General features: G+C 45.6%; 3 protein-coding genes across 4 annotated transcripts; 1 reads left to right on the top strand and 2 right to left on the bottom strand.

Moving 5' to 3' along the window:
• Positions 1 to 3,514: 3,514 nt before the first annotated feature.
• DENND10 (DENN domain containing 10) lies at positions 3,515 to 20,984 on the top strand. 2 transcript variants are annotated; one of them, XM_020895687.2, is made up of 9 exons: positions 3,515 to 3,621; positions 5,942 to 6,138; positions 7,508 to 7,587; positions 10,382 to 10,530; positions 11,435 to 11,546; positions 13,487 to 13,587; positions 15,732 to 15,839; positions 17,985 to 18,079; positions 19,559 to 20,984. In XM_020895687.2, exons 1-9 carry the CDS (start codon positions 3,567 to 3,569, stop codon positions 19,733 to 19,735), a joined length of 1,074 nt encoding a protein of 357 aa, XP_020751346.1. In that variant the 5' UTR covers positions 3,515 to 3,566; the 3' UTR covers positions 19,736 to 20,984. The 2 variants fall into 2 exon arrangements, with proteins under 2 accessions (XP_020751346.1, XP_070326371.1); XM_070470270.1 differs by lacking the exons at positions 3,515 to 3,621; positions 7,508 to 7,587 and having other exon boundaries at positions 6,049 to 6,138.
• Positions 20,985 to 23,207: 2,223 nt separating this feature from the next.
• SFXN4 (sideroflexin 4) lies at positions 23,208 to 38,884 on the bottom strand. The gene is made up of 14 exons (XM_020895691.2): positions 38,701 to 38,884; positions 37,097 to 37,162; positions 35,821 to 35,895; positions 34,901 to 34,927; positions 34,763 to 34,817; positions 34,033 to 34,058; positions 33,119 to 33,172; positions 32,977 to 33,033; positions 32,779 to 32,844; positions 32,057 to 32,135; positions 30,696 to 30,811; positions 27,766 to 27,851; positions 25,229 to 25,346; positions 23,208 to 23,606 (listed from the first exon to the last, which is right to left on the bottom strand). Exons 1-14 carry the CDS (start codon positions 38,737 to 38,739, stop codon positions 23,529 to 23,531), a joined length of 942 nt encoding a protein of 313 aa, XP_020751350.2. The 5' UTR covers positions 38,740 to 38,884; the 3' UTR covers positions 23,208 to 23,528.
• Positions 38,885 to 40,974: 2,090 nt separating this feature from the next.
• On the bottom strand, positions 40,975 to 50,447 carry PRDX3 (peroxiredoxin 3). The gene is made up of 7 exons (XM_070470271.1): positions 50,340 to 50,447; positions 48,720 to 48,855; positions 46,892 to 47,033; positions 45,497 to 45,632; positions 44,581 to 44,684; positions 42,145 to 42,310; positions 40,975 to 41,831 (listed from the first exon to the last, which is right to left on the bottom strand). The coding sequence occupies exons 1-7, from the start codon at positions 50,373 to 50,375 to the stop codon at positions 41,778 to 41,780; spliced, it is 774 nt and encodes a 257-aa protein (XP_070326372.1). The 5' UTR covers positions 50,376 to 50,447; the 3' UTR covers positions 40,975 to 41,777.
• Positions 50,448 to 62,329: the final 11,882 nt, after the last annotated feature.

Below are 62,329 nucleotides of genomic sequence, written 5' to 3' on the forward strand. Positions count from 1 at the left end.
TGCTGCAGTCCATTGGGTCGCAAAGAGCTGGACACGACTGAGCAACTGAACTGAACTGAACTGATGGTTTTTCCAGTAGTCATGTATGGATGTCAGAGTTGGACCATAAAAAAGGCTGAGGGCTGAAGAATTGATGCTTTCGAACTGTGGTGCCGGAGGGCTCTTGAGAGTCCCATAGTCAGCAAGGAGATCAGACCAGTCCATCCTAAAGGAAATCAACCCTGAATAGTCATTGGAAGGACTGTTACTGAAGTTGAAGCTCCAATACTTTGGCTACCTTATGTAAAGAGCTGACTCATTGGAAAAGACCCGTATGCTGGGAAAGATTGAGGGCAAGAGGAGAAGGGGGCAACAGAGGATGAGATGGTTGGATGGCATCACTTACTAGATGGACATGAGATAGTAAAGGACAGGGAAGCCTGGCATGCTACAGTTCATGGGATTGCAAAGAGTTGAATAGGACTTAATGACTGAACAACATTTCTAAATATTTATATTTGTATTTTTATTATACAATCTACAGCCCCAAACCTTCCTTCACACGATCCCCACAGATCCCATGCTCCTCCTCTAAGGAAACAATTGTCAGCACTTGGGTGTGCATCCCTCCCATCTTATACATGTTATATACATACACAATTACACACAGAACTTAGAGTTTTACCAGGCAGATACTTTAACACTGAGCCACCTGGGGAATTAGCAGCACTGTAATGATAACGTTTATGGGATTATATAATGAGTTAGTACAAATACTTCCACCTCACTTTCCTTCATAGCTTCATAGCATTCTGTTATGTACCACTGTTTTGACTGGCTAATTTTCACATTTGATTTTGAAGCCCAAGAAAAGAAAATCTGTCATTGTTTCCACTTTTCCCCCATCTATTCGTCATGAAGTGATGGGACATTTATAATACTTTATTTGTTTATTTTTTTCCACCCGGCTTCACTGGCATGTGGATCTTAGTTTCCTGGGATGGAACCCTCGGCCCCTGCATTGGAAGCACAGAGTCTTTGCCATTGGACCGCCAGGGAACTCCCTGTAATACTTTATTTCTTAAGCTGGGTGGTAGTTGTTAAGTTTTTCTTAGATTGGTACGTATGTATGAAATATTTCATATTAAAATTTTTTTTGAAAAGATCGAATGAGATGAAGAGTGGATTGTTTGCCTATAGACTCCAAGGGCTTTCCAGGTGGTGCCAAGTGATAAAGAATCTGCCTGCCAATGCATCTCAATGCATGAGATGCAAGAGACTCAAGTTGGATCCTTGGGTTAGGGAGATCCCCTGGAGGAGGAAATGGTAGCAACCAACTCCAGTATTCTTGCCTGGGAAACCCCATGGACAGAGGAGCTGGGCGGGCTACAGTCCATGTAAAGGCAGACAGTCTGGCATGACTGAGCGCCAGCGCACAGGCTAGACTAGACTCTAAGCATCCTTCCCTGATGAGTTTTGTGTGATTTGGGTTTGGAGACACAGAGAATTCAGAAGGAAGGATCCTGGAGCCACCCAAATAGTCTGGCTTCTTCCTATCATTCAGATCTTTGTTCAAATATCCCTGAGGGAAGCCTTCCTTAATACCCATTTCAGATCACCACAAGCCCATTCAACTCTTTAACAAACAGCACTATTTTACTGCAAGAGGCTTATCACTCTGGGCTGTTTTAGTTTGTTTGTTTTATTTTTTATTTTTTTTCCATTTATTTTTATTAGTTGGAGGCTAATTACTTTACATCATTACAGTAGTTTTTGTCATACATTGAAATGAATTAGCCATGGATTTACATGTATTCCCCATCCCGGTCCCCCCTCCCACCTCCCTCTCCACCCGATCCCTCTGGGTCTTCCCAGTGCACCAGGCCCGAGCACTTGTCTCATGCACCCAACCTGGGCTGGTGATCTGTTTCACCCTAGATAACATACATGTTTCGATGCTGTTCTCTTGAAACATCCCACCCTCGCCTTCTCCCAGAGTCCACAGACTGTTCTATACATCTGAGTCTCTTTTTCTGTTTTGCATATAGGGTTATCGTTACCATCTTTCTAAATTCCGTATACATGTGTTAGTATACTGTAATGGTCTTTATCTTTCTGGCTTACTTTGCTCTGTATAATGGGCTCCAGTTTCATCCATCTCAGAAAGAGACACATGCACCCCAATGTTCATCGCAGCACTGTTTATAATAGCCAGGTCATGGAAGCAACCTAGATGCCCATCAGCAGACGAATGGATGAGGAAGCTGTGGTACGTATACACCATGGAATATTACTCAGCCATTAAAAAGAATTCATTTGAATCAGTTCTGGGCTGTTTTAGTAAGTGCCCTACTAGAATACTCTGTCTTGGTCAAACCTGTATTTCCAAAGCCAGTTGAAATCCTCAATTATTTTTTTTTGTTTGGGGATGGCTGGATGAATAAGCCAGTGAATGAATGGGGAGACCTTCCCTCCAACCTCAGGACACCTCTTTGGAGCCAGACCAGAGGGCAGAGATAGAATGAGGAAAGCCTGAGGGGAAGAGTGAAGATTAGGGTGGGTTGAGGATAAAAGTGAAAGGGGAGAGTGAAAAAGTTGGCTTAAAACTCAACATTTAGAAAACTAAGATCATGGCATCTGGTCCCATCACTTCATGCAAATAGATGGGGAAACAGTGACAGACTTTATTTTTGGGGGCTCCAAAATCACTGCAGATGGTGACTGCAGCCATGAAATTAAAAGATGCTTGCTCCTTGGAAGAAAAGTTATGACCAACCTAGATAGCATATTAAAAAGCAGAGACATTACTTTGCCAACAAAGGTCTGTCTAGTCAAAGCTATGGTTTTTCCAGTAGTCACGTATGGATGTGAGAGTCGGACTATAAAAAATGCTGAGCGCCAAAGAATTGATGTTTTTGAACTGTGGGGTTGGAGAAGACTCTTGAGAGTCCCTTAAACTGCAAGGAGATCCAACCAGTCCTTCCTAAAGGAAATCAGTCCTGAATATTCATTGGAAAGACTGATGCTGAAGCTGAAACTCCAATCCTTTGGCCACCTGATGCGAAGAACTGACTCATTTGAAAAGACCCTGATGCTAGGAAAGATTGATGGCGGGAGGAAAAGGGGACGACAGAGGATGAGATGGTTGGATGGCATCACCGATTCAATGGACATGAGTTTGAGTAAACTCCGGGAGTTGGTGATGGACAGGGAGGCCTGGCGTGCTGCAGTCCGTGGGGTCGCGGAGTCGGACACGTCTGAGCGACTGAACCGAACTGAACTGAGGCGGCGGAGGATGAAGATCTGGATGACAGACAGGAGACAGGACTCGAGGGTGAGGCGCCTGGGGCGAAAGTGAGTGGAGAGACAGGAAGTCCGGGAGTGCGGGTCAGGGAGTAGGTGTCTCCAGGGCGGGGGGGCGGCTCCTGGAGGAGGAAGGGTGTTTTCAGGGCGGGGGACGGGGCCTGAAGGGTGGGGCCTGCGAGCGGTGGTGGGTCGGGAAGAGGGGCGTGGCCTGGGTAAGGGGCGGGGCCTACGGGCTGGGAGCTGGGTTCCGCGCTCTGAGGCGGCGGCGGCTGCGACGGAAAATGGCTGCTACAGAGGCTGCGGACACTCAGCTGATGCTCGGAGTCGGGCTGATCGGTGAGGACACAGGCGCCCTGCCCCGCAGGCCCGTACCCATTTCCGTCTCCGCCTGGGCCCCGGGCGACCCCTGCTCCCGCGCCCCGCAGCACCGCCAGCGGTGGGGAGGGAGCGGCCCCCTCCAAGTTGGGCCTGGGCTAGGGGCTGTGGGCCCGACCTCTTCGGCGCAGGGGCCGGGCTTGCAGCCCTGGACCCGTGCGCCCGCGTCCTTGTTTGGGGGCCTGCCCGGGCTGGGAGGCAAGGCGGGGGGACCCCGGAGACCTCCAGGATTCTATGAGGGGAGTCCTCCTGGACGCTCCGGGCTGCAGACGAGCCTGGATATGAAGGCTGACCGAGCTGCTCAGGCGAGGCCCCGATGAGGCCGAGGGCAGCTTGCAGGCCGCACGTATGTGAGGCTGCAGGGCCGGGGTTCCTCTGAGCGAGGCAGAAGACGGGCGCTAGCCCGGCGCCCGGCTGGCCCCGGTCATGTGATCGAGCTGCTTCCAGACGCGACGGCCTGCTACAGGCCCGGGGTGCTGCGCGCTCTGCATCGATTGTTTCCCGTCTGACTCTCACCTCGGCTCCAGGGGGTCTGGCTAATGTTTGATGCCCACTTCACGGAGCAGATGGAGGCCCAGGGTTTCATTTGTGCAAGAAGGCACACTAGGAAGTGGTGGACCCAGGATGGGGACCCTTGCAGTCCAGCCCCAGAGCCCCACCTCATACCAGGGGAGAATGCCTGCATCCGAAGAGGGAGGTCGTGCATGTAACATGTAATATCATCATAGTGGGTGGAATCCCAGTTTCTTTTGAGTAAATCAATGGATGAGGAAGTGCGTTGGGATCTTCGAGCTGCAGGAAATGCACGCCCGAGACTTGTGCAATGGTTTTGAAGCACGTCCAGCCGATAGCGACAGTGAGCACGGGGTTGGTTTAGGGGAATGTCTGTCGGTTCCCTGCATGCCATGTACTTTGAAAAAATATTCTCCAGAGATTTTCATATATGCCTAAACCCTAGTGCACAAGCATATTGCTTGGATTTAGCAAAACTGGTGGAAATGTGGCTAAATGTTGCTGATTATTTTCACTGTCTCAAAGGAGTGCATTTGCCTGGGAACAGATTCTGTGTTCATTTCTAATGTGATTTTAAAACTGGTTCAAAACAAAACCTAAGTACCTAAGACATCTTCCACTCCAGTGTTCTTGGGCTTCCCTTGTGGCTCAGCTGGCAAAGAATCAGCCCGCCATGCGGAAGACCCGGGTTCGATGCCTGGGTTGGGAAGATCCCCTGGAGAAGGGAAAGGCTACCCACTCCAGTATTCTGGCCTGGAGAATTCCATGGACTACACAGTCCATGGAGTCGCAAAGAGTCGCCCACGACCGAACGATCTTTGTTGTTCAGGCTTCTTAGTCCTTGAAGGTACTTTCGAGTTAAGACTGAATTAAACTCTGACTTTATCTGGTATCAGCAAAGAAAAAGATGACTTACTGCATTTTCAATTCATTAAAAAAAAATATTTCATGTTGACATGAGTTTAAAAGGGAATTGGCTTAAAAATAATGGGGGTGAATGGAACGCCTTCCCCTCCTGACCGGAGGAGGACCAGGTGTTGGTAATTGCTGAAGCTGAGTGATGAAGGTTCATTTTCTCATTCTCAATTTTTTTTTTATACTTGACATTTTCATAATAAAGGTTTTTTGGGGTTTTTTTAAGTCTGTAGATGAAAAACCGGATTTTTACTGGTATATGTTCAGTTACTGTTTCTCTAAATTTTAAGCTGTTTTTTGCCTGGAGTTGTTTCTATTAGCAAATTGCTCCTGTTTTGTTACTGAGGTGTTGACTTTGGTGGTGAAACTTCATGTATGATTGTTTAACCATTATTATTAAAATTTTAAATATAGACTTCTTACTATCAGTGCATAGCATGATATGACAGAGATTTCTCTATTTTCTTAATTTCCAGTTTTCAACAAACCCTTTCTATGTATTTATTAAACATACTTCCAACTAGATTGTAAGATAAACTTATAGTTTATGAGAATTTGTATGGGAGGAGATAGGGAAGACCCTACCAAACCTCTAAAGCTACGTTTTCATTCATGAATTGTTAGAAAAGCTTCTTACTCAGGTGACCTAAAATTCGAGATGAGGAGAGGTAGCTAATGGGACCAGGAGAGGTAGGTGAGAACTGGGGGTTTGGGGTGGGGGATCTCACATGCTCTGGGTTTCTTTGTAAAATGGGGTGTTGAAACTGATTCCACGAAGTGCTTCTAAGTAACCAATCAATTCACTTCCTTGCCGCTGTTTGACATTCTCACAGTGACCATCTTTCCACCGTAGAAAAGGACACAAATGGAGAAGTTCTGTGGGTATGGTGTTACCCTTCCACCACAGCTACTTTAAGGAATCTGCTGCTGAGAAAATGCTGCCTTACAGATGAAAACAAACTGCTCCATCCCTTTGTCTTTGGTCAGTACAGAAGAGCATGGTTTTATATCACAACAGTTGAAGTTCCAGATTCTTCCATTTTGAAAAAGGTATGACTGTAGGAGGGTCAACAAAATGGAGAAATAGTTTAAGTGATGTAAGATTATTCCAATAAGCCTTAGCTTTAGACTTCCTCATTCATAATATGTTTTGGGAAAATATTAAATATATGATTTTAATTGGAAATGTTCTCTTTCACATTTCACTCTCAATCATTATATTGGTTGGTATATATTGTTTGATTGACCCGCGATTGGTATACAGACACTTTTCCCAGGTTACACTTGGATGGAGTAGAAATGTAGAAAGGTTTTCAAAGCCTTGACTTTGATTAATAGTGGGAAGAAATATTTTTCCATAATTAAAAACTATTTTAAAGGATATAATTATCCTGGTTAAGAAAACTTTTTTAGTGGTTTATGTTTGATAAGGGTATGTTAAGAATAGAAAGGATAAGTAAGGAAATTTTGTGTATTCAGTAGACTTTGTGTATGTGTCATTTGATATGGACACCATCAAGGTGACAGGCTAAAAGCCAGTACGTATGTGGTCATTTTGGACTTTCCTAGTCCCGCATAACCAGCAGGTTTTTTCAGAGAAAAGAGTATTGGTACGGAGTGGCTGAGCCCCTGGTCGGTTTCTGGGTGAAGACTTCTTTTAGCATTTCGGGGCTATTTCTGTAGTCAGTCACCAGATGGTGTGAAGCACGTTCAGGATACCAGCTTAAAATGTAAGGAATTATGTTTAAAGTAACAGGAAGGCAACAGTTTAGAAACTATAAGAGGTTTGAGACAAAACAGAGATTAATAATTAGAGAATGTAAATTGTAAAAATATAGTAATGAGAATAATAGGTATATGATGATCGGAAATTTGTATGTATAGTAATAGAGGCATATAGATAAATGAAGGTTATAGCAATGCCCTTTAGCCTATATAACATCCTACAGAGAATTGAATATTTGGGGAACAGTATGATTTTTACTGAAACATATATGTTGTTTTCCATCCTTCTATTTCATTAATGAAAAATAGTCACTAAGTGGTAGGTCTGATATAGCATTCCTAATTCTGCTTTGATGAGGATAGGGGTTTTAAATAAAAACTCACATTTCTGATATTTGAAATATTTTTATGTTTTTGAGGAAAAGAATTCTAACTAAAAGGAAATTAAATATATGTATATATAATTTTTATGTATATATATATACACACAAAATATTTTTTATGTGTGTATATATATTTGTAAATAATATACACATAAAAGTATAAAGAGGCAAGTGAGGACTTGTTACATTTTGGTCTTTTCTTTTTAATGCTGGTTTGTCTTATACAAGAGACTTGTTAGGATGTAGTAATAAAGATTAATTCTATTAAAGTGTCTTTAAAGAGTGTACTTTTTTTTGTTTGTTTTGGACAGGTGACTCATTTTTCTATTGTTCTGACCGCCAAAGATTTTAATCCAGAGAAATATGCCGCCTTCACTAGGATATTGTGTAGGTCTGTATGAAAACTGTATTAAATGCTAATATACAAAAATGAGGATCTTACTCAATAGTCACGTAGCAGATTTCTACATGAGGAAGCATATTTCAGCCTTCTGTTTGGACACTGTTTTATAAAGAGGGACTTTGTCTTACTTCCATGGTACTGCTCCTGTTATCAGGGAAAACGATAGATGGGGAGAGAAAAGGCAGTTTGCACAACTGTCGTAGGTGCTGGGTATTTTGAGTTACTTGCCACTTTTGGTATTTTACTTCTGCTCATTTCCAAGCTGGAACTTTCCTTAGGATGGGAGTGGTGAGCTGGCTCATTTGTGTCAGTCTGTGTGTGGGAGTCATTTGGGGAAGGCTGATAGGCATTTTGAATTATGCTTAAGGACAGGAAAATATTTCTGAGGAGCTGAGAAACTGATGAACTGGTTAATCATGATTCAAGTGGACTCCTTCAGTTTCACAACTGTTGAAAAAATTAACCTGAAGTATACTAGTTTGCTTTCTTGCCTTGATAAGTGTATCAAGTGAAATTAATGAAATCTCTTATATGTGAAAGACATCATCTTTTTCTTTAAACAAGACTTTTGCAGGGTTTTGGGTTTTGCTTTTTTTTTTCCTAATATTGTCACTAGATAGAATTATAATTATCAGTGTTATGTATTACCCTCAGATTCACATCCAATATGTAGATTTTTATGGGGGCGGGATAATAGGTGTTGTTTTTGTTTTTCACACTATAAGCCTGATAAATGGTTGCATTTTTGCCATTTTTATATATGTATACACACACATACACACAGTGTAAGAATACCATCTCATGACCTAAATGTTACAGTTAAGTTATATTTTGACAAAATGAAGTTTTACTGTTTTTGCAGTCAGCTATGATAAGAAAAACTTCTTGCTCTCCATGAGATAAATTCCAGGAGTGTGGCTCGCTGTGGAATACAGAGTTGTCTGCAAATAAGGCACTGACACAAAGGGAGATTGTAAGTGTTAGAAGGGTCACTGTCCAGAAGCCATGAACTAAAGACACTGCAGAGGCGTTTTTGAACAAACAGTGGGCTCCCATTTCATTTGATTGAGTCAAGGTTAGGTTACTCAGTTGAATTCACTGGGAAATATTCTGGGCCTCCGAAGGCCAGGTCGCTTTAGACCATACTTCCTGCCCTGGAGGAAGCCCCAGAGGGTTTCTCAGCTTGTGCAGTGCTGTGACATTGTCACACTCTGAATTCTCTCCTCCTGTCACAGTTACGAGAGGAATGAGGACTCGAGCGGTGCCAGCCACTTCCTCTGCCTGCCCCCACCAACACCCTCAAGTGTTTGCCCTGGCACCCACGTGCTCTCTGCATGCACACTCGTTCTCCCCACAGACACATGTGCCTCTTTACACACACACAGATAAACACTTCTTCACTTTCCCTTTTTTATTTTTACTAAGGTATAGTTGATTTACAATGTTGTGTTAGTTAGAAAAGCACTTTTTGATGGCGGGAAGGTGCCCTTCACAGCACGCTGCACACAGTGGCCGGGAAGTCCCCTCATGGCTGGGTCCATTCCCTCTGTGGGATCTGGGCCCACTGCCATGACCCCTTTTTATAATTTTAAATTAATTTGTTTAACGATATTTTATTTTTTAAATATGTAATCATTTTAATGGTGCCGTTTGGTTTTCTGCTCTGCTTTGGTGGTGGTAATGTAAAAAGAAATGCAAATAACACCAAAGGGTGTACCATGTACAGTGAAGTCTAAGTCCCCGTTTTCCCCAGTTCCCAGTTTCCAGTTCTTCCTTCCGATCCCCGAACCCCAGGGCAGCCTTCCTTATGTCTTACTGGAGCTGTTTTCTTCATCTATAAGCATTGGATGAGTTCATGGGGTTGACTGTTTTCTATACAAGACAGTTCACCATAGTCATTATCCTCTGCCTCTTTTTCCCCAGTGTGCACAAAAATAATTTTAAAACACTGACAGTTGATGAAATTTAATAAGCAGTTAAATCCCATGCTCTTTTTCACTTAATTTACAATAAATATAGTTTTCAAGTGATCTGTCTTAAAGAGTTATTTTATGTTCATCCCAATTTTGTACCCCTTCAGCTACTAAAATGCCCAAGTAGACCCAGACCTGCTTCTCTAGAATTCACGTTTAGTTTCTCACAGGAAGAGATTGCAGGGGAGGGGCCTGATTTCATATGTGAGCTGTAAATATAGCCGGCTTCCTGTCAGCATTTTCTGGACCTTTTTAATTTAATGAATGTATCTAGTGTGTATTTATCACCAGAGATTAGAGGAGTTTGATTTCTTAATTATCTAAATATAGCTACCTCTGAGAACTCCAATAGTAAATATATGTTCTGCAACTAATTGCTGCTTTCTCTGTGGACAATGCATAAACTCCTTTCTTACGAAAGGAAATCTAGCAATAAAACAGAGTTGCTGTGCCCAACGACACCACCTGTGAATGTAAGACATAAAGACAGATAAGGATACAGTATTCTTGAGAACAGCAGGGCCTCAGGAAGTCCTTAGTTCATTCTCCTGCCTAACTGGACCTCAGCTGGCCTCCCCAGATGTAACGAGAGCTGACTGCACAGAACTGTTGAAGGTTTCTCCAGTGGTGGTTTTATTTTCCAAGTGAATTTATAGAAGTAACCGTGTCATGAAAAGATGCAGGCATTCAGAAGTGTGGTAGCAAGTTGGCTCAGGTTCTCTAGAGCATACCCATGCCTGGCCTTGGTGCATTACTCCAGGTGGTCCATGCTAACTAGAAGCACGCTTGCTTTTTGTCCTTTTTCACAGAATGTACCTGAAGCACGGGAGCCCAGTTAAGATGATGGAGAGCTACATCGCAGTTCTCACGAAGGGGATATGCCAGAGTGAAGAAAATGGCTCTTTCCTTAGTAAGGACTTTGATGCCCGAAAGGCATACCTTGCAGGTTCCATCAAAGGTAAAAAAAAAAAAGATGGAAAAAAGAAACAAAAATCCATCCCAACAACAACAAAACCCCAGGCCAAGGACAGTCTGCATTAGACTGTTATTTCCTCTTTCCACATATTTTCATCTACATGATATTTATTTCCTGTGCGGGAAGGTAGTTCTCCATTTCCTTATGTGGTTAGAACTCTGTCAGGAAAGCAGACTTGTGTGGTGTTTCTTTCCATATGATTCCAACTGTCTATAGAGAGTTCTTTCATCGGTGTGCTGAAGTTCGCAGGTCGAAGTCTCCACTGATTTCCATCGTTTTCCTTTCCTTAGATCTTAGCAGTGACCTCTTCCTCGGAAGGGAGCTAAAGCCCCTGCCCTAGTTCCTAGTCTAACTCCCTGCCTCTCTTTCCTTGCTGGAACGTCCAGCTTAGAGCTGAGCCGAGAGTTTGTGTCCTTAACAAGGAAAGAAAGAGGATTCTGCGGGCGATGCTGGCCTTCGTTCTCATCCCCAGTCCCACTGTGTCATATGGTCTAAGCATCCCTGCTGAGGTGTCAGGTGTTTGTCCAGCTGTCTCACAAGGACTTGTGCAGTGATATGTATGTAGGTTTGGGGAGTCAGTGAACCTTTTTTCTTAAACTTAGGCTTTCACGACCCCAAAGACAGTGATTCCCTTCATATAATTCCCCTTGCTTGTGAATCTGGCTTCACCTCTGCACCCAGCGTCCAGTCCATTGTGGGAGTGGGGGTAGCTACCGTAACACCCATCGCCCATCCACCAACTAAGGTGCTTCCGTACTTATAACATTTACCGAAATTTATTCTCTATTGAAAATAATTGAGCATTCATGTGATAAGAATTATTTCTGATAAAAACTTGATTTCCTTATATAATGTTTAATGCATTCACAATTTCTTTTGTTTTAAGACATTGTATCTCAGTTTGGAATGGAAACTGTTATCTTACACACAGCACTGATGCTAAAGAAAAGAATTGTCGTCTATCACCCCAAAATAGAAGCTGTCCAGGAGTTTACCAGGTATGATCTCTTATCATTAAAAAGTGTAAACTTCGTCGGCAGCCACTTAGGGGTCCTCTGTGTCACTGGACCCTGTTGCTTTGCACATTGGTATAAGACGTGTTAGCTTAGGGGTGAAATACCACTTTGGTTTAGATTTAGTATTCAAGGTCACTGAGTTTGAACAGATTCTGCTTTAAATTTTGAAATATGAATATTTTGGAGCAGGAAGTTTGCAGACATTCCCTTGCCAGAGAGTAGATATCAGCCTTGTAGCCATATGCTTTCTGTTCCAATTACTCAACTGCCATGGGTTGCACAAAAGCAGCTATGGACAGCACATGCATAAGTGAATGAGCACGACTGTGTTCTGGTAAAACCTATGTGCAAAGAAGGGCAGCATACTCATGGGCCATAGTTGCCCGACCCCTGCTTTTGGCAAGTTGTTCTTCCATTCTGTTTTATCACAGACTCTTATGTATATAGTAAATATAGATTAATTTTGTTTTCTTTGCCAAATCTAACTTAGATTTGTTGTTGGATTCTTTTGTAAAAGCAGAGGAGCTAGCATTTATGCTATTCACTGTATGTGAGGCATTGTGTAAGTCACTTAGATGTATTGGACTTACTCATGAGAAGAACCTTGGGAGGAGGTGTGACTGCCCTGTTTGTAGATAAGCAGATGGAGGCTAAGTGGTTAGATACTGAGAAGGAACAAGGCTTGCTAGGCAGAAAAACCTGCAGTAAAGTCCTGGGAGATGACTTCTTAGCCTTGTGACCACATAAAAGATGTGTAATGTTTCTACACCTCAGTTTCTTTATCTGTGAAATGAAGCTGGTAATACCAACCTCATAAGCTTGGTTTAAGGATTGGAAATAATTTGTGTAACATGCTTAGCACATGCCTTGCTCATAGTGTGCACTCTAGAAATGATTATGGTTGTTAGGATGGTGATTGCCTCAGGTCACAGTAATGGGACCAGAATTGTTATCCTGCTCTTACTCCCAAATTCTGCCTTTCTCCGCCCATTTTCCCTCTTCCTCTACATTTATGTTTCTGAAACCTGAGTGTCCTCAGTTTCTGAGATATCTAGTAGGCCACCAGAGGGTTCACAAAACCACAGGTGCATTCAACACATACTTCTTCCTGAATGAAGTGGCTGTTTCACTGGAAGTTTTTTAAGAAAACTTATTTTCATATAAAAACAAACACAAAGTAGTTTGCAAGTTTGGCTGGAATTTTAAATATGAAATGGGAGGCTTCAAAAATATTTCTTGCTTGCAGGGCCCACTTTGGATTTTACCCCCAGACCACCTCTGTGGTGGTCTGCAGAGTGGGGCATTGGGAAGAGCACTTTATTATTATTGTTGTTACTGTTTCATCTGCCCTGTGAGGCATATGGGATACTCCCTAAGCAGGGATGGAACCCGCACCTCCTGCGGTGGAAGGCAGAGTCTTAACCACTGGACCATGGGGGAGCACTTTAAAAGCATCATTCCTTTCCACCGTGGAGATCTTTTGAAACTAATACCTTCAGTTTTTTGCAGTAATCTAACCCAAAAAGTGGTGTTTAAAACACTTGGGCTTCCCTGGTGGTTCAGTGGTAAAGAATCCACCTGCCAATACAGGAGACTCGGGAGTTCGATCCCTGGGTCAGGAAGATCCCCTGGAGAAGGAAATGGCAACCCACTCCAGTTTTCTTGCCTGGGAAATCCCATGGACAGAGGAGCCTAGCGGGCTATAGTTCACGGGGTCACAAAGAGTCAGACACGACTGAGCAACTAAACAGCAAAAACACTGTGTTAGTTTACTCTGAAGCCTGGAAGTGTCGGGGCACAGTGAGTTTGTTCTCCTTCTGCATCTAGAAGCCAGTTTCCTCCCCCAGAAGAAGAGGGAACAGGACGGGCGGAGTCTCAGGGGTGGGCTGGCAACCATCTGTGTTCTCACTTTGATTGCCCAGGACTCTGCCTGCCCTGGTATGGCATCGACAGGACTGGACAATACTTCACTCCTACGTGCACCTGGATGCCGATGAACTGGAAGCCCTACAGATGTGCCCAGGTAGGCAGCAGGCTCCCAGGGGAGGAGAAGCTCAGCTTTAACCAGGGTTGTTGTTTGTTTGGGGGGAGGGAAGGGGTGGATTTTTTTTTTGTTTTTATTTTAGAGCATTCCTAAGGGGAAAGTTGGGCTTTCCTGGTAGCTCAGATAGTAAAAATCCACCTGCAACGTGGGAGACCTGGGTTCAGTCCCTGGGTTGGGAAGATTCCCTGGAGGAAGGCATGGCAACCCACTGCAGTATTCTTGCCTGGAGAATCCCCATGGACCAAGGAGCCTGGCGGGCTGCACTCCATGGGGTTGCAGAGAGTTGGATGCGACTGAGCGACTAAGCACAGCACAGCAGCAAGGAGAATGCTGATTATTTATTACTTCTTTGGTAAATGCAGCAAGTTTTTTTTCCCTTAAAAAGTTTTTTTAATTAAAAAAATTTGTACACCTGAAACTAATACAACATTGTAAATCAACTATGATAAAAACTATAAAATAAAAAAAAATTGTTATATCACCTGAAAGTTACCACCTTTTTCATTTTCCTTTTTATGGAGTGGGGCATGTTTCAAGGCTTGTGGGATCTTAGTTCCCCTGACCAGGGATCGAACCTGTACCCCCTGCAGTAGAAGCATAGACTTAGCCACTGGACTACCAAGGTAGTCTCCTCCCATGGTATCTTTTGATGAATAGAAATCTTAATGTGTTGGGATGTTTTTAGACTTATGATTTTATCTTTTATATTTTGTTTAAGAAAATTTCTATCCCAAAGGTAAAAAGATATTCTCCTATATTTTTTTGTAAAAATTTATAAAGTTTTTTCTTCCCCATTTAAGCCTTTAATCTACCTGGAATTACTATTTTTGTAGGTAGGGTGTGAGTTCCGCTATTTCAGTTTTTCCAATCTGGGTAGCAACTTGGCTCAGGAACACTTACTGAATAATGTTCTCTCTCTCCAGGAATCTGCAGTATCTTTTTTTTTTTTTAATATTTGATATATGATTTTATATATCATAGAAATGATTTTATGAATCATATTTGACATATGATTTTGGTCATCATATATCACATTTTCTTATGCCTGAGGGAATCTTTGTCTGGGTGCTCTCTGGTAAGTTTTTGCTTTTGTTACTGCCATTGTTTTTTTAAACGTCCTCACTTGGTAAAGTAAAATTGGTCCAAAAAAACCCAATTTTTTAAAATTGTATTTTCTGTGAAATCTAAAAAGTCAGGGAACCTTTGTTTTAACACCAGTTCCAAAAGTCTGCTAATTCTTTTTTATTTATTTTTGGCTGTACTGGATCTTCGCTGCTGCACCCAGGCTTTCTCTAGTTGCAGCGAGAGGGGTTTACTCTCCAGCTGCGGTACGCAGGCTTCTCATTGCGGTGGCTTCTTTTGTTGCGGCTCATGGGCTCGAGGGCACACAGGCTTCAGTTGTTGGTGGCCCACAGGCTTAGTTGCCCATGGCATGTGGAATCTTCCTGGAGTAGGGGTCAAACCCATGTCCCTTGCATTGGCAGGTGGGTTCCTAACCACTGGACCACCACGGAAGTCCAGTCTGCTGATTCTTGAGTTGCTTTGATTCCTTTAGTGTTTATTGTATCTGATCTAAAGTTGGGGTGACGATGATGCTATTTCTTCCATGCTATCCCTGAGGAACCAGAGTGTTTGGCTGTGACTTCTTGGCGACAGAGACCTGGGAGGGGACAGTGGTCAAGAGAATCCTTGCTACACGTTTTCTCTGACATTCTTTTTTTATTTGGTTGCATAGTATGACCTGGGGGATCTTAGTTCCCCAACCAAGGATTGAACCCGGGATCCAGCAGAGAAAGCACCAAGTCCTCACCACTGGACCACCAGGGAATTCCCTCCTGTCATTCTTCACCCAAATAGTGACAAGTGAAAAGCTGATGCTTTACTTCAGTGTTCTTCCTTGACATAAAATCTAATTTGGGGACATTCTGAGGGGTGTGTGAGTTTCTTCAGACAGTTGGTGATAATGTCACCTTAAGAAATACCACAGATACAGCTTAAATGCCCTGGATAAGTAACGCAGAGAAGAAAAGCAGCTGATGAACTCTTAGACTCACTCCCGTTTTGGTATGTTCACAGTGTGATTTTCTCCTTCTCCAGTAACGCTGGTCCTTCCTGTAACACAGGTTACATCGCTGGATTTGTGGACTTGGAGGTGAGCAACAGATCAGACCTGTACGATGTGTTTGTGAATCTGGCAGACAGTGAGATCACCATTGCCCCCCTCGCAAAAGGTTAGTTCTCTGTTCTTCTCTGATTTTGACACTGGAGGTAAGCCAAGCAGTTGTATTTTTTAGGCTGATTCTCAGTATTTAAATACTAAATATGCATCTGTTGTGCTGGAGGGATTTTTCTGTGTCTGGAACACAGCACTCATTCTAGTAGACCTAACCATTAAGGATACATGTGAGTGCTTATACTGTATGATATATATATATACACACATATATATATATGTGTGTATATATATATATATATGTATATATATATGTAAGATCAATGGTCTGTTCATCTTGTTTCTCCACTTTTCTGTTTAAACACGGTGTATTTGTTATCTATTGCTGCATAACAGATTACTGCTAAACTTTCTGTGATTTAAAACACCAAATACTTATTATCTCAAAGTTTTGGTGGGCAAGAATTTAGCAGAGACTTAGCTAGGAGGTTCTGGCTCAGGGTCTCTCATGAGGTTTTAATCAAGATACTGGCAGGGCTGCAGTCAAATGAAAGCTCAACTGGGGCGAAGAGGATCCCTTCCAAGCTTGCTCACATGGCTGTGGACAGGCGGCCTCAGCACAGGGCCTTGCCCTGGGACAGCGTGAGTGTTCTCAGCACGTGACTGCTGGTCACCCCAACAGTAATTCAAGACAGAGGGGGCCACAGGGTCTTCTGCAACCTAGTCTGGGAGGTCACATACCGTCACTGCCTCCGTATTCTATTTGTTAAAGCAGGTCATTAAGGGAAAAGAATTTAGACTCCACCTCGTGAAGGACAAAGTATCAGAGAGTGTGCAGACGTCTGTCACTGCACAAGGGTTGAGTATGGCTCCTGTGTGGAAAATCTTTTTGAACGGTGTCTCAGTAAACACCAGGGAATGAATATTCTTGAGGGCTAAAGACCAAGAAAGGGTGTTCTGGTGTCATAGGGTCACCTGTGGAAACTGTAAATCATCCTAAATTACAGCTGCATGAAGAAGAAAAGATTGGGGTTTTATACATTTTGAGCCCAGGACATTGTGAAGTCTTGGTTTTAGATGAGAATTACTGATAACAACTTTTGTGTTATCATTTCTTTTTCTCCGAAAATTGGGAGCAGCTGAATGCTATCCATTGAGGGATATTTGTTAGGTAGGTTCTGATTATGTGAGGTTTTATCTAGCAACCTCCAATTAATAGAACTAAAACTTTAGTTCACTTGGAAATTACAAGCATAGTACATATTCATGGTGAAAAATTCAAAATATGGTATCAGGTCTTTAGGAGATGTTGCCTTTTGTAAAGCCAGAGTGGTGGAAATCTAGCTGTGGCCAGGGCCACTGAAACTGCTAAAGCATTTGGACCAGAAAGTGTGGCCGCTCCCTGCTATCCGCTGCTGCTCTGAGTCAATAAAATGGGCTTATCCCAGTGGAGTCTGTCCCTTTTGAGTGTTAAAACAGAAATCTCTGTTAACCTTCTTGCTGTAGATATTGGGTTGGCTAAAAAGTTCGTCGCAGAAGAATCTGAAGGAACTTTTTGGTCAGCCCAGAATTACTGTGACCCAGGCTGCTGCCCTGCCTCATTCCTAGTGGCCTTTACGCTGTGACTGCTGAGATGCTTCTGCAGAACTGACAGGAAGCACTGCTTCCACAGTATTCCTGCCAGAAAGATAAACGTGAATTCCCACCTGTGAAACCATGGACAGGAAAGTCAGGCTCTTGGCTTACAATCACAACCTACACGTAGTCAGTTTTCATTAGGTTTTTGTCTAGAAAGAAAAATAAAAATTCTTACCAGAATTTTAGTTTGGCATTGGTGTATTTTTACTTTGGACATGAAGTATATAAATCATGATCATGCCTTAGCTCCTGTTGTGTCGTCCTATTTGTGTGTAGTCAACTCAGTCAGTCATGTCCGACTCTTTACGACCCCATGGACTGCAGCACGTCAGGCCTCCCTGTTCATCACCAACTCCCGGAGCTTACTCAAACTCATGTCCATTGAGTCTGTGATGCCATCCAGCCATCTCATCTATGTGTAGTAACAGGATGGAGATGTGGGGGCTTGTCAGTTGTTTTTTCAGAATCTCCTCTGTACAGTAATTTGGATTGTCATGTAGATGATTATTTTTCATTTTGTAAATGTCTAAACGTTCACATAACATATTCTTCTTGATTTCACCAGAGGCCATGACAATGGGCAAACTGCATAAAGAAATTGGTCAGTTAATTGTCCAGTCGGCAGAAGATCCAGAGAAGTCAGACAGCCAAGTTATACAGGTAATGCCTTCATCTTCCCACCGACGGGGTCCCGAAAAGGCATCTTTTGGCAGCAGCAGGTTATCTGCTGTCCACGTGAACAGAGTGGAGTGACTAGGGAGGCCCATGGGCAGCTGCTCAGAGGAGGTCTTCAGGATGGGCCTGATGAAGATGAGCCAGTCAGTTACCAGGCTCCAGGAAGAGACAGATACAGGGGGCTGGTGCCAAAATCAAGCAGTTATTGTGGAAGATATAACCGCAAGTGGTGAGAGGGGATATAGGTTTGGTGGGCACTCGCCAGCAGCGCCTTTCTCTTCAATGCTGGTGGCCCGCCCAGCTGTGGCCTGGAGGGGTGGATGGGTTTTGTCCTGAGAACTCAGGCTCTTGAGACTCTCCTCCTGGACAGATGGTCGTTACCCACCCATTCCACCATCACCATTAGAGTGAATGCAGTGTTGGTGAAATGTATAAATTTGAGTTTTGAATTACAGTGTTTTTCATGGACTAAAAGTGATCCGTAGACGGCTCAGTATAATGTATGATGTAGTGCCTGGTGTGTATTCAGAATTCAGAAATATCCGAATGAATTAATGATGTCAGCAAACCAGGAAAGAGACATGACTTTAATGTGAGACCTGCTGAGTCCTCAGCCACCCAAAGGGAATGTCAGTCAGTGAAGGGGAAGGAAAGCCTGTGTGGCGAGTGCTGGGCTGCTCATCCCAGGCAGGAGGGGACTCTGGGAAGAGATTTGTTCTAAGAACAATAGCAGGTTCCTCAAAAAGCCAAACACGGCATTAATATAGATTTGGTAGTTCTATATTAAAAATTGAAAACAGGAACTCAAATAGATATTTATGTACCCATGTCCATAGTAGCATTATTCACAATGGCCAAAAGGTGAAAACAACCCAGATGTTCATCAGTGGATGGATGGATAAACAAAATGTGGTGTGTACATATGGTGGAACATTACAATGAAGTGCTGACGTGTGCTCCAGCATGTATGAACCTTGAAAACATTATGCTGAGTGAAATACGCCAGTCACAAAAGGACAAATGTTTTGATTCCACTAGTACCTATTATAGAATAGGCAAGTTCATAGAGGCAGAAATCACCATTGTACTAATGGTGATTGCCAAGGTCTACGGGGGTGGGTGGGGAGTTACTATTTAATGTGTACGGAGTTTTGGTTTAGAATGATGAAAGAGTTCTGGGAATGGGTAGTGGTGATGGCAGCACAACATGATGAAAGTACTTAAAACACCACTGAGTTGTGCACTTAAAAAAAAAAAGGGTTAAAATATTCCCCCCACCCCTACCACTGTTGCTGCGCAAAGTTAGCTGTGACATTTATTTTTTGTAGTTTTAAATTTGTTTCATTTTTTATAATTTATAAATAAAATTAGTCTGATAAACTTAAAAAATAGCAGGAAAATTTCTGGAGAGCTATTCAAATTTTTGGACACTAGTGTATTGTATATTTTCCTGTTCTGTTAAAGGATATCTCCCTAAAAACAAAAGAAATCTTCACCAACCTGGCTCCATTCTCAGAAGTTTCGGATGATGGAGAAAAGCGAGTGCTCAATTATGAGGCACTAAAGCAAAGACGGTTTCCTCCAGCCACAGAAAACTTCCTCTACCACCTAGCCGCCGCGGAGCAAATGCTGAAAATCTGACGGTGGGCAGAATGTATCACTGACTGATCTAAAGCCCTAGCACCACGATTATCCAATTAACTATGTAAAATACTGGAAATAACCAAGAAAATGTTATATTTTTAATGTTTTGTTTGAAAGCATTGTAATTTGACCTGAAAAAGCACTGAAACACACATGAAAACACTTCTGATTTCCTCCTATCTGATTAATTTCATGCCTACTTTCAAATGTTTACAAAGTGCTGTAACCACCTATCTATGTAACTTTATAAAAGCCCGACATCCCTGGGTAAGAGCAGAGCAGCTCTGTCAAGTTCTCCTGCAAATCGCAGCAAATCTGAAGGCCTTCATTATTATAAGTTCCAGTTTATCTCATTGTGTAACCACAAACTAATGGTTTATTTTCAGAAAGCTGCCTGAACTTTTGCTTTGAATTCTTCTAGGAAGAACTTTCATTCCTCATGAGGAACTCTACTTTCTGAGCCAAACTACTAAGTTCTCTGCAGAACTGTCTAGAAGATCATTCAAAAGACCCTGCAGTTGCACTTTTCTTGTAAAAGAATTTTTTTTTCTTAGCCTCTGAATATTTTGCCTGTATTACAAGGGTTTTGCCTAGATTTTATACTTGAGTAGACAACTTTAATAATCCATATTTATACTGTCGCAGAGGTAAGCATTTGGCAAATTTAAGCCATGAGTACTCTTTAATTAACCTAGTTGCTAGCAATATTCTTTTGAAAAAAGAGGCTAGCCCTTATGTAGTAGCATAAGAGAAGCCCATTTTGAATATAAATGTCTGTCTGACTGAAACAGCAACCTTATATAATTGGTGAGGGACTGTGAGAATTAACTTCTTGTAAAGGCCAAAACAAGAGAATGTCTTCAAACAACGTCAGTAAAAATAATTTGGCCACATGTGAAGGTATCCATTCTTGTTTAGTTAGGTACCATTTTCATAATTGGAGACCTGAAAATTGCAAAATGAGCATGGGGGTCTAAATTATGTTCTCGTTATATGTGTTCATATTAATTATGACAGGTTACTCTTTTCACTCAGTACTCTTGTCCTCAAAAATCTTAACCAGAAAAATGTTTGCAAAAAAACTTTTCTTTATTGGATCTTTCATTTAACCTGGGTGGTAGACATTTGTTAAGGAAAAAATTTTGAAACAGCCCCTTCTTGGGTGGGGGCAGGGGAGGATTTGAAGTGAAATGATGTTTACTGGGGCAAACAATTGAAAATTAAATCTGCACTTTATGAAAATGAATACTAACGTCTTTTTCACCCTCATTTTTTTTTTTTTTTGTATTACTGTATTAGCTCATGATCAAAGCTGTTGAAATAACAAATTTATGATACAGAAATAAAGTGAAATATTTTGATATTCAGCACTTTCAGGCATAAATTGTGCCCTTTCTCCCCACTCCAGCCAAACTAAAGAAAAAACCCTCCCTGGCAAATGCAGACCCCTGGGGATTATCCAAAGGCCTATGTGAATATTCAAGCAGTCTGGCTCCTTCCACCCTGGCTTGGCCCTTCTTTCCTTACCGGGTCCTCCTCCACGCCCCCTTCCTGGAGCTGACTCTAAGGTCCAAGTGTCATCTTCGAAAAGATGTCCTCCCATTACTACTGTATCATCCACCAGGGGCTGAATCTTCACTTGGAGCCTTTGCACATTTGTCATTTTGTTTAGTAGAAACTTGTGGCTACATGGACCTGACTGGTAGATCATTTTGACTGGTTTTGTCCTTCTAGGCTGTGGTGAAACGCCTTTTACCAAATTTGGAGATAACTGTCATTTTGTGACCTAGGGAAGACTGAAAGCCACAGGTGCAGGTTTTTTTAGATGTATTTTTGGCTGTGGTGGGTCTTCATCACTGCACGCAGGCTTTCTCTGGTTGCGGTGAGCAGAGGCTGCTCTTCATTGCTGTGTGAGGGTCTCTCGCTGCGGTGACTTCTTGTGGAGCATGGGCTTGTAGGCGCACAGACTTCAGTAGTTTCAGCTTCAGGGCTCGAGAGCACAGGCCTAGTTGCTTCACAGCCTGTGGGATCTTCCCAGACCAGAGAGCAAACCGGTGTCCCTAGCACTGCAAGACAGGTTGTTAACCACTGGACCCCCAGGGAAGCCCTGCAGGTGCGTTCTGAGATAACTTGGGGCAGGGTGTGTTAGAAACACCCTCCATCCAGTACACAAACGTGAGTGCCTGCCTACACTGTGCACTGTGCATGATATGGGGCTTCCTTGATGCCAGGACAATGGTTCTCACTCTCAAGATGCACCAGCTGTGGGGGCATAGGGTCAGCAAACAGGCCATGGCATGGCCGTGTGGCAAATGCTAGGCGATAGCGCTACGGGAACACACCGGAGGGGCGCCTAATTCAGTCCTGCGAATCCTGGAAGGCTCCCTGGAGAAAAGTGATTGACGTCCAGGTCAGACTTGAAGCCCAGGGAGAGGTTAACCGGGAACAGAGGGAACAGCGTGTGGGAAGGCTCAAAGACACTGATGGACATCAGTCCAGAGTGATGAGCAGGAGTGGCAAGAGAGGAATAAAGTCTTCTACCTGCCGTGGCAAGGAATTTGGACTTGATCCTGGTGTACAAGGCTTTTAAGCAGGTGTGGTTTAGAAGAGCAGGCTGGAAATGGACTGATGCGCAGTACCAGCAGGGGATGCTGTTGGACTGCGCCGTGGTGGTGGTGGACAGAGGGCTGCTGGGTCTACTGAATGGGGCGGGGGGAGGAGGGGAGCAAGGGTGATGCCAGTGGTCCTGACTAAGCCAGTAAGCGGCAGTGCCATTTCCTGAGACTGGGAGGGAAAGATGCTCCCAAATGTATGTCCGGATGGCAAAGTGCAGGAACAGCTGGACGTGGGCCTGTTGCTGAGGGGAGAGCCAGCCCCGTGACAGGGCTGCCCAGAGGGCAGTGGCCGTGTGAACAGCACTGGGGCACGGATGACAGCAGCCTTAGCAGTGGAAGGTGGGGTGGAGAGTGAGGGCAGAAAACTCTTTGCAAAACTTTGGCTGCACAGAGGGGTGTTTGTTTTTTCATGAGCCAAGTGACTCATGCAGTTGAAACGCTCCTGGGGAGAAGCAGAGGAGGGAGGCTGAAGCTGGAGCGGGCAGTGAAGGCGCAGAGCAAGGCCGCGAGGCAACAGGCAGAGTCGGTGGGGCCCAAGCCCAGGACACCACTGATCATGCAGGGAGGAGGGGAGGCTGGCTGTGGGTGGACGGAGGTCAGCAGGCTTCCTGCCAGGAGGCCGAGAGCCTTGGCTTTCACCATGGAGGGCGAGAACGAGTCATCTGCCAGGGAGGAGAAAGGAGGAGCTGGGTAGCAGCTGGCAAAGGTTTTAAGCAGCTGTCCAAACAGGAGTAAGCTGAGAAGGGAAACACCATTGCTTTGGGGGTGGAAGGCCTTCACCCACTCCCCACCAGTGTACCTGGAGGTGGGCTGTGCGTTGGGCACGTGGACCTTTCTCCTTCGTTTTCAAATACTCAACTCTAGACAAGTTTATTGGTGATTTCACAGTATCCTTTCACAGGCTGACAGACAAATAGAAAACCGAATCTTATATCACGCACACATCCCCTTAGCAACCGCACGTGGTGGGTCAGACAGGACAGCCCCCGTTTCTCTTCTTCCATCCAAGCCTGTTAACCCGAGGCAGGACCAGTCTTGTCAGGTGTCATCATAAGCCATCCTGTCGGCACAGACACCTCTGGGGATTCCAGGACCCTTCTGGCGGGTTCTTGAAACTGAAACCTTAGAGGAAGGTTTTCACGCAGGAACCAACCAAATGCAGCTAAAACGCACACCTACACCCCTCTGTTATAGAAGAGTTCTGTTTCTTCTGTTGCCGACTGAATTTCCTTTTCAAGCTCACTGCACTGTATCTAAAAAACAAAGTTAAATTCTTAATATGCATATTCAGTTTTTTTGCCTTAGAAGTTAAAATTTTTTTTTCAGGAGTTTCCAGTGCTCTAGTGGTTAAGACATTAGGATTTGGAGCTTTCACTGCCAGGGGGCCCCGGGTTCAATCTCTGGTCGGGGAACCAAGATCCTGCAACCATGTAGTGTAGGAAAAAAAAAAACAGTTCAGAAAGCATCTATTTCAGTCCAATCTTTTCAGTGATGTCTTAAAAAAAAAAAAAATTAACCTGGAATTCACTGGCAGTTCAGTGGTTAGGACTCCATGTGGTCACTGCTGAGGGCCCAGGTTCAATCCCTGGTCAGGGAACTAAAATCCCACACATTGTGAGGCTTGCAGGATCTTAAGTTCCCTGATTAAGGGCTAAGCCTGGGCCCCTTGCATTGCAAGTTCAGAGTCTTAACTACGAGACCATCAGGAAAGTCCCTTAAAAACTTTCTTTTGGAAAATTTCAAATATAAACAAATGCTGCGGCTCCCACAATGTCTGAGGATGTACCCTGGGCAGGGCCCTGGCAGAACCTCTCAGCCCCGCACTCTATCTGCAGGCCACCCCAGTCAGGACAGGACCACCATTCAGCCACCTCATGCCCACCTTGGATCAACAAGTTATTTTAAACATCCAACAAATGCCAAGACTTGCTTGGTGGGGGTTGGAGGTCAGGGGGTGGTGATGGTGACAGCAACAAGCATTTCAGCCAAGAAATGCCGGAAATCAGTATCTACTACATCAGTCATGTCCTTGCTATCAGCAACAAGCCTTTGCAGAGGTATTATGACCTCCATCTGTCTTTAATAGAAACTAAGCCTCAGAGAGTTTAAGCAGATTGACCAGGGTCATGGATGAGCTGGGAATCTGAGTCCAGGCAGTCTGACTCATCACAGATTATAATATATCCTGCTCTATAGAGCAGCAGAGGCTCCCCAGGTGGCACTAGTGGTAAAGACTTCAAGTGGTAAAGAATCTATCTGCCAATGCAAGAGACAGACTCAGGTTTGATCAAGGTCAGGAAGATCCCCTGGAGAAGGAAATGGCAACCCACTCCAGTAGTCTTGCCTGGGAAATCCCATAGACAGAGAAGCCTGGTGGGCTACAGTACATGGGGCTGCAAAGAGTGGGACGTGACTGAGCACGCACAGAACGGGTGTCACTGGCTGCATGTGAGCACTTAAAATTAAACAGATTAAAACTTCAATCCCTCAGCCACACTAGCTATGTTTCCAGTGCTCAAAAGCCAGCTGTGATGAGGGACTACACATACTGGACAACACATTACAATGTCTCCATCGCTGCGGAAAGCCCTATGGGATGGAGCGTCACTATAGTATCTTATGAAGCTTTAAACTATCTCAAAGTTGTTTTTTTTTTTAATGTCCCAGAAAAACACTTCAGATACACAGTTAAGAAAAACAGAATCCAAAACTGTGCAAGTCATCTGCAGGGTGGGATTATGCGTAAAGGATGTTATTTTGTTTTATTCTTCTGTAAACTTGGCCCGATTTTTTTCAGAGAATGAGTTGCCTCACTCTGATAATGAGGAGAAGTGACACATTTTTTTTTTAGAGGAAGTTGAAGGGGGACACTTACCCGTCTGATCTGTGGGAAGATGCTGAAGGAAACTGGCACCATCAATCCCATGACGAGGATCGTACAAGAAAACTTCAGGGTCCACAGTGACCATGGATTCTGCAGGAAAAACTGGGTCCTGTAAGAAAAAGGTACCAGGGCTTTTAAAATTAATTAAAAAAATTTTTTTAAAAGATGGCTTACTTAAATTTTTATTTATATTTTTGGCCTCACCACAGAGTGCGTGGGGTCTCAGTTCCCCATCCAGGGATCGAACCCAGGCCACCTGCCATGGAAGCTTGGACGAAACCACTGGGCCACCAGGGATGTCCCTCCAGGGCTTTTTTAGAGGCCCGCCCTGGGCTCAAATGGCAGTCAATTGTTTTGTGAGCAGCCGCAGGCCTGGCCTCCGTTCCTAATCACCCCACAACAGGTGATACCAGCAGCCGCACAGATGGAGCAGTCACTACATGTCAGGCCTGGGTCAAGCACTTCACATGCATTTGCTGACCTGCTATCCCCTGACCCTATGAGGTCTATGTTATCATCATCTCCTTCACACCAACAAGAGGACGCAGCCACATCTTCAAATTCTCAAAAGTGAGAGGTCAGATTCTAGGACCTGCGCCCTCCCCTGGACTGTGATGTTCTGACCCTGACCTCTGAGACTGTGGGAAGAAGGAGCAAGAAGCCCAGCCTGGGAAGCCAGAGATCTGGGGTCCTGGGGTCTGGCTGGGGCTCGGCCACCATCAGGTAAATCGCCTTCCCCTTCTGAGCCCTGAGATTTTTCAGAGGCAAAAATGAAAGGGTTGAATCAGAAGGGCCACTGCGGCCACTCCACCTGGGATACTGTCATGAGTGTGGAACGAGGTCCCTTCCAGACACCCCTAAGGCCCACCGGGAAATGAGGACCACCTCTCCCCACCAGGCAGGTGGTACCATTGTGCAGGCCTTGGAGGATGAACCTCTAGATCCCAGCTTTCCCAGTATCCCCCACGCTGAGGTCAGCCAGAGAAGAGCAGGGGGACCCAACCCTGGAGAAGTCCCCACACCCACACAGCTGGATTGACCATGGGAAGTAAGAGTTGGACAGAACACTGCTGCTTCCTGAAATGCACTCTTTGTGTGGTTCAAGCAGAGGCTTTCTAGCTCAGCAGCCCAGACAGAGCAGGCTGGGCCAGCATCAGGCAGGTGACCCCTCCTGGACCAATAGGATCCTTTCCCAGGAGTTTGTGAACTGTGTGGAAGACACTCCCTACCCTCAACCCCCCAAGGTTTGCTGTGTTTTTCTCTCTCATCAAGACACTGTAAGGACTTCCCTAGTGGTCTAGTGATTAAGGGGCTTCCCAGGTGGCGCTAGTGCTAAAGAACCTGCCTGCCAATATAGGTTAGACATAAGAGACATGGGTTCAATCCTTGAGTTGGAAAGATCCCCTGGTGGAGGGCATGGCAACCCACTCCAGTATTCCACCTTCCAATGCAGCCGGTTTGATCCCTGGTTGGGGAATTAAGGTCCCATATGCTGTGGGGTATGGCCAAAAATTAAAAAAAAAAAAAGACACTGCAAGGATACCAGTTGGGAGGTGGCCACAGTCACATGTCAACATGAAGAAGCCAATGTACAGAGGGAAAGGAGGAAGACAACAGCCACAAAGAAGAAGAGAGGACTGTCCTGCACAAGAGTTCTGATCAGCTCCCGCAGGCCACCCCGCCTGCCCCGTTCCTGGTATCTAAACCAACGCCTCTCCTCCTGCCCTAAGCTGCTTTCTGCAAGTGGGGCCTCTCATACTAGCTGACCCCAGGCTCTCCTCCTAACAGGCCATGGCAGGGATTTCCCTGGTTGTCCAGTGGTTAAGATGCAGTGCTCCTAATACAGGGGGCCAGGGTTTGATCTGTGGTTGAGGAATTAGATCCACAAGCCACAGCCAAAAGATCCTGCATGCCACAAGTAAGAGCTGGCACGGCCAAATGAATAAATATTAAAATAAAAAAATAAAGGAATGGCAGTCAACTGATTCTGGGCCACTTAAGCTAATTTAACACATGCTTGGAACGAAGAGGGGAAAGAGACTTGGGCAACATCCATAGCACATGAGAGCTGGGAAAGTAAAGTGAAAAAGTGAAAGTGTTAGCCACTCAGTCATGTCTGACTCTGTGTGACCCCATGGACTATAGCCTGCCAGGCTCTTTTCTGTTGCTGAAATTCTCCAGGCAAGAATACTGGAGTGAGTTGCCAGGCCCCGCAAATCCTCCAAACTCATCTTTCTATCAACAGAAATGAGGACTCGAGCCTCAGCAGGTGCAGGGACACGCCCAAGGAGTAACTGAGGACAGAGCCTGGGGGAGAGTCCAGGTTTGTTGGAATGTGCACATCAGGATTTCCACACCTGCCCTAAATCAATCCTACCATCTTAATGGTGATGAAGACTGTTTAGAAGAAAGATTCCTAAAGGACCTTCTTCCCATCCCGCTCATCAGATTCAGTATTTGACAAATTTTATACAATTTTGATGGTCAACATGTTTATTCCTTCCTGGGGATATAAGCATACCTCTTACCTTTTAAAAAAGTATGCGAAGACTTCAGGAATAAACGCAGAGGTCCCAAACAGCACAACTCTGGATGTTGCTGTATCTCTAACGGCCTAGTGGAAAGGAAAAGAAAGCAGCTTAGCACATGGAGCAGGACGAGTTCCAGGGATCTTGCAGCTCATGACAGAGACTGGCAAACTGCCATTCTCCCCTCTCTGCACGTGCAAAGAGCTGGAAGCAGCGCTTGACCTGCACATGTACAGAAAATGCCTGGAGTTGGTGCCTGGAGTGACCGGAGATGAAAGTAACCTCTCCATGACTCCACAATGGTCTCCATCACTCCCACCAACCACCCCAAATAAAACATTAATTACAAGCAGAAGCAGCTGACAGACAAATCCTTACTTAGAACCAAATGGCAGTCCCTTTGCTAGAAAAGCTTGATTTACCACTGAGGACATCGCCACATTTTTCTTTCAGTCCAGGATTCTGCCACCCACCTTCCTCTCCTAAACCGCCCCCAGTTAATCCCACTCCTTCCAGTAGGGGAAGCCCAGCTCTCAGTGCACTGGCATGGCATCATGTCCGCATGTAACATGCATGAGTCTGCCTGCATGCTCCCATCTTTTGCTTGTGTGATGAACAGTGTATTATAAAATTGTATTTTGCATAAACATATATGTATAGTCTATACCATGTTGCCATCTTTTCTATAATATAAGTCACTCTCTATATTGAACCTTTAAACATATCACTGACAGTACGGGTTATATGCACAAAATCACGTGTACTCAAGGGCAATATTGGAGATGTACAAGGGAAATTCTGACTATAGATGACACTTGCATTGGAACGTCAGAACCCGACCTCTGGGTAAGACACAACTCTACACGCTGAGTATAAGATAGACAGGCACTCTGCCCACCCTGCCCTCCCCTGAAATCTGTTCTGTGCACTTCCGGCCTCCTGTGACTCCGTGGATACAGCCCATCGTCCAGGCTTCTCTGCTGTGGCCCACGTGCCTGTTTTCTGCCTAGGACACTAATGCTCAGCTCATCTGATCCCCTGCAGGAATGCCCTTCCCCCACGAGGACAGAGGGCTGCAAGAAGGGTGTGGCTTTTAAAAATAACCTTTCAGGAATACAAGATAAGGTCGCTCAAAGAAGAAAAGAGTGGTAGCTGAGCCTGGAGTGTTTCGGCGTCAGCAGTGCAAGGCCAGCCTCTCTCCATTTGTCTTGTGTGGAAGGGAAGACATTCCAAACCAGACACCGGTCATAAGACACTGCGAGATGCATGGCAGCCTGCAACTGAGTAGCCAACACAGCCAGGCAAAGGAAAACAGTGTGGACTAGGCTCCTGAAATCTAATCAAAGGTGCTCTATTACAATCAGATATTGCTGGTTACGCAGTTTCTGAAATTTTAGCTGAAGAAAAGAAATCTTCTGATGACAGGGAAGTGATAAAAGAATGACCACGCTTACGCACGGTCACAGACACTATTCTTAAGATCAACTTTTTTTTTAAGATCACCAAACCTTTCTTTCACCCTAAATTGGCCGTGTTGCAAACAAGGAAGCTCCTCTCAATAAGATGGGCTAGATAACTGGGTAGCTAGCAGGGCCCGAGGCTCCCTCCCAGCCCCTGGAGAGAAGCGATGCTGACCGGTGAGGGGTGGGTCTCCAGAGCCCAGCACAGCACCGGAGAGGCGGGAGGTGCTGAAGAACAACTTGGGGATTAAACATTCGCTCTCGTGCTTCTCACCGTGCTCTGCAGTTAAAATTCATTTGAAGAAAAATGCCAACACACATCCACACACAGAGTTGTACGTACACAGGCGGTCAGAGTGGCATCAAGGACAACAGCCAAAAATTGGACACAATCCAAATGTCCATCGCCTGGGGAGCAGACAAGCAAAACGTGGTACAGTGGAAGACTACTCGGCAATAAAAAGCCACGCACCACCAGTGTGTTAAAAGATGAATGAACCTCAAAAGTCAAAGAGGCCAGACACAAAAATACTGTGAGTCACTCGTATGCAACTTCTAGAAAAGGCAAAACAATGAAGACATAAAGCAGATCAGTGTTGCCCTAGGGCTGCAGGTGGGAGGGGGAGTGACTGAAACAGAATTCTGTTTCACCCGACAGACTTTTCAGGGGGATGAAAATGTTCTAAAATCGGACTGTGGTGGGACTTGCCTGGTGGTCCAAGGGCTAAGACTGTCCTCCCAGTCTTGGTCAATCCCTGGTCAGGGAACTAGATCCCACAAGCTGCAACAAAGAGTTTCCGCGTGCTGCAACTAAGACCCAATACAGCCAAATAATAAACATTTAAATAATAATAAAATAAATCTCGATATATATATATATATATATATATATATATATATATATTTGGGTTCTCTGGTAGCTCAGCTGGTAAAGAATCAGACTACAATACAGGAGATCCCAGTTCAATTCCTGGGTGGGAAGATCCGCTGGAAAAGGTGGCACTAGTGGTAAAGAAGTCGCCTGCTAAGGCAGGAGACAGAAGAGACGTGGGTTCAATCCTTGGCTTAGGAAGATCCTCTGGAAGAGGAGGGTGTGGCAACCGACTCCAGTATTCTTGCCTGGAGAATCCCACAGACAGAGGAGTCTGGTGGGCTACAGTCCATAGGGTTCCAAAAAAGTCGGACATGACTGAAGCGACTTAGCACAGCACACACTTAATGTATTTATATAGATGACTGAAAGATAGATGGCCAGATATTCTATTGGTTCTGTTTCTCTGGAGAACCCAGATACTGCATCACCTTTTAAACATCAGAGTGCAAATGTGAACTCTGTCTGAGCACCATGAGAAAAGACAGATAAGAAAAGGCTGAAGGGAGATGTGAATTTGTTACCAGCTCTCAGACTGACAATTAACTTCTTTGCCCCAAAGGCAAGCAGCTTGCAGCTTCATGGCATGCGTCCCCTACCTTTGTCCCGGCTTTTCTGGAATAACCTATGACATTGCCTTCCTTGTCCATGACCTCGATCCCGCGCACGGGCTCCAAACTTCGGGAGGCAATCACGTTCATCCCACTGAGCTGGGCTGTGGACGTAAAGAAGGAAAGAGAGGGATGAGTGTGGGTCCAGTGAAGAGGCATGTCTTCGAGGGTCACGCCTCTTTCTCTGATGGGTGCGCTTTGCCGATCCATGGGCAGTTACTTGACACATACAAGGTCAGCTCTCTCCTGGGCTGTGGAGCAGGGGTCAGAACTGCTGGCCTCTTGGTCTTGGATCCTGACTACAACCCAGCCCCAGGTCCCGACACCCGTGACGGGATTCCCAGAAGAACCCCGGGGCCTTTGAAATATGCCTGCCTTCTTTGTTGAAGCTGGCTTGACCCAGTTTCTGTAACATAATTTCCCAGATTTTACCACTGACCTAATTCTGCCAGCTCTTCAAGCTGCTTTGATTTCCAAGCCCAAATGCTGAGGGTGAATTACTGAACTTGCAGGCTGGCAAATTTAAAACAGTTGGTTACTATCTCTGTCCCTCCCTTGGAGTCAGACTACTGGTTTGAAATCCCCAAGACTACTACTTCCTCCCTGTGTAACCCTAGAAAATCTCCCTAACCACCCCTTGCCTCAGTCTTTTCATCTGTCAGTGGGGATAATATTACCTGCCTCTAAGTTGTTGTCAAGATTCAGTGAAATAATATATGGACAAGGCTTGTACAATCTTTACAAAGAGATGGAGACATAGAGAACGGATGTGCGGACACAGAGAGAGATGGGGAGAGGGGAGCGAACTGGGAGATTGGGGTTGACATATATACATTTCCATGTGTAAAACAGAGAGCTAGTGGGAAGCTGCTCTTTAGCACAAGAGCTTAGCTCAGTGCTCTGTGATGACCTGGAGGGGTGGGATGGGGGCAGTGGGAAGGAGGTTCAAGACGGAGGGTAAATGTGTATACACGCACACACACACACACACACACAGAGACACACATATAGTGATTCACTTAGCTGTACAGCAGAAACGAACATTGTAAAGCAATTATATTCCAAGAAAAAATTTTAAAAATAAAAAATACTAATTGGAGTGTATTTGTTATAAATAATATATATTTATTTATATAAATATAAATAAATGAAATGTAATTTGTGTTTCCAGGTTTGTGTTTATCCTTTGACAACTAAAGGGGATATCTACAGAGAAAGCATCATTTCTCAAACCGAAGACCCCATCTGGACCTGGGGGCACCAGCAAGCTGTAAATGGTGGCTCTCACCAACTGCAGTGAGGCCCAGGGACTGGGGTATCCCTGAAGATGGAGGCAGGCTCCTGCTTACCGAGAATGATGACGGGAATAACATTTCTGCTCAGAACGCTATTCATTGAAAGCTTTACTTGGAGCAAACGAGGGAATAGCTAGAAAACGAGAGAGACAAATCATTATTGCGTGGGACCAGCAGAGAGCTGGTGTCAACCTAGTTCCTGTTACAGGGCAGGACCCTGCAAGTGTCTCCACATATTTCTTGTTTTAATTCCTGCAACACTGAAGTGCTTTCCCTGATCATCAGAGGAACGCTTAGAGATTTAGGCTACAGAATGTGTCCAGAGTCACTAAGATGTTAAGAATTTGACCCAAGAGGTGAACCCAGGCTCACCAGACTCTTTTAGTCTACATTCACTCATTACAGTATCCTGACATTAAAAGCAACACATAATTTGTATAACATGTTTACAAACATGACATTATTCTTTTTTTTTGGTCGCATAGTGCTGCATATGGGATCTTAGTTCCCTGACCTAAGGGAACTACACCCCCTGCAGTGGAAGTTCAGAGTCTTAACCACTGGACCACCAGTCAAGTCCCCTGAATTAATTTTTTTAAAGAAAGATAACAGTACTGAGTCCGTGCCTAGAAACTTAGAAAAAAAAAAATCACATAATTTTGGGGTTATAGGATTACAGGTAACTTTGATTTTCTTCTTTACTTTCTAAATTCAGTTAGAACATAAAATTTTGATTCTGAGGAATAAAAGATTTGACACATTTTAAAAATACATACGCCCAAAAAAGTTGAAGATACAATCACTCCTGCACCTAGTAATAAGCTCTCATGTGCACGACGATCCTAGGGAAAAACAAAGGTTCATATTTAGCAAATGCCACAGTTCTACCCAGGAAAGATAATTCCAACAAACACACAAAATCGCCAAAAGAAACACTGTGAAACTGCATGGGCTCTGGGCCACGTGATACTCACATAACTTGCATTTCCATTGATGATGTTGAAGACTGTACTGTAGGTGTAGAAGGAGGCCTACAGGAAGACAGAGGCTAACACGTCACATTTTGGTTTCAAGTTCAACAAAATTCAATAATTCTGAAATAGAAAGAACTGCTACCTGAGGTAAAATCATGGACTTCAGACTTTTCACCGGCAGCATTGACAGAAATAGCTGTAAAGAAAGTAAAGCAGATACAGACTACTATATATAAAATAAAAAAGGACCTACTGTGTAGTACAGGGAACAATACCCAAGATCTTGTGATAACCTACAATGGAAAAGAATCTGAGAAAGAATACATATAAAATGAATCACTCTGCAGTAAACCTGGAACACTGTAAATGAAGTACACTTCAATTAAAGAAAATAAAGCAGAGCTGAGAGCGTCTTGGGCGGGAGGGAAGGCTTGTGGCACACAGAACCTCCCCAGGGAGATGTAGAACTGAGTCCCCAAGAGCAGGGGCAAGAAGCGGAAGATGTGGATGCCTGGGGCTAGTGGCCCGTGGACAGGTGGTGTTGGATGGGCCCCCATGGGCAGTGAGAGCCCAGCGGTGCCTCACTCTGGTCCCCGTCTCCAGACATGCAATCGAACAGGGTGGCTGAGAAGCGTCATTTTAATTTATTTTAAATTAAACTTGCAGGGGGCAGAGCCAAGGTGGGCAGCTTCACTGCGGGTGATTCTGGGTCCCAGGGGAGGGCCTGCCTGATTGGCGGGGAGGGGGCTTGGGGCGAGGAGGTGATAGCCAGTGACATGGGCCTGTGCCATGGAGTATGTCCTAACTCATCAACCTCCTCCTTAGCGCTTGGCACATGGTAGGTATTCAAAGAAAGGGTTACCTTGCGACATTGTGTATCTTCAACAGGCCCTGATGCCCGGGGGGATCAGTAGGGGTGGGGTGTGGACAAGGGTCAGAGGTGAGAGGTCCTAACCATCTATCAGGCAGTCAATGGACAGGGACCCAGAGCTTAGGAGATGGATGGACGTCCTCCTGACCCCTTGGCTTCTTAGTGGTGAATGGCAGCTTACTCACCGTGGGTGCCGTGAAAGGCAGGAGAGCTGGCAAGAAAGACAAGAGGGTCAGTGATGGCAGAGAGGGTGGAAAACCACCTACCCTGAAGCCTCTTCTCAGGCCCGGGAGTCAAAGGATATTTTTTACGCACTTTTCTTTCTAATAAAAATAATAACTACATGCATAAGGCAAAACTTAAAACCAGCACAGCAGAGGAAGACCTGACCAGGCTTTCTCTCATTGAGGGTAAGTGGTCACTTGTTGCAAATCTTTGTTCATCCTTCTAGGTGAATTCAATACATCTGTGACACTGTGACTTATAACAAGACACACGTATTTGCTCTTCATCCCTATCCCTGGCCCAGAGATCCTAAAACCCTTGAAATTTCCTAAGTGAGAAGGGCGATAAAGGTAAAAGGAGTGTCTCTTATTCTTTTCTTTAAAATTTATTTGGCTGCACCAGGTCTTAGCTGTGGCACACAGGATCTAGTTCCCTGGTTGAGGATCGAACCTGGGCCTCCTGCATTGACAGCATGGAGTCTTAGCCACTGGACCACCCAGGAAGTCCCAAGTGCCTCTCATTCTTCAAAGCAAGCCCCTTTCAACCACACCTGAGATAATGTCAATACGGTGACTTTGGGAAAGCACCGAAGGATGGGGCTCGTTGCCAGGGGAACCAACCACATGACTTGGAGGGAGGCAAGGTTTTCTAAAGGTTACAAACCACTTGTGAAAATTAGAATCAACTCACCTGCAGGTCGAAAAGGACCAGGGATTAGCCTGCTATTGTCAGGATGCACTGTGGACTTCAGAAGGGTAAACACAAAGGTGAGTCTGATGTTTGGTTTTGTTATTTTAGGCTAAAAATTAGGATGGGGCTGAAACTTACAAGACTTCTCTTCCAAGCTTCTTGTATCTAAAAAGAGAAAGACCAAGCAATAGTTTTTAAAGGTGGCCCGGCAGCCAAAATAGCTCCTCTCCAGTTTCATTTGTGGTACCACCTTTGCTCCACCTTTCAGGGAGTGAAGGGTGAACTGTTTTCTACCACGGGGGCAGAGCAGATCAAAATAAGTAAATCAAATGAATGAATTAACAAGAAGCAAAAAGAAGAGCCACATGAAAATGACCAAAACATTAAAAAGGCCCCCAAGTTTGTGACTTTGGAGAGGCCAACATCTAACTTGCCCCTTGGGGGAGTCCTTGAAAGCCGCCAGCCTCCCCCGGCTCAGAGCAGAGCAGGCTGTGTGCAAACCACGCTATTAGCCAAGTCACTGTAAGAGAGCCAGGTGTGAGTTCAAAGGCCCCAACAAGTTCTTAGAAAAACCAAGTTAAACATGCGAGCTTTCCGCAGGCTGCCTCAAGGGATTGATGTTTGTGGGCTCTGGAAAGCCCCATTCGCTGCAAGGTAGATAACAAACACTGGGCTTAAGTCTTTGCGCAGGGGCTGTAACCCCGCCCCCTAACACTGCTTCTAACAGGGAGCAGATTCTGACGTCAGAGGCCTGCGAGAATTCTGCAATTTGCCATGGGGCTCAGGAGTCAGCTACAGAGAATAGATACTGTAACTGCCAATCTCTGTTGCACAGGAAGAACCCTATGCTTTTTTCCCTTAATACTAGTTCCTAACAGTAGTAACTCATATTCATCTGGCTTACAAGAAGGAATCCTAACTATATTTTAAAAGCTAACCCAACTGAGCAGTGTTTACGATGCCAAAATACCACCTGATTTCAGACCATGCAGTTAGAATCACCTGAAGGCACCCAAGCCCAGCTTTGAGCCAAGCACACCTGGAAACAAGAAACATACCCTTTTGTCCTCAAAGTCACCTCTGGATGCATCTTCATTTGTTAACAAGAGTTGCCTCGATTTTTCTATTTTTTCCTATAATTAGATATAAAGAAATCAAGCAATGATCTCAACTTCAGATTTATCCACAGATTTAAGAATCAGGTGCTTACTAACACCTGATTTAAATTTTTTTTTTTTACTTCTCCAAGAGGCTTGCAGGATCTTAATTCTTGACCAGGGATTGAACCCACACTCTCAGTATTCCACTGCATGAATATACCATTTTATATTTTTCTATTTCCCTACTGATGTGCATTCAGCTTGTTTCCTGTTTTTCTCTATTATAAACAAAACGACAGGAAACATTTATTTGAGCACAAAGATGGGAGTGTCCCTGTGGATCTGGCTGTAAGTGTCATTGCTGGTCTCTCACGAAGGGTTTCTCTTCCTCTTCATCCCTCAGCCACACCTGGTTCAAACTCTCATCTTTCACTTAGATAACTGAGTCATCCCCTGCACTGATCATAGTCTGGGTCCCTGTGGTTACTTGTCAGATGGCTAAGTAAAAATCCCTCTTGTCTGAATGATACACAAGGACCTTCCAGAACTGTCTGGTTCCCCTGAGTTAAAAGACCCAGTATTGGGTGACCTGGCCCCTGCCCCCCTCCCCTTTGCTCACAGTCCCGTCTTCCTAACAGTTCCTCCCTGGCCCACCCTCCCTCCCTCCCAGCCTTCTTTAAATAACCTCCCCCAATTCCCCGCTACACCTTGCCCTTGGAGCCCTGAGTCAAGGTCTGAGACTAGCTTTGCTAGTCTGTCCTCCATCACCAGGGAGATTTGTTTTGATTCCCTTTGAAACCACCAGTACCAGGCCCAGGGTTTGGTTGGTTGGTGTTGTTTAGTTGCTAAGTCATGTCCAACTCTTTCGTGGCCCCAGGGACTGTAGCCTGCCAGCCTTCTCTGTCCATGGGATTTTCTAGGCAAGAATACTGGAGTGGGTTGTCACTTCTCCAGGGGATCTTCCAAACCCAGGAATCGAACCTGTGTCTCCTGCATTGCAGGTGGATTGTCTACCACTGAGTCACTCGCCTGGGAAGCCAGGATTTGGTACTACCTGTTAAATGGATTGCTCTTATGTAGCAACCTTCCAATCTCAAGTTCATTCACAAGAAATAAAAACATGATACTATACATGGATTCTGCTATTTCAACTGCTTTGAAAAGAGACATACAGCCTTCACATTTCAGAATAAAATGTGAAATTCACTATTTCTGAAAACAAGAAAATACTTACAATTGAAAGGACCAAATTCGTAGGATCCAACAAGTCTGTCCACTGAAGAACTCTTTGAATAAAAGACTTGAGAGGGGCAGGAGCACCAGAGAGGTTAATGGCAGCAGAAAAATAAAAACAGGTAATAATAACAGTTAACAATATTTTTAGAACCTCATAGGGCCTTCTCCTTGCAGCATCTGCTAGAATCCTCACAACATCCCCATCCTACAGGTGAAGACACTGAAGCTTCCAAGGGCTCATGAATGTACCCAAGGAAGCCCAACCAGGAAATGACCCAATGGCCTATGCTCTTCACCTCAAATTGCTGTTGAGGGTTACCAGCCCAGACTCTGGGGTCAAATGGACCTATGTTCACACCCCACATATCACCTTGAAGCACTGCCTAGAAAGGTCTCAATCCTTCTAGATTCCTAGAAAGGAATCTGTTTCTTCACACCCCATGGGTGGTTACAAGGCTTGCATGCGTGCTCAGTCATGTTGTTAAAACCCTAAGGACTGTAGCGCGCCAGGCTCCTCTGTCCATGGGATTCTCCAGGCAAGACCACTGGAGTGAGTTGCCATGCACTCCTCCAGGGGATCTTCCTGATGCAGGGATCAAACCGGAGTCTCCCGCATTGCAGCAGATTCTCTACCAAAGCCACCTGCGAAGACCAGTTATAAGGCTTAACTCCAGTCATAAAAAACTGGATACTCCAGTGAAGGCTCAATACAGGCAGTTTGGTTCACATGTGGAGAAAGAAGGCCTGGTTTGCTCCCTAAAGCCCCCAAACTTTGCAGTGATTCCCGCTGAGAGGCCTGGCTCTGCTAGGACAACTTGAGTTCCCTGTCCTTGCCTTTCCCACCTAAGAGAACCGAGAGAGGCTCTGCTCTAGGTCAAGGCGGAAAGAAAACACTCTAGAAACGTGCTGTCCAATTAACCACATGTGGCCAGGCCAATTTCAGATGTGCTGTATGTGGAAACCATACATAAAGACTTCCTACAGAAAAGGATGCAAGAAATCTCATTTATAATTTTTTATCCCAATTACATGTTGAAATGTTAATATTTTGTTTCTACTGAGCTAAATGCAATATATTATTAAAATTAAAATGTGAAAAGTCATATAGTTTTAATGTGACTACTAGAAAATTTGGAATTACCCACGTGGCTCCATATTACTTCTATTGGACAGTGCCTCCTGGCCACTGCCTGGAGGCGGGGCTTCCCGCAGCCCTGAATCTCACGGTCGGGCGGCTGAGCCTACAGACTCCCGGGGAGGACCCGTTTTGTGCCTCTCCAGCCTGGTGCTCAGCAACAGCCTAGGCAGCAGGAGCGGACCCCCGAGGGGTACGGAGTGACTCCTGGTTCGTGCGATCTGCAGGGTGACACTGTGTTACCTACCCTCCCTAGCCAAGCCTGCGGCAGAGGCGACGCACGCTAACAGCCGTGGCCGTCGGCATCCTGCAAGCCTGGCTTTCCTTTCGTTCCCTCCCGGGGTCTGAGACGGGAAGGTGGGTGCTGCGACCACGTGGCCTGCCCAAGGTCACGGCGGCCAGCGGCGACTCCAGGCCGCGCGGCCCGCGCCCTCCCCGCCCCTAGCCGCGCCGGGCCCGGGCCGTACTTGGCGTTCGGTGATCCAGAAGCGCACGTTGGGCTCCATGCGGGCGGCGGCGCCGCTGCACCCTGGGAGCCGCCCGGCCCCCCGCGCTTCTTCCTCCTCTTCCGGGCTCCTCTTCCTGGGACCTTAAGAGCTGCCAGGAAAGGCCGCGGCGGCCGGGCCTGGCGGGGAGGAGGAGCCGAGCGGCGAGCCCCGCCCCGGGCACGCGCGCCCTCTGCTCCTCCTTTCCGCGTGCGCTTCGTTCCAGCTCCCGGGTTCCCGCGCGCCTGCTGTTGCCGGGAGCCCACCTCCTCCATAGGCCAGGTCTTCCCAACCTTGTTCCTCACTTTCGGGTAGGGTGGCCGCCTCCGGGCCTAGACGGGTCCCCTATGTAAACCCCATATCACGGGACCTACAGTGGAGATCTGATCAGGGGCGCCTGGCGCCTTCCGCAGCCTCACCCTGCAGTCCTGCAGTGTCTGAAATTCCCCTAGCACAGGCTTTGTACTCTAGGAAATCTCTTCGATTGCACCTGAAGTCCAGCGTACACGGGATGGGGGATAGGACGTGCTATATAATTTGTGAGGCCCAGTGGTACCTCTTTTTTGAATTTTCAAAAGTCGACTTGAGAGCATTAAACCAAGCCCTGGGGTCCTAGGTTCCCCAGCCCTGCCTCCCAGGCAGTGTCTGCCCAGGGTTTTCCCCTGGCGCTGGGGCAAACCCAGTTTCCTCTGCTGTACACGAGAGGGTAGAGACCACTTGTAGAGGAAAATGTGCCTTCCTTCGGCCTCCACCCACTTCCCCAGCACTGGGCTGTGTGAGGGTTATGTGTGTTTGTGGAAGGCTGGATGTTGAGGGTGTTCAGGGGGCTCCCGAGGAGTCCCAGGTTAGGGACCTGGTGCCACGGAATACTTGTGTGGCCATGGTCGTCAGTATCTTCAAGTCTACTTTCTCATCTGTAAAATGACAATAATTGTACCTATTGTGTTTCTGTTGTGGGTCCAATGAGATAAAACATGTGAAAGCCCTAGCAGTGCTGGGTCCATAGGAAGTGCTCAGTCTGGACCACTTGCAGCCGGTTGGCCTTTGCCTTCCCTTTGATTTTACCTCCGGGAACATGAAAGCAGCTCATGGTTTTCTTCAGGCCCATGTGGCCTCTCAGCTCCCACAGGTCACTTTTCCGTATCTCTAAGACTTCCTCTCCTCCTCCATGAAGACTTTGCTGATGCCCATAGCCAGGTAAGGTGCTCCCCTCCTCAGAGTTCCCCGGAAGGCATCTATTACCGTAGTATTTAGCACATCTGGATTATCCTGCTGGCTCTCCCGCCAGTGTCACAAATCCAGCCCTGCTGACCTGCTTTCCTCTCTGCACTGTTATGGGTCTAGTCTTAAGAGAGGAGCCAGAGTGAGCCTCTAAGAACAAGGTGATGTAACTCTTCTCAAAACATTTTTGCCATTTCCGGTCTCAGAATAGAATCTGAAGTCCTTAGCTTGTCCATAAAGCACTCTGGGCTCCCCATTACCATTCTCCTCCTTCATGGGTCTGGTCATATTGTCCTTCAATTTTTCACCCACCCCAAGTCCACTCTTGCCTCAGGGCCTTTGCACCTGTCATTTGCTTTGCCTAGAACCTTTTTATCCCTGCAACTCCCTCACCTTCTAGGTGTTTTATCTCATTTGACACCAAAACCCCAAGGTAGGTACAGTTAGTCATTTTGCAGATGAGAAAACAGACCTGGAGAGATTGACTCCCTGAAACCCCATTAAAATACCTGTACCTCTCTGCTCTAGTCCCTTGTTCCACTTTATTGTCCTTCCAGACATTCTATGTAATGTTATTGTTTATTCCCTCTACAATGTAAGTGCAAAAAGGAAGAGGTATGTCTTTTTTGTTCGTTCTGCCTCCAAAATAGTACCTAGCATATAGTAGGCACTCCAGGATGTGACTGTAGCTTGCCAGGCTCCTCAGTCCATGGAATTTTCCAGGCAAGAATACTGGAGTGGATAGTCATTCCCTTCTCTAGGGGATCTTTCCAACCCAGGGGCTGAACCCAGGTCTCCCACATAATAGGCAGATTCTTTATGGTCTGAGAAACCAGGGAAGCCATTAAAATGAATAAATGCTTTCATATTTCTTTTGTCCAGTTCCTTGGGTGTGGAGCCAGCATCTTATTCATCTTTGTAGCCACTGAGTTAAATGCTCAATAAATGTCTGTTGATATAATCAGAGAAGGAAAACTAGAGAGCCCCACAATATAAGTAAGCTGAAGCAAGAATTAATGGTGTTAAAAAGGCAAGTATTTTAAAATATGTTTATTTTTTATATTTTTTAGATGGAACACTTCAAGAAAAAATAATTACAATAATTCAAATGCATGAATGATTCAAATTCATACTGCAATCCCTGGATTCAATAAATATCCTTTCTAATTATACCCAATCAATATTAGAAATGTATGTAGACACTAAGTCAGCTAACAAAGTAAGTAAAATAACTATATAAACTATAAATCTCAGGAATGGGGAACATGCATGATCAGTTAAGTCACTTTGCCACTGTGTTGTTTTTTTTTTTTAAAAAAAAAAACATGATTCACATTTCCTTCAACCATATACACATTCATTCCAAGTGTTAAATTAGACCACTAATACTAACAACTTAAAATTATGGTCTTTAAAGAAAATTCAGTTTAACACAAAGAAATTTAAGAGGAAAATTTCAGGACCCTTGATCAGAAGTTTTCAATACCTGTCGTACTACTCTGGTATACACAAAGGTTCAAGTAAGGCTGAGGAAAAAGATCTGTTTCCTTTTCCTACTGAAGACATGATCCAAGAAATAGGTGAACTACACACTCTAGAAACTAGCCATCCATCCATACCTTGCCCTGGACTCATCACATTAGTAACTGAAAACGTTTTAAAAGCCTTGGCCAACATTACAAAAACAAAACATTTAGAGTAATACTATTTATGAATACAAGCATCATTGGGTTTTTTTTTTTTTGCTTTCTATAAATACTAATCTTTGAAAACCTACGAGTGAGTTCCCACTGTGGTTCTTTTCTGGTGTGGGAAGTTTCAGGTGTGCACGGGATGGTCTACTGATTTACCTTCTCAAAGTATTCTCTGGAAGCAGTTGGATGGGGCTTGATCTGAAAATACAAAAACATTTCCCTGGGTAAGTGACTTTATGATCTCAAAAGGGAGCTGAAGGCCCTCAATTTTTAACCTACAGTTATTTAACTTTTAAAAGATTGGTCTGTTTCCTTTAAAACACATGGATGAAACTGACATGAACAGCCTGCCTGGGGCCTGGTCCCACCCCCACCCGCAGCAGCTTCACACATTTGCACACCACCTCCACCCTTGCTCCAACGTGGATATTCCAAGCCAGCAGCCCTTGAGGCAGTGAGGACCTGGGACCCTCTTGGCTGGGCTCCCATTGCTTTTGGGAAAGAAACCTACTGTAGGAGACTCGGGTGTCCAGTTGGCCGGGCAGACTTCTCCATGGGTTTCCACAAACTGGAACGCCTTCACCAAGCGGAGGGTCTCTTCCACACTTCGGCCCACTGGGAGATCATTGACGCTCAGATGCTTGATGACTCCGTTGGGGTCAATTATGAAGAGACCGCTGCATAAAGATTCACCCTCATCAGAGTGTCAACATTACCAGAGCTATAAAGACTCTACTTCTACCCTGCCTTTAATTCTCCTTGATAGAGCATTTATTAAACTCTATCATGTGCTTAAAAATCAGGTTTTCCTTATACAGAAAGCTTATCATCTCTTATTGATGACAGGTGCTTTAACAAAGATAGAACTGGACTAGGCCACCACGGAAAACAGGCAGTGTTCACATTCACAGATGTGACCTGGATGTCTCAGAGTATCTGAAGGTCACTGAACCACACAGAGCAAAGACTTCTCGTTAGTGATGCAATAAGCATTCTTTGGGCAGCTGTATCAAATTTGGCAAGAAACCATAGCCGACTGAGAAGGAACAGAGATGTATTTTATCTGTATTCTGTAAATACTTATGAGTGAATTGAGTAGCGGGGAGAAAATCCCATGGGAAAATTTACTGGCCTTAAGTCTAGGCAGAGTAGAAATCTAAAGGAAAAACAATCCCATCACTTTTATTTTGGGCTACCCTGAGGTACAGTTTGTATAGGGAAGACAGAATGACTGCTTAGTACTCTTCCATTATTAAGTTTTCAAAATAATGAACTGGTTTCCTGGAATTCTTCGAATCTTGGATTTAAATATATTTGATGTGTTTCAATCACTGACAGTTCTTATTTTGATGCAGATTGTCCAAGTGTCCCCTCACTATCACTTAGCAGCAGTGTAAAGAGGTAACCCGCCACCCTGGGGTTTGTGCTTATCTTCTATACAAGGGAGGGTGACCCCCTGACTTACCCAGAGGTCATAAAGCTCAAGAGGCTTTTACCAGTCCATCTTTAAAAGGGTGTGGTATCCCAAACGTTGATCACTCAGGAAAAAGGCAAGTCAGAAAAAACTCAGAAGATAAAAAGGTGGTTCTCCCTCCCTGGGCCTGGCCTTAGGGGGTCTAGGCTCTGAGGCTAAGGGGGTCCCGGTGCAAGTTCCTGAAGGGTGTAGCCAAGGTGGAGTCCACAGTGCAGATGCGGAAACAGAGAGCTGGGTTGGAGATGGGCCCGCAGCACAGTCTCCAGAAAGAAAGGCTTATCTTACAAGCCAGACTGACTCCTCTCCCTTTTGTCAGTCCTAACAGAGAAACTAGGAGGGAGGTAACTACAAAGTGAGACTATACAGGGGATTCTGGGAGGAAAACACCAGGACTCTTCTCTTTCCCTTGCCAATGCTGTCAGAGCTAGGCTTCCACTTATTATAGGCAGCCAGTAATCTCCTTGGAGTCAAAAGGCCCAAGTTCCCAGGTGGCTTCTGGAGCCAAAATTCCAGCGTACCCCGAGCAGGCTGGAGATCAGCTACGACGGTGGGCACGGGACGGGTTCGAGCCAGCCCCTGACAAAACTGTGAGGCCCATCCAAGTGGGATCCTCGCTTGTGTCCTGGAGGTCAAGTTCTGCCCCATCCCTCCTTCATCAGTAGCCATCATGATGCCTAAGTTCTCGTCCCTCCCAGGAAGGCTGACGGCCTGGGATGGGGCTCACAGCAGCTCCGAGGACCTGTGCCGCAAACTCTGTAGCTGCCTCACCTTACTCAATGCTCACAACCAACCCGGGAGGTACATTCTCACTTTAATTATGGGGAGAAAGGGACTCGAAGAGGTTAAATATCTTGCTCAAAGTCATACAGCTATTGAGCAGCTGGGCTTTAATAAATTCAAACTCTGGTCCAGTTCTAGCGCTTGTACAAGATATTATCCATACCAGGAAACTGACTCCTACCCTTGCTGGCCCCCTCTGCCCCCCACCCCCTATCTCCAAGCAGTCTGACGGCTTCACTGCGAGGAGTGGCTCCCATGTGGTCAGGGAGAGTGAAGCAGTGTGACCATTAAGACGTGGTATTGGAGACTTCCCTGGTGGTCCAGTGGCTAAGACTCTGTGCTCCCCAATGCAGAGGGCCCTGGTTAGATCCCTGGTCAAGGAACTAAATCCTGTGTGCTGCCACTAAGAGCTGGTGCAACCAAATAAAATAAATAAATATATATTTTTTAAAAGGGTACAATATCCTTCTTCAGAAACGTGCCCAGGGAGACACAGGGGGCACACATATCACAGTCATTCTGAAAGACTGCCAATCCTCGCAGGAGGCATCCACTGATGCTTATTACAATAAAAGACAAATGAAGGGTTTGGGGTTCTAAAAATTCCCTACCCAGGTTTCTGTAAATTGCCTATGAAGTACGATAACGCTAAACACAAAAAGCAATTTTAAGTTCATACAAAACGGATCTTACCGTAGCGCAAGGCCTGGACCTTCTAACAGCACACCGTAGTCTCGGGAAATCTGTTTGGTCAAATCTGACAAGAGTGCGATGTTCATATGGCCCAAACCGCCATTCTGATAAAAATACAAACAGGGCTGGTGGTTACACTGTGGCTCCCACAGCCTCCTCAGCCAGGTGACAGGGCGACTGACCAACACCAGCCAGACGGCAGTAACTGAGCACAGCGGGCCAAGCGCTGCGCTAAGCTCTTTCTACTGCCTCCCTTCCCCCTCCAGCTCCCTGGAGTAGCTACTAGCATCATCGCCATTCTACAGATGACAAAACTGAGGCGCACACAGGTTGAGTAACTTGCTCCAGGTCCCAGCTAAAAAGGGGCAGAGGCAGGATTTAAACCCAGCGAATACTACAGACTTTTCTTTTTCTAATTCTTAAAGTATCCTTTTGGTTGAAGATTCATTTCTGAAGCAAAAAGGTGGAATAATTAAAAAAAAAAAGAATACTTTGAATTATTTGATAGTCCAGCATTATAGCTAGAAATTGATTCTCCCAAGCAAATTTTTAGGCAAGAATACTGATCATGCAGAAGAGTAAAACCAGAGAACCTAACCACTGTCCCACGTGCCTCACAGGGTACGGGGATCTACAGGGTCCAGCTGAGAGGGGAGACAATGGAGTCCAGCTGTTTCCCCAGCCCTGCTGAGCTTGTTCTCCGTTATTGTTTGGAAAACACAGGTGTACTGAGGAGTAAATACATGCCATGTTACAGGAGACATGGATAGAGCTTAACAGAATCTGCTAGTAGGTTAGGATTGACGGATAGCCCATTTCAGACTAGTCATGCTTTAACAACTTTGAGGTTGGTCTTTCATGGGATCTGGCAGTTTTTGAGATCACCAGTGCAGAGGTGGTGTGGATATGTGTATACCTTCCTCGGCGTGTTTATCCAGGCCAGGTGGCTGAAGTGGGAATCCACCGACACTGCAACGACTTCACAGTTCACATCATGAAATTCATTGGCTTTGTCACTGAAAGCAATAATTTCTGTAGGACACACAAAGGTGCTAGAAAAAAGGACAGGAATTCTCATCAGAGAATGTTTTTTATTTTTTTTATTTATTTTTTTTTTCCATTTATTTTTATTAGTTGGAGGCTAATTACTTTACAACATTGCAGTGGTTTTTGTCATACATTGAAATGAATTAGCCATGGATTTACATGTATTCCCCATCCCGGTCCCCCCTCCCACCTCCCTCTCCACCCCATCCCTCTGGGTCTTCCCAGTGCACCATGCCTGAGCACTTGTCTCATGCATCCAACCTGGGCTGGTGATCTGTTTCACCCTAGATATATATGTTTCGATGCTGTCCCAGAGAATGTTTTTTAAAAGACTTTTAAAATCTGAACAACAGTTGTCTAAAGAGTAGTTTTATTTTCTTAAAGGAGAAAAAGGCAAAAGGGTTAATCATCCCCACTGAACTCCTGGTCACAATGATACTCCAGTTTAAAAAAAACAACCACTAACTTTCTATTTTAAGAATCATATCAAAAAATAGGGGTGGGGGAGGCACACTCCAAGAATAAAGACAGAATTTTATTAAATAAGTAGCTTCATGAGAAAATTCATTTTATCATCCTTACTTTTCTCATCTCCCCCAGAGCAGTGGAAACTTCCTCGCTGACGGGCTTACAGGCACCACTACCCTAGAGTGAAACGCGGGCTCGAGGCTCGTGGGGTCAGGAGTGCAGCTCCCGGGCTACAGGGCCGTAAGACAAGAGCCACAGGGCTTCTCTGGCGGTCCAGTGGGTAGGAATCTCCTTGCAGTGCAAGGGACACAGGTTCGACCCCTGATCCCGGAAGATTCCACATGCCCCAGAGCAACTAAGCCGGTCCACCGCAACCACTGAGCCTGAGCTCTAGAACCCAGGAGCCGCAACTACTCAGCCCACGTTCTGCAACTATTGAAGCCCATGTGCCCTAGAGCTCATGCTCCGCAACAAGAGAAGCCACTACAATGAGGAGCCCCCGCTCACCACAACTAGAGAAAGCCCACGTGCAGCAACTAAGTCCCACTACAGCCAATAAATACACACACACAAAAAAAGCCATATTAAAACCCATTAAAAGGAATACCACTCCTCCCCCTATACTTAGCACTTGTGAATTAACTACAGATGCAAGCTGTATCAACAAGACCATCAGTGATAGAGTCAGCAATAACCCTCCCCTTGACAAGAGTAAAGATAGGCCGTGTCAGTGGGAAGGCAGCGATCTTTGCTTGCTCCCAGAATGATGCTACAGCGTCACAGAAAATACACTTACAAATCCAAAGGATAGAAGAAGAGCACTAAATATTTCCCTTTAAAGTCATCAAGGCTAATTTCTTTGAACTCTCCGCTGACAACAGCCGTGCCCTTAAAATAGGGTGCATGCTGGGTGACGGCGGGGGCATGGTATGAGGAACCTGAAAAATACCCCAAAAACATGCATATACAGTTCATTCGTTAAACCAACCACTTCTCTGATTTTACTCAAACCTCTCCCAGTAATTAGTCAGTAGTATAATTAAAAGGTTCAGTTCAATTGTACATCTTACAAAACTGTTTCTCTTTCCATAGGTTTAGACTGTACCCTAATTCCAAGTGCTATGGAAACTAAAGAGACAGGAGGGAATTCCCTGGCAGTCCAGTGGTTAAGACTCAGCTCCTGCTTCAGGGGACACCAGTGTGCTCCCTAGTCGGGAAACTAAGATCCCACATGCCATAAGGTGCGGCCAAAAGGCAAATAAATAAATAAAAGAAGACAGGAGAGAGTAGGGATGGAGGAACATAGAATTAATAAGGACCAATGAGCCTGAAGGTGGGTTCTAAGCATGGTCTGGATTGTTGCCAAGACCAGGGCGGATGGCACAAAGGAAGGAACACAACAGGTGCGGGGAATGGCCTGTAGCAGAGTTTGCTTGACACAGAGAACAGGTGTGCATAGAAGGAAGACGCATGGGGGAGAGAGCAAGGACGGTGGAAGGCCACGCCGAGAGGGCCCTTGTATATCAGACAGATGGGTCTGTTCTTAAAAGGAGAGATATAGGAATCACTGGAGGCTTCTGTGCAGGAGATGGGTGATGCGCTGGCTGTTCTTAGGAAGATTAGTCGGGCAGGGGAGAGTGAGAGGAGCAGGGAGAGCCTGATGTCAGGAGGTGACTGCAGCTATCTGAGTGAGCGGTGAGGCAGGCAAGGTACAGCAGAGGGGAGAGAAAGAAAGGAAAGGATGCAAGAGCTGTGTCAGGACTGCAGAGGCCAGGCTTCAGGCTGGGAAGGCGGGACAAAGGAGGCCAGGTGTCAAGATGCCTGGCTCCAGAAACAGGAGGAGCTACTGGGAGCTGAGGTTTGGGACAGGTGAAAAGGAAAGTTAAACTCCTGTCATCAAGTTGATACTAGAAACTTCTTACAGCTCGAAGAAAATTGTAAATTTTTTTAGAACACTTACCAACAAACAAAGGTTTTGCTAAAGTACACCCCCCCACCCCCACCACCATTACAAGTTAAATAGTCTTTTTTAAAGGTGGGACAAACAAAAAGGAGGCCTTTCCAAATGCCACTCATTATCTGCAGCTGTGCCGAGCAAATCTCATATTTTAGAATGGAGTATAAATCTCAAGAAACAGCTGTGTGTCACTCAGATCACGGAGGAGTCCAACAGACTGGCCTAACATGGCCACGTGGAGCCAGGCCACAGGTCTGAATCCAAAAGCCTTTAGAGTAGCTGCACCGTCCGTCCCTGGTCAGCTCATACCCTTCACACACAGCAGGCCCAGGCACCTCTGGCTGTCCCCACCCCTCCTTCATGTTCCTCGACCCAGGGGATTAAAACCTCTGGAGTCACCAAGGAAATGTGACACTTGGGCAGTCTGCCTCAGTGAGTCGCAACCCTTGGCAGAACATGAGAATCACTTGGTGAGCTTTAAAAAAAATTCGATGTTCTGGTCCCACCCCGGAGATTGACTTAATTTGTTTGGGTTGGGACTAGGAAAGTGGTATGATAGCAAAAACTCCCCACGTGAGTCTAATATATGGCCATAGTTCAGAACTCCTGTTCAGAGATGATAAATGTTTCCATTATCTGGTCCAACCCAAAGCATAACAACACTTACTGGTGCTAAAGGCGAATTTTGCTTGATCAGAACCAGACCACAAGGCATTTGTCAAGCACATTCTTCGAGAAGCAGCGGGCCTAAGGGCTGCAGAGGCTGAAATGCCCCAAGGAATGGCACTCACATGTCGGGCAAGCTAAAAAGAAAAACACTTTATATCAGAACGTATTCCCAGAATGGCAGCTGAAACCCTGCTGAAAGGGCATCAGGCCACTAGTGGCCTCCGATGGCCTTGTTCCCATGAACAAAAACTCCAAACTGCAAAAGCATGGATTGAGTCTACAGGTTCTTAAAATTCCCTTCTGCTTCCTTATCCTTTAAGACTGTAAAGGAGACTAGGAAGACAGGGAGATGTTGGTCAAAGGGTACAAAGTTGCAGTTATGGAGGATGAATAAGTCTAGAGCTCTAATGTACAAGCATGTTGACTATACTTAATAATACTGTACTTAAGTTGAAAATGAGAGTATTATTATTCTAAGAGAGTAGACAGGTGCACTCATCACACACACAAAGGCTAACCATGTGAAGAGATGTTAATTAGTTTGACTATAGTAATTATTTCATTACTTATGATGCACACTTCACATATGTAATTTTTATTTTTTTAAAAAATATAGGGAATTCCCTGGAGATCCAGTGGCTGAGTGTAAATGTAATACCATATACATATGTAAATATAATTATCGGGTTGGCCAGAAAGTTCATTTGGATTTAACCTGAACGAACTTTTTGGCCAACTCAACACATATGTATTAATTAATGGGAAACAAAAGACGGCAAGGCAGAGGGAAATTACAAGAATGTGAAAATTCCATGCTTTTAAAAGGAACCCGGAGCACTCAGCCCAGGAGACCGGCCAGGCTGTGTATTAAGCTCTTTACCAGCAGATGTGCTGGGCACGTTCTACTATGTCAAGGTTTTCCCTTGGAAGAGACAAGGCCATTCCGGCCCACACAGAAGCAAACAAACAGAGCAAGTTCAGCCTCTGGGCTGGGTCAGACCCCTGGACAGGGGTCAAGGGAAACGTTTGCTCAATTTCGGAGTCCAGCATGACTCTGGAAGAAACAGCCTGGGTGGAACCCCACCACGAGAAAGGAGAGGGCGGGCAGCCAAGAGCCTCAGGCACTTAAGGACTTTGGTTACTTTAGCATTTTGGTGTCCATTCAGCATTTAAGGGGATGCCACGGAAACCCTTGAGGTAGGCAGTCCATGCTAAGGTAAGGAAGTTATCTGAGGTTCGGAAAAGAAAACAATGGCCCAAGGTCATAGAGTCGGTTATAGAATCGGGACCAGGGGACAGGTCGCCTGCATCCAGAGCCAGGTGCTTAAGCAGGGGACAGGAGACTGGATAGCGGCCCAGGACTGGGAGCGAAGAGGGATTTGGAAACTGGAATGCAAGGCGGGGAGTGGGGGGGAGTGGGGGGTTGGGTGGGCGAAGGGCGGCTCTGCGCAGGCGCGGGGAGCCTGCCTTAGAGGAGGCGGCCCCTGGTAAATTTCCCTCTGACATCCTCCAAGGGTGAAAGACCCCCAGGCCAAGGGAAGCGGCATCCCACTTGGGAAGCACGTTCTCGGAGCCACCGCAGGGTCTAGGTGCCTGTGCCCCGCAAGCAACCACTCACCGAAGCCCGGAAAAACCTTCCCGCCGCGGCCGCCATCTTCGGTGCGCAGGGGACCGCGGGGCCGACGGAGACGCAGAGGCGGTGGAGCCTACGGGGCGTGGCCAGGGGCGTGGCCTCGGCGGACAGGGGCCGGCCCGCGCCGGAGCCGGGGCTTGGAAGAGCTACGACATTCGACATTCGATGGGCCCTCTGCCTGGTACACGTCTCGGTTGTGGGGTCCCTCAATCCCACCCAGAGGAGGATTAAGTCCTGTTAAAACTCCTAAGTAGCTTCATGTTTGGGAAATTGATACTTTGTGTCTGTCGCCCCAGCCTAAAAAGATCCAATCCAGGGTGGGAAGATAGATATTTCCATATTGGCTACTGGTTTAAGAACTGACTCATTTGGAAAGACCCCGATGCTGGGAAAGATTGAAGGCAGGAGGAGAAGGGGCGACAGAGGATGAGATGGTTGGATGGCATCACTGACTTGATGGACATGAGTTTGAGCAAGCTCCGGGAGTTGGTGATGCACAGAAAAGCTTGGTGTGCTGCAGTCCATGGGGTCGGAAAAAGTCGGACACGATTGAGCGACTGAACTGACTGAACTGTGAACCTGTGGATTACTGTTAGTGTAAAAGGCTCCCTTTCCTATTTTGGCCTGAGGTAGAGACTTCTGGCTCCTAGATGAAATGGAATTAATCATGAATGCAATTTCAGGGACTTCTCAGTGGCTGAGACTTGGTGATCCCAGTGCAGGGGCTGGGGGTTCCATCTGGAGTCAGGGAACTAGAGCCTACATGACTCAACCAAGAGTTTGCATGCTGCAACTAAGATTTGGTGCAGTCAAATAAATACTAAATGTTTTAAAAATCATTAATGCAGTTTTTCTGTTAGTAAGCCAAGTTGAAGAAGGAAACGGCAACCCACTCCACGTTTCTTATCTGGAGAATCCCATCGACAGAGGAGACTGGCAGGCTGCAGTCCATGGGGCTGCAAGAGTCGGACACATCTTAGCAACTAAACCACCACCACCAATAAGCCAAGTGGGTCAGACACATCAAGATTTTGTTGTCCTGAAAAATCTTTGGGATGATGTGTGGGCTTCCATTTTGGCTTCTCTTGCCAAAATTGGGAGAATTAAGACACATTTAACATTTATTTTTGGTTGATTAGTAAAGCCAAGTGCTCAGTGGTGAGCACGGTACCTTGAAGCATGTTCATCAAACATGATAAAAATAAAGTAAGTGTGATAAAATGTAGATCCCAAGTGGATATTTTCCAAACTGGGTTGGTGGGTATGGAACCAAACGACACAACCTAGACAAAGATCAGGAAAGGGAAGGATTTATTACTTGCAACAAATAAGACTTTTTTTTTTTTTAAATATTTCTTTGGCTGTGCCATGTCTTAGTTGTGGCACGCAGTATGTTCCATCTTCATTGAGACATTCAAACTCTTAGCAACGGCCTATGGGATCTATCTAGTTCCCTGACCAGGGATCGAAACTGGTTCCCCTGCCTTGGGAGTGCAGAGTCTTAGCAACTGGATCACTGGGGAAGTCCTAAGTAAGGAGATATTTTCCAAAGCATTGTCATGTTAAATAGCAAAATTAGGGAAGTTTCAAGCTAAGGGTATGTGGGTATGCATGAAGGGGCTTGGGTGGTAGATAGAATCCAAGCTTTAGTTGATTGAAATTATGAGGGTCAGAAAAGGTCAATATCATTCATCGCTTAGGTTCCAGTTGATCTGGTGGTTGAACACTTCAGGCCAACCTTTATCATTGAAACAGACTTGAAAGTGTTTATAACTGAAGTATCCTTGCTATAGTTACTTCTATTGCCTGATAAAGTCATTTGCTTCTGCATTCTTTTGTTCCCTTTAGATCATAAATTACTAAGACCTGTTCAAGGACAGCACTGTGGCCAGCCTTAGATCACAAATAGCTTAGGCCAAAAATGACTTTTCTTACATCAAGACAGTCATGTCTGGTTCTCTTTCTCCAGGGAACCCCTACCCTATCTGCGTATAGGTCCAACGTGCGTGCATGCTAAGTCACTTCAGTCGTGTCCGACTCTTTGCAACTCTATGGACTGTAGCCCACCAGACTCCTCTGTCCATAGCATTCTCCAGGCAAGAATACTGGAGTGGGCTGCCATGCCCTCCTCCAGGGGATCTTCTGACCCAGGGATCAAACCCCCCTCTCATGTCTCCTGCATTGGCAGGTGGGCTCTTTACCACGAGTGCCACCTGGGAACCCTTACAGGCTCAACATAGATGCCCAGTTCCCAGGTCTTTTGGCTATTGGAGACTTTTCACTGTTTATCACTTCTTTTCCAAATAGAAAGCTGAAGCAATTGCCTGTGGTTCAACAGCTTGCCTCAAGTCACACAGGGATTCACTGACTGGGGGACAATGAGAATGGAGAACTCCTCATTGGACACATTGGTCTGCTGGTGTTTGTCTAAAGCTTATCTCCCTGGTCCTAGAAAGAATGAAGTACCCTAGAATCTCTGGCCCAGAGGCCCAGAAGGAATTTCGCACTAGAGCCTTTCAGTATCCTGCTCAGAAATTGCAAAGTGAGTGTCCTCCAGCTAATCTCTGGCTAGAGCCAAAGACGTCCTCTGTGAGGATGAGCAGGGTCCTCCACTTGTTCATTCCAAGAAAAGATAAGCTTAACTGGAATTGGCATTTGAGTTTTATTCTGCCAACCCTTCTCTGACTACCTCCCCCGGGGGTCGCTAGAGAAACCTCGAACGTCCCTAGAAAGCTTTTCTCATTCTCATCTCTCATTCTCACTCTTGCTACATCACGCTGGGATTCTCCATAGTCTTTTCTGGGGCTTCCCTGATGGCTCAGCAGGTGAAGAATTCACCTGCAATGCAGGAGACACAGGAGACGCAGGTTCAATCCCTGGGCCGGGAAGGTCCCCTGAAGTAGGAAGTAGCAACCCACTCCAGTATTCTTGTGTGAGAAATCCCATGGACAGAGGAGCTGGGTGGGCTACAGTCCATGGAGCCCCAAAGGGTCGGACACAACTCAGCGACTGAAAACACACACACACACAGTTTTGTTTAGATCTTAACCACACTGTGAAGTTCATGAAGGTAAAGCTCATATATGATACACAGAAGGTAAAGTTCTGTGGTCAACCATGGTTAGGCTAGTACCTTGCTCATAACAAATGCTCAGAAAAAGTTTGTCGAACTAATGAATAAGCAGTGGTTGACATAGTGGCCAAGATGTTCTTTCCACATTCATTCAAGGCGGGAAAAAAAAAATCTCTTTATTCAGTTTTCTCTAGCTGTCACAACAAGGACATAGATTGTTCCCCTAAAGAAAAAAGACAAACCGGACATGTCTTCATTACCAAAAGAGTAGAAAATAACTGAAATTCTCCCTTTTGAGTTTGGAAGAAGAACTTTTGGACCTAGACGAGGGAAAGACAAATGAAAAGATATATGCTACTGTTTTATGATGATTAGGAAAATACCTCCCTGGAACCACAAGTTAATATTCTGGTAACCGGGGCTGCAATTAGAGATGGCAGGCATTACTCTGGGTTTTCCTGAGTTCTTCCTTTTTCCATGGCTAAAAGCATTCATTTCCACCCCCCCCCCCCCCTTTTTTCCTATTGACGAGGGCCCGATTCAGCTGTCTCCTGGGTTCTGGGGAAGATGCACCCTCCATGCTGAGCCGTGTCCCCTGGCAAAGGCCTCTCCAGACAACCTCATCTGAATTCCCACCGCCTGACCTCGCGCTGCTCCACAGTAGTGAGTAACAGATGGGGTCAACCTGTCCTCTGTTCAGAACCCCACAGATTATTTCACCTTCCTGAGTCTGAGACTTCCCATCCTGCCCCCAGCACACCTCGGCTTCCTTCTGAGCCTTTCCTGAGTCTTTCTTCTGCTATCTTTATTGCCTATCCCCAGCTATTCCCTGGAGGAGTAGTGCAGAATCCGCCTGCCAATGCAGGAGACTCAAGAAACACGGGTTCAATCCCTGGGTCAGGAAAATAGCAAGGGGCAGCCCACTCCAATATTCTTGCCTAGAAAGTTTCATGGACAGAGGAGCCTGGTGGGCAACAGTCCTTGGAGTTGCAAAGAGTCAGACACGACTCAGCATGCATGCATGCATCTATTCCCACCCCCGCCTCCTTTTTCAATAGACTATACATATGTGTGTGTGTGTGTGTGTGTGTGTATTTTTTAATTTTTTGAATGCACTGCAGGGCACATGGGATCCAACTGATGCCCCCTGCATGGGAAGCATGGAGTCTTAACCACTGGACCGCTAGGGAAATTCTCAGTAGACTATATTTTCTAGAGCAGTTTCAGGTTCACAGCAAAATTGAGTGAAAACACAGAGACTTCCCATGTACTCTCTGGGTCCTCCCCTGCACAGCCTCCCCAACCATCTGCCAAGGTGGTGTATTTGCTACAATCCATGAACCTACACTGATAATGTCATGATCACCCTGAGTTTACATTAGGGTTCACTCTGCTGTTGTACACCCTATGGGTCTGGACAAATGTGTGCTGATGTATATCCACCACTATAGTCTAACACAGAATAGTCCACTGCCCTAAAAATCCGCCTCCTAATTCTAGGCCACCTACCCCTTCTTTAGAGCAGTGTCTCCCAGTCAGCCTGCCAACTTCTCCACTTGGATATCTCTTACTGAGCCCAAACTCAACAAACACAAGACCAAACTCTTGCTTTCTCTCCTCAAATCTATTCCTCACTACCTGCTCATTGCCACCGCGGCCAACCAGCACCCAAAGGATGGATGTCTTCCCTCTATGTCCAATGCCACCACCTCAGTCCAGGCCATCACCATTTTGCCCCTGGAATTTTCACAGCGTCTTAGGGCCTCTTGGTGGTCAAAAAGACTTAGGTCACTTCCACAGTGTGAGGTTGTCTTTTTTTGTTGTTTTGATGTGGACCATTTAAAAAGTCTTTATTGAATTTGTTACAATATTGCTTCTGTCTTACATTTTGGTTTTCTGTCTTATGTTTCCGTTTTTTGGTCTGGAGGCCTGGGGGATGTTAGCTTCCTGATTAGGGATCAAAACCAAACCCCACGCATTGGAAGATGAGCTCTTACCACTGGACCCCCAGGGAAGTCCTGAGGTCTATTTTAAAAGGGAAAGAAAGCAGAACACAAAGTCCATGCAGCTCTATCACAAGTCTCTGTATCCCTCAGACCCTGCTACTTCTTTGGACCCCGGAGATTCCTAAGTACCCTTACCTGCATCTCTGCGTTGAGGGCTTTCAGAACTGGGAGGGCTGGACCACCCACCCCCTTGGAAAGACAAATTTAAGAGAATTAACCCCCGTTCTTGTTTGGGAAATCCCATGGACAGAGAAGCCTGGCAGGCTACCGTCCATGGGGTTGCGAGAGTCGGACACAGCTGAGCGGCTAATCCACCACCACCACCGCGGCTCTTGCAGTGCCCAGGTGGGAAGAGCTGGTGTCGAAGTAGCCCAGCTCCCCTGCTCCTGGCTAGATAACCTGAGGTATGTTTCCTGGAGCTTCCAGAGGGATTAAGTTGCAGTTACCCATGGAGGTTACTTAACACATTTTCACCAGCTGCTTTCCTGTCTGATCTCCCCCTGCCTCACCTGCACTTCTGGTACCTCCCAAACAAGCTCCTTGCATTGAATCAAGGTCTGCTGCTGCTAAGTCACTTCAGTCGTGTCCAACTCTGCACGACCCCAGAGACGGCAGCCCACCAGGCTCTGCCATCCCTGGGATTCTCCAGGCAAGAACACTGGAGTGGGTTGCCATTTCCTTCTCCAATGCAGGAAAGTGAAAAGTGAAAGTGAAGTTGCTCAGTCGTGTCCGACTCTTAGCGACCCCGTGGACTGCAGCCTACCAGGCTCCTCCGTCCATGGGATTTTCCAGGCAAGAGTACTGGAGTGGGGTGCCATTGCCTTCCCTAAATGAAGGCCTAGGAGAACCCAAACTTAAACATGGCTCTACAAAAATTATAATACAAAGTGTTATCCACAGGCTGACTGCAGGATTTAGGTGTAAATATTTAGTCATAATTCACTGCATACTGGGAGAGCTGGTCTCGGGAACCAAGTTGAAAGGTGGAGGATGGACTTCCCTGGTGGTCCAGTGGTTAAGAATCTGCCTGCCAATGCAGGGGACACAGGTTCGATCCCTGCTCCGGGGAGATTCCACAGGCCTCGGGGCAACTAAGCCTGCGAGCTACAACTATGAGCCCACACTCTAGAACCCATGCTTTGAAACCAGAGAAGCCACCACAGTGAGGAGCTGGAGCGCTGCAGCTAGAAAAAGCCCATGAGCAGCAATGAAGACCCAGTGCAGCCAAAAGTAAATAAATAAGTGAGAATATGATGTAATTCTAGAATAATACAATTTAAGAAAGAGAGAGAGATAGCGGATGAATGCCATCTTTCTCAGTCTCGTCAGCCTCTTTGTAACGAACTTTATTCAGAGATGTTGTGAAAGTCACATGTGAGGCCGATCCCATCATCCGATCTGTCTCCTTTCCTCCCTGCCTCTCATGATGGGCCCAGAGGCTTCCTAACCTGTCTCTGCTTTCACTGCCTCCTTCCGATGCATCCTCAGCAGCAAACACCAACCAGGTCATTTCATCCCCTACATAAAACTCTTCAGTGGCTTCCTGGTTTTTATTAGGGTAAAACCCCAATTCACACAGGATCCTACACAGTCTGTGCCCCTGCCTCCTTCCAGGCCACTCATTTTGGGCCCAACATCCACCCCATTCCTGATCCAGCCCTACTGCTTTACTCCTCCTTCCCCGACACCCAGCCCACACCCTGGCACCTGCTGTGCTCCTTGACTGCCATTCTCTCCACTCGTGTCTGGCTGCAGTCATGCAGTGATTTTAGAGCCCAAGAAAATAAACTCTGCAGCCATGAAATTAAAAGACGCTTGTTCCTAGAAGGAGAACTATGACAAACCTAGAGAGCGTATTAAAAAGCAGAGATCTCACTTTGCTGACAAAGGCCTGTAGAGTTAAAGCTGTGGTTTTTCCAGTAGTCATGTATGGATGTGAGAGTTGGATCATAAAGAAGGCTGAGCACCAAACAACTGATGCTTTCTAACTGTGGTGCTGGAGAAGACTGTTGAGAGTCCCTTGGACTGCAAGGAGATCAAACCAGTCAATCCTAAAGGAAATCAACCCTGAATATTCACTGGAAGGACTGATGCTGAAGCTGAAGCTCCAATACTTTAGCCACCTGATGTGAAGAACCAATTCACTGGAGAAGACCCTGATGCTGGGAAAGATTGAAGGCAGGAGGAGAAGGGGACGACAGAGGATGAGATGGTTGGATGGCATCACCAATTCAATGGACATGTGTTTGAGCAAACTCCGGGAGATGGTAAAGGACAGGGAAGCCTGGCATGCTGCAGTCCATGGGGTCGCAAAGAGTCAGACATGACTGAGTGACTGAACAACAAACAACATGTCTGGTTACCTCCTCCTCCTCCTTTTTAAAAAAAATTTTTGGCCATACTATACTGCATGTGGGATGTTAGTTCCCCAGCCTGGGATCCAACCCATGCCCCCTGCACAGGAAGCACAGATTGTTAACTACTGGCCTTCCAGGGAAGTCCCTCCTCCTCCTTATTTAGGACATGGCTTGGCTGTCATCTTCACCAAGAGGACTTTCCTAATGACCCAGTCTGTTATTGTCTATCTTGGCCCTTGTTTCCTTTGATTGGAAATTATAATTACTTTGTCTGTTTACTAATTATTTGCTGGGTTTCTTCCCAAGGTAAAAGCTCCACCAGGGCAAGGTCCATGCTCACCTTGCTCACTGTTACATGCCCAGCCTGTAGCACTGTGCCTGGCACATGGCAGACCCCTAGCAAATGTAGATGGACCTGGTTGAAGATCTAGCTAGAAACTCACAATGTGCAGCCATTTCTGATTACCCATTCCTCTACCCCAGCTGACATCTCCTTCCCCTAAATGCCTTTGAAAGTTATCATCAACATAATTCTCTCAGTAATCAATCCTCTGTGTTTTATGACAGATCTTTCACTGTTGCCTTGAACTGTTTTTTGAGTCATGTTTCACTTCTGAATGATTTCTGATGGCTCTCCTGGTTTGCAGTTTTCATAACTAGCTAATTCACTGTTTAAAAACCCCTCAATACTTGAGGGTATAGTTTCTAAAAACAAGTACATTCTTATATAATAATCATAATATTCAATACAATGATCAAAATCAGGAGTGTTAACATTGATCCACTATTATCAAATCCACTGTCCATATTCAAATGTTATCAACTGTCCCCAGTGATCCAATCCCAAAATTATGCATCGCATTTAGTTGTCTTTTAGTCTCCTTCAGTCTTTCTTTATCTTCCTTTGACCTTCACAGTTTTAAGGGACAGCAGCTGGCTCTTTTGTGGAATGTTCCTTCACTTGCTTGTCTGATACTTCCTCACCATTCAATTCGGGTTAAATATTTTTGACATGAATGCCACTGGAATGTTGTTCCACAATTTACTTAACCAACCTGATATTATTGAAGATTTGTGTTGTTCCAAAATTTTCTTTATGTTATAATTAATATTATGATATTGACACATCTTTGTAGCCAAACCTTTGCACACATTCTTACCTATTTTTTTAGGGTATATTTCTGGAATTGTAACTGCTATGACTAAGGGCTGTGTGTGCTTTAGTAATTTTTGTTATGTGTTGCCAAATTGCCTTCCAGAGGGGTTGTGCCAGTTTACACTCCCTCCACAATGAGTATAAGTGGTTTCTAGGAGGTTTTGCCGACACTGCATTCAGGCAGCTTAAAGCAGCCTTCTTTCAGCCCTCTGTACTTCTTCTGTTGATCTGTCTTCCACTCCAGTTGCTTACATGTGACTGGTTGTCCCAAAACACCTAGAAGCTGTTAAAAGGTAGAGCCTGTGTGTCTTACCCATCTTTGTGGTCTTACTCATCCCATCGTGCCTAACTGTGCTTCCTACTTAACAGTCACCCCGTAAATGTCAAAGGAATGAAGGAACAAATGGTAATGATGACACCTTGTGTGACTGTTAGGTTCTTCTCTGGCATGTTGGGCTACTAAAAATGTCACTAAAATTAGCATTGCAAAGTCCAACAGCCAGAATCCCTCCTAGCCTAGATTAGAAAGTGGTCTGGCCTTTTACCAGTCCCCATTCCCAGGACCTCTTGGGATTCCCAAAAGCATCTTTACATCTTGTCCATATTGATCCTGGGGATTCCGTGGTAGCTCAGCTAGTAAAGAATCCACCTGCAATGCAGGAGACCCCAGTTCGATTCCTGGGTTGGGAAGTTCTTCCTTTGGAGAAGGGACAGGCTCCCCACTCCAGTATTCTTGGGCTTCCCTGGTGACTCAGATGGTAAAGAATCTGCCAGCAATTCGGGAGACCTGGGTTCAATCCCTGGGTTGGCAAGATCCCCTGGAGCAGGGCATGGAAACCCACTCCAGTATTCTTGCCAGGGAAATCCCATGGACAGAGGAGCCTGGTGGGCTATGGGGCCGCAGAGAGTCGGACAGGACTGAGCGACTCAGCATACACATGTGGATCCTAGGCAGGCCCTGCACCTCGGGCAGCAGCACTGCTCTGGGCTTCTCAGCTCCCCTCTTGCCCAGAAGCTTTTCTGAGCTGCTTGTCTTCTTGTTTATACTTCTGGATCCCAGGATGGTCACATGTCTTTCTCTCAATTCCTGGATGCCAGCAGAGATGAGCGATCATCTTCAATGGAAGGCTTGGGGATTACAGCTGGGGATTATAATACAAACAAGACAAACCTAAAGCAGGGTGGGAGCTATGCCTTAAAGTTCTCTGTCACCTTCCCAGCTCCTTAGGCGCCCCTGAGAGACGACTTTCCTCCTTTGCAATAGCCCTCCTTCCCCACGTTGCAGGGATCTGTTCCCTTGGGAACATATCACAGGGAACACCCTTGATCTCACCTTTTTTCCCCCATCCCAGCCCTCCCCCACTCCCCCCCTGACTTCTCCCAGAAAGCATCCTGTGATCAGCCTCCCCTGAAGAAGACAGTTCTTAGAGAATGTGTAGCCCAGCTCAGTTCCTCTGTATTCCCATCCCAGAGTGGGTAGTGGCTTGATTCTCAAGTAACTAAAAGCCCCTGAATCTGTTTTCCCAAAATAAAAGAGCCTTCTTTCCTTTCAGATGAATTTTTCCTCCGCCCCTACCACAACCACAACAAAGTACTGTTTGCCTAAGTCTTCTGTGACTCCCTTTAGTCATCAATGGTTCAGAAATCCTGGTGCCTCGTCATGGAGAATGGAAGGTTTCCACACAACCTCACCATTTTCAAAGCGTTTTTATGGCCTCCAGCTCCCCGCTCTGCTAAAGCCACTTAGGGGAGGGGCCCCAAGTCTTGTGCAAGGAGAAGCTGCTTCTAATTTCCCCAGGGGTGGGAAATGCTGGAGGCCAGAGTGGGCAGAGGTTGAGTAGAAGTGGGACCAGAGTTTGTGTTGAAAATAAAGTTGCTTTCCTGCTTTTGTGTTGTCTCTGGTCCTTCCCAAGCGGGAAACTGACATCTCAGAGGGGAGAGAGGATGAGAAGGGTGCTGGGGGCCAGGGGAGCAGTGGATGAGCTCCTGCAGGTTAGCAGGTGGCAGCATTCCTAATTTGCAGTTTCCTAACTGGGCAGTGCTTACCGTGGCTCAAGGCCTTTCCTTCAGTGGAGCCCCACCCCACCACCGTGCAAACCAGCCTGCCGGTGTCCCTCCTGCCCCTTCTCCTGATTTTGTTCAGCATGCATGTTCCGGTCGGTCCTCCATTTCTTAATTGCTTCCCTCTCTCCTCTGCCTCTCCCTCTGTCCATTTATCTATTCTCTGGACTCCAGGCTTCCTGCCAACATTCTCTCTTTCCTGCAAGATTGGTGTGCTTGGTAAAAATGCTATGCCTTTCCTCTCATTCTGGAAGATCATGCAATAAGTAGAATGGAAATAACGCAGCATAAAGAATCAGAGACTGGTCTTGGGACCCAGTCCTGCAACTTTCTGGTTATGCATCTTTCATTTCTCTGGCCTTTAATATCTCTTTAATTTCCTTTGCACATTAATAATATTATTATTATTTTGAAATTAATTCTTTTTGTTTGCTCTGGGTCTTTGTTGCTGTGTGTGGGCTTTCTCTAGTTGCAGTGGCATGGGAGCTACTGTTTATTGTGGTGCACAGACTTCTAATTGCAGTGGCTTCTCTTGTTGCAGAGCACGGGCTCTGGGCACACGACATTCAGTAGTTGTGTGGCTCATAGGCTTTTGTTGCCCGAGGCATGTGGAATCTTCCCAGGAGGCCATGGATCGAACCCGTGTTCCCTGCACTGGCAGGCGGGTTCTCATCCACTGTACCTCCAGGGAAGTCCAGCATATTAATATTATTAATCACTTAATCCAACCTAGGGATTCTCCAACTATTACTTGGATTTAAATTTTTTATTTTTATTGAGATAAAATTAACACAACATAAAATTGACCATTTTAAAGGAAACAGGTCAATGACATTTAGAACATTCACAATGTTGGGGGACTGCCACTTTTATCTAATTCCAAAACATTTTCATCACCCCCAAATAAACCCCCAGACCCAGTAAGCAGTTCTTCCCTATCACTATATCCCAGCTCCTGATTATCAATCCATGTTTCTATCTTTTTGAATTCTGAATATTTCATATAAAGGGAATCATACAATATTTGTCCTTTTACATCTGGCTTCTTGCACTTAGTAAAATGTTTTCAAGTTTCATCTACTTTGTCATGTATCAATATTTCATCCCTTTTTGTGGCTGAATAATATTCCATTGTAAAAATTAGGATGATGGCATCTGTTCCCATCACTTCATGGCAAATAGATGGAGAAACAATAGCACCACTGAGAAAGTTTATTTTCTTGGGCTCCAAAATCACTGCAGACGGTGACTGCAACCATGAGATTAAAAGACGCTTGCTCCTTGGAAGAAAAGCTATGACCAACCTAGACATTGTATTAAAA

This window comes from Odocoileus virginianus, chromosome 7, assembly GCF_023699985.2.
Source record: "Odocoileus virginianus isolate 20LAN1187 ecotype Illinois chromosome 7, Ovbor_1.2, whole genome shotgun sequence".
Taxonomy (NCBI): domain Eukaryota; kingdom Metazoa; phylum Chordata; class Mammalia; order Artiodactyla; family Cervidae; genus Odocoileus; species Odocoileus virginianus.

Coding starts and splice junctions, on each gene's coding strand:
- DENND10 (XM_020895687.2), top strand. CDS start 3,567: ATGGCTGCTACAGAGGCTGCGGACACTCAGCTGATGCTCGGAGTCGGG. Junction 6,139..7,507: donor ATTCTTCCATTTTGAAAAAG/GTATGACTGTAG, acceptor TGTTTTGGACAG/GTGACTCATTTTTCTATTGT. Junction 11,547..13,486: donor GCTGTCCAGGAGTTTACCAG/GTATGATCTCTT, acceptor TTGATTGCCCAG/GACTCTGCCTGCCCTGGTAT.
- SFXN4 (XM_020895691.2), bottom strand. CDS start 38,739: ATGGAGCCCAACGTGCGCTTCTGGATCACCGAACGCCAA. Junction 33,034..33,118: donor AGTCCATGATTTTACCTCAG/GTAGCAGTTCTT, acceptor GTCTTCCTGTAG/GCCTCCTTCTACACCTACAG. Junction 32,845..32,976: donor TCAATGGAAATGCAAGTTAT/GTGAGTATCACG, acceptor GTTTTTCCCTAG/GATCGTCGTGCACATGAGAG.
- PRDX3 (XM_070470271.1), bottom strand. CDS start 50,375: ATGGCGGCCGCGGCGGGAAGGTTTTTCCGGGCTTCG. Junction 48,856..50,339: donor GAAGGTTTTTCCGGGCTTCG/GTGAGTGGTTGC, acceptor TTTTCTTTTTAG/CTTGCCCGACATGTGAGTGC. Junction 41,832..42,144: donor GGACACCCGAGTCTCCTACA/GTAGGTTTCTTT, acceptor TTGTATTTTCAG/ATCAAGCCCCATCCAACTGC.